This window comes from Pan troglodytes, chromosome 15 (genome assembly GCF_028858775.2).
Source record: "Pan troglodytes isolate AG18354 chromosome 15, NHGRI_mPanTro3-v2.0_pri, whole genome shotgun sequence".
Classification (NCBI taxonomy): domain Eukaryota; kingdom Metazoa; phylum Chordata; class Mammalia; order Primates; family Hominidae; genus Pan; species Pan troglodytes.
This window is the reverse complement of record NC_072413.2, coordinates 13,903,614-13,975,702: the sequence shown is the minus strand read 5'-3', so window position 1 is coordinate 13,975,702 and position 72,089 is coordinate 13,903,614.

The following is a 72,089-nucleotide window of genomic DNA, read 5'->3' as shown; positions in this document are numbered from 1 at the left end:
GAATGTGTATAAACATGTAAATATTTACACAGAATCTGTAAAAGCCAGTAAATATTTACACAGAATCTTTAAAAACCTGTAAATATTTACACAGAATCTGTATAAACATGTCAATATTTACACAGAATGTTTATGAACATGTAATTATTTACACAGAATGTGTATAAACATGTAAATATTTACACAGAATCTGTAAAAACCAGCAAATATTTACACAGAATCTTTAAAAACCTGTAAATATTTACACAGAATCTGTATAAACATGTCAATATTTACACACAATCTGTATAAACATGTCAATATTTACACAGAATCAGTATAAACCAGAAAATATTTACACAGAATCTGTATAAACATGTTAATATTTACAAAGAATCTTTATAAACATGTAAATATTTACACAGAATCTGTATAAATATGTAAATATTTACACAGAATCTGTATAAAGATGTAAATATTTACACAGAATCTGTATAAACATGGAAATATTCACACAGAATCTCTATAAACATGTAAATATTTACAAAGAATCTGTATTAACATGTAAATATTTACACAGAATCTGTATAAACATGTACATATTTACACAGAATCTATATGAACATGTAAATATTTACACAGAATCTGTATAAATACGTAAATATTTACAGAGAATCTGTATAAACATGTAAATATTTACACAGAATCTGTATAAACATGTAAATATTTACACAGAATCTGCATAAACATGTAAATATTTACACAGAATCTGTACGAGTATGTAAATGTTTACACCGAATCTTTATAAACATGTAATTATTTAGACAGCATCTGTATAAACATGTAAATATTTACACAGAATCTGTATAAACATGCAAATATTTACAGATAATCTGTATAAACATGTAAATATTTACACAGTATCTGTATAAACATGTAAATATTTACAAAGAATCTGTATAAACATTTCAATATTTACTCAGAATCTGTATAAACATGTAAATATTTACATAGAATCCGTATGAACATGTAAATATTTACACAGAATCAGTATAAACATGTCAATATTTACACAGAATCTGCATAAACATGAAATTATTTACACAGAATCTGTATAAACATGTAAATATTTACACAGAATCTGTATAAACATGTACATATTTACACAGAATCTATATGAACATGTAAATATTTACACAGAATGTGTATAAACATGTAAATGTTTACACAGAATCTGTATGAACATGTAAATATTTACAAAGGATCTGTACAAACATGTAAATATTTACACAGAATCTGTATAAACATGTAAATATTTACACAGAATGTGTATGAACATGTAATTATTTACACAGAATGTGTATAAACATGTAAATATTTACACAGAATCTGTAAAAACCAGCAAATATATACCCAGAATTTTTAAAAACCTGTAAATATTTACACAGAATCTGTATAAACATGTCAATATTTACACACAATCTGTATAAACATGTCAATATTTACACAGAATCAGTATAAACCAGAAAATATTTACACAGAATCTGTATAAACATGTTAATATTTACACAGAATTTTTATAAAAATGTAAATATTTACACAGAATCTGTATAAATATGTATATATTTACACAGAATCTGTATAAACATGTAAATATTTACACAGAATCTGTATAAACATGTAAATATTCACAGAGAATCTCTATAAACATGTAAATATTTACACAGAATCTGTATTAACATGTCAATATTTACACAGAATCTGTATAAACATGTAATAATTTACACAGAATCTGTATAAACATGTAAATATTTACACAGAATCTGTACGAGCATGTAAATGTTTACCAGAATCTGTATAAACATGTACATATTTACACAGAATCTGTATAAACATCAAAATAATTACACAGAATCTGCGTAAACATGTAAATATTTACACAGAATCTGTGTAAACATGTAAATATTTACACAGAATCTGTGTAAACATGTAAATATTTACACAGAATGTGTATGAACATGTAATTATTTACACAGAATGTGTATAAACATGTAAATATTTACACAGAAACTGTAAAAACCAGCAAATATTTACCCAGAATTTTTAAAAACCTGTAAATATTTACACAGAATCTATATAAACATGTAAATATTTACACAGAATCTGTAAAAACCAGTAAATATTTACACAGAATCGGTATATACCTGTAAATATTTACACAGAATCTGTATGAACATGTAAATATTTACACGTAATCTGTAGAAACATGTAAATATTTACACAGAAACTGTATAAACATGTAAATATTCACACAGAATCTCTATATACATGTAAATGTTTACACAGAATCTGTATTAATATGTCAATATTTACTCAGAATCTGTATAAACATGTAAATATTTACACAGAATCTGTATAAACATGTAAATATTTACAAAGAATCTGTATAAACATGTCAATATTTACTCAGAATCTGTATAAACATGTAAATATTTACACAGAATCCGTATGAACATGTAAATATTTACACAGAATCAGTATAAACATGTCAATATTTACACAGAATCTGCATAAACATGAAATTATTTACACAGAATCTGTATAAACATGTAAATATTTACACAGAATCTGTATAAACATGTACATATTTACACAGAATCTATATGAACATGTAAATATTTACACAGAGTGTGTATAAACATGTAAATGTTTACACAGAATCTGTATGAACATGTAAATATTTACACAGGATCTGTACAAACATGTAAATATTTACACAGAATCTGTATAAACGTAAATATTGACACAGAATGTGTATGAACATGTAATTATTTACACAGAATGTGTATAAACATGTCAATATTTACACAGAATCTATATAAACATGTAAATATTTACACAGAATCCGTATGAACATGTAAATATTTACACAGAATCAGTATAAACATGTCAATATTTACACAGAATCTGCATAAACATGAAATTATTTACACAGAATCTGTATAAACATGTAAATATTTACACAGAATCCGTATAAACATGTACATATTTACACAGAATCTATATGAACATTTAAATATTTACACAGAATGTGTATAAACATGTAAATGTTTACACAGAACCTGTATGAACATGTAAATATTTACACAGGATGTGTACAAACATGTAAATATTTACACAGAATCTGTATGAACATGAAAATATTTACACAGAATCTGTATAAACATGTAAATATTTACACAGAATGTGTATAAACATGTAAATATTTACACAGAATCAGTAAAAACCAGTAAATATTTACACAGAATCTTTAAAAACCTTTAAATATTTACACAGAATCTGTATAAACATGTCAATATTTACACAGAATCTGTATAAACATGTCAATATTTACACAGAATCAGTATAAACATGAAAATATTTACACAGAATCTGTATAAACATGTTAATATTTACACAGAATTTTTATAAAAATGTAAATATTTACACAGAATCTGTATAAATATGTATATATTTATACAGAATCTGTATAAACATGTAAATATTTACACAGAATCTGTATAAACATGTAAATATTCACAGAGAATCTCTATAAACATGTAAATATTTACACAGAATCTGAATTAACATGTCAATATTTACACAGAATCTGTATAAACATGTAATAATTTACACAGAATCTGTATAAATATGTAAATATTTCCACAGAATCTGTACGAGCATGTAAATGTTTACCAGAATCTGTATAAACATGTAAATATTTACACAGAATCTGTATAAACATCAAAATAATGACACAGAATCTGTGTAAACATCAAAATAATTACACAGAATCTGTGTAAACATGTAAATATTTACACAGAATCTGTGTAAACATGTAAATATTTACACAGAATCTGTATAAACATGTAAATATTCACACAGAATCCGTATGACCATGTAAATATTTACACAGAATCTGTACAAACATGTAAATATTTAAACAGAATCTGTATGAACATGTTAATATTTACACAGAATCTGTATAAACATGAAAATATTTACACATAATCTTTATAAACATGTAAATATTTACACAGAATCTTTATAAACATGTAAATGTTTACACAGAATCTTTATAAACATGTAAATATTTACATAGAATCTGTATAAACGTGTAAATATTTACACAGAATCTGTATAAACATGTAAATATTTACACAGAATCTGTATAAACATGTAAATATTTACAAAGAATCTGTACGAGCATGTAAATGTTTACAACGCATCTTTATAAACATGTAAATATTTACAGAGAATCTGTAAACATGTAAATATTTACAAAGAATCTGTATAAACATGTCATATTTACACAGAATCTGTATAAACATGTAAATATTTACACAGAATCTGTATGAACATGTAAATATTTACACAGGATCTGTACAAACATGTAAATATTTACACAGAATCTGTATAAACATGTAAATATTGACACAGAATGTGTATGAACATGTAATTATTTACACAGAATGTGTATAAACATGTCAATATTTACACAGAATCTGTGTAAACATGTAAATATTTACACAGAATCTGTGAAAACATGTAAATATTTACACAGAATCTGTATAAACATGTAAATATTCACACAGAATCCATATGAACATGTAAATATTTACACAGAATCTGTACAAACATGTAAATATTTACACAGAATCTGTATGAATATGTTAATATTTACACAGAATCTGTATAAACATGAAAATATTTACACATAATCTGTATAAACATGTAAATATTTACACAGAATCTTTATAAACATGTAAATATTTACACAGAATCTTTATAAACATGTAAATAGTTACACAGAATCTGTATAAACGTGTAAATATTTACACAGAATCTGTATAAACATGTAAATATTTACACAGAATCTGTATAAACATGTAAATATTTACAAAGAATCTGTACGAGCATGTAAATGTTTACAACGCATCTTTATAAACATGTAAATATTTACACAGAATCTGTATAAACATGTAAATATTTACAAAGAATCTGTATAAACATGTCATATTTACACAGAATCTGTATAAAAATTTAAATATTTACACAGAATCCGTATGAACATGTAAATATTTACATAGAATCTGTATAAACATGTCAATATTTATACAGAATCTGCATAAACATGAAAATATTTACACAGAATCTGTATAAACATGTAAATATTTAAACATAATCTGTATAAACATGTAAATATTTACACAGAATCTGTATAAACATGTAAATATTTACAGAGAATCTGTAAAAACCAGTGAATATTTACACAGAATCTGTATATACCTGTAAATATTTACACAGAATCTCTATGAACATGTAAATATTTACACAGAATCTGTATAAACATGTAAATATTTACACAGAAACTGTATAAACATGTAAATATTTACCAGAATCTGTATAAACATGTAAATATTTACACAGAATCTGTATAAACATCAAAATAATTACACAGAATCTGTGTAAACATGTATATACTTACACAGAATCTGTAAAAACCAGTAAATATTTACACAGAATCTTTAAAAACCTGTAAATATTTACACAGAATCTTTATAAACATGTCAATATTTACACAGAATCTGTATAAACATGTCAATATGTACACAGAATCTATAAACATGTTAATATTTACACAGAATCTTTATAAACATGTAAATATTTACACAGAATCTGTATAAATATGTAAATATTTACACAGAATCTGTATAAACATGTAAATATTTACACAGAATCTGTATAAACATCAAAATAATTACACAGAATCTGTGTAAACATGTATATACTTACACAGAATCTGTAAAAACCAGTAAATATTTACACAGAATCTTTAAAAACCTGTAAATATTTACACAGAATCTGTATAAACATGTCAATATTTACACAGAATCTGTATAAACATGTCAATATGTACACAGAATCTATAAACATGTTAATATTTACACAGAATCTTTATAAACATGTAAATATTTACACAGAATCTGTATAAATATGTAAATATTTACACAGAATCTGTATAAACATGTAAATATTTACACAGAATCTGTATAAACATGTAAATATTCACACAGAATCTCTATAAACATGTAAATGTTTACACAGAATCTGTATTAACATGTCAATATTTACAAAGAATCTGTATAAACATGTAAATATTTACACAGAACCTGTACGAGCATGTAAATATTAACACCAAATCTTTATAAACATGTAAATATTTAGGCAGAATCTGTATAAACATGTAAATATTTACACAGAATGTGTATAAACATGTAAATATTTACACAGAATCTGTATAAACATGTAATTATTTAGACAGAATCTGTATAAACATGTAAATATTTACACAGAGTCTGTATAAACATGTAAATATTTACACATAATCTGTATAAACATGTAAATATTTACACAGTATCTGTATAAACATGTAAATATTTACAAAGAATCTGTATAAACATGTCAATATTTACACAGAATCTGTATAAACATGTAAATATTTACACAGAATCCGTATGAACATGTAAACATTTACACAGAATCAGTATAAACATGTCAATATTTACACAGAATCTGCATAAACGTGAAATTATTTACACAGAATCTGTATAAACATGTAAATATTTACAAAGAATCTGTATAAACATGTCATATTTACACAGAATCTGTATAAACATTTAAATATTTACACAGAATCCGTATGAACATGTAAATATTTACATAGAATCTGTATAAACATGTCAATATTTATACAGAATCTGCATAAACATGAAAATATTTACACAGAATCTGTATAAACATGTAAATATTTAAACATTATCTGTATAAACATGTAAATATTTACACAGAATCTGTATAAACATGTAAATATTTACAGAGAATCTGTAAAAACCAGTGAATATTTACACAGAATCTGTAAATACCTGTAAATATTTACACAGAATCTGTATGAACATGTAAATATTTACACAGAAACTGTATAAACATGTAAATATTTACCAGAATCTGTATAAACATGTAAATATTTACACAGAATCTGTATAAACATCAAAATAATTACACAGAATCTGTGTAAACATGTATATACTTACACAGAATCTGTAAAAACCAGTAAATATTTACACAGAATCTTTAAAAACCTGTAAATATTTACACAGAATCTGTATAAACATGGCAATATTTACACAGAATCTGTATAAACATGTCAATATGTACACAGAATCTATAAACATGTTAATATTTACACAGAATCTTTATAAACATGTAAATATTTACACAGAATCTGTATAAATATGTAAATATTTACACAGAATCTGTATAAACATGTAAATATTTACACAGAATCTGTATAAACATGTAAATATTCACAGAGAATCTCTATAGACATGTAAATGTTTACACAGAATCTGTATTAACATGTCAATATTTACAAAGAATCTGTATAAACATGTAAATATTTACACAGAACCTGTACGAGCATGTAAATATTAACACCAATTCTTTATAAACATGTAAATATTTAGGCAGAATCTGTATAAACATGTAAATATTTACACAGAATGTGTATAAACATGTAAATATTTACACAGAATCTGTATAAACATGTAATTATTTAGACAGAATCTGTATAAACATGTAAATATTTACACAGAGTCTGTATAAACATGTAAATATTTACACATAATCTGTATAAACATGTAAATATTTACACAGTATCTGTATAAACATGTAAATATTTACAAAGAATCTGTATAAACATGTCAATATTTACACAGAATCTGTATAAACATGTAAATATTTACACAGAATCCGTATGAACATGTAAACATTTACACAGAATCAGTATAAACATGTCAATATTTACACAGAATCTGCATAAACATGAAATTATTTACACAGAATCTGTATAAACATGTAAATATTTACACAGAATCTGTATAAACATGTACATATTTACACAGAATCTATATGAACATGTAAATATTTACACAGAATGTGTATAAACATGTAAATGTTTACACAGAACCTGTATGAACATGTAAATATTTACACAGGATCTGTACAAACATGTAAATATTTACACAGAATCTGTATGAACATGAAAATATTTACACAGAATCTGTATAAACATGTAAATATTTACACAGAATCTGTATAAACATGTAAATATTTACACAGAATCAGTAAAAACCAGTAAATATTTACACAGAATCTTTAAAAACCTGTAAATATTTACGCAGAATCTGTATAAACATGTCAATATTTACACAGAATCTGTATAAACATGTCAATATTTACACAGAATCAGTATAAACATGAAAATATTTACACAGAATCTGTATAAACATGTTAATATTTACACAGAATTTTTATAAAAATGTAAATATTTACACAGAATCTGTATAAATATGTATATATTTACACAGAATCTGTATAAACATGTAAATATTTACACAGAATCTGTATAAACATGTAAATATTCACAGAGAATCTCTATAAACATGTAAATATTTACACAGAATCTGTATTAACATGTCAATATTTACACAGAATCTGTATAAACATGTAATAATTTACACAGAATCTGTATAAATATGTAAATATTTACACAGAATCTGTACGAGCATGTAAATGTTTACCAGAATCTGTATAAACATGTAAATATTTACACAGAATCTGTATAAACATCAAAAGAATTACACAGAATCTGTGTAAACATGTAAATATTTACACAGAATCTGTGAAAACATGTAAATATTTACACAGAATCTGTATAAACATGTAAATATTCACACAGAATCCATATGAACATGTAAATATTTACACAGAATCTGTATGAACATGAAAATATTTACACAGAATCTGTATAAACATGTAAATATTTACACAGAATCTGTATAAACATGTAAATATTTACACAGAATCAGTAAAAACCAGTAAATATTTACACAGAATCTTTAAAAACCTGTAAATATTTACACAGAATCTGTATAAACATGTCAATATTTACACAGAATCTGTATAAACATGTCAATATTTACACAGAATCTGTATAAACATGTCAATATGTACACAGAATCTATAAACATGTTAATATTTACACAGAATCTTTATAAACATGTAAATATTTACACAGAATCTGTATAAATATGTAAATATTTACACAGAATCTGTATAAACATGTAAATATTTACACAGAATCTGTATAAACATGTAAATATTCACACAGAATCTCTATAAACATGTAAATGTTTACACAGAATCTGTATTAACATGTCAATATTTACACAGAATCTGTATAAACATGTAATAATTTACACAGAATCTGTATAAACATGTAAATATTTACACAGAATCTGTACGAGCATGTACATGTTTACCAGAATCTGTATAAACATGTAAATATTTACACAGAATCTGTATAAACATCAAAATATTTACACAGAATCTGTATAATCATGTAAATATTTACACAGAATGTGTATGAACATGTAATTATTTACACAGAATGTGTATAAACATGTAAATATTTACACAGAATCTGTAAAAACCAGCAAATATTTACACAGAATCTTTAAAAACCTGTAAATATTTACACAGAATCTGTATAAACATGTCAATATTTACACACAACCTGTATAAACATGTCAATATTTACACAGAATCAGTATAAACCAGAAAATATTTACACAGAATCTGTATAAACATGTTAATATTTACAAAGAATCTTTATAAACATGTAAATATTTACACAGAATCGGTATAAATATGTAAATATTTACACAGAATCTGTATTAACATGTAAATATTTACACAGAATCTGTATAAACATGTAAATATTTACACAGAATCTGCATAAACATGTAAATATTTACACAGAATCTGTACGAGTATGTAAATGTTTACACCGAATCTTTATAAACATGTAAATATTTAGAAAGAATCTGTATAAACATGTAAATATTTACACAGAATCTGTATAAACATGTAAATATTTAGACAGAATGTGTATCAACATGTAAATATTTACACAGAATCCATATGAACATGTAAATATTTACACAGAATCTGTACAAACATGTAAATATTTACACAGAATCTGTATCAACATGTTAATATTTACACAGAATCTGTATAAACATGAAAATATTTACACATAATCTGTATAAACATGTAAATATTTACACAGAATCTTTATAAACATGTAAATATTTACACAGAATCTTTATAAACATGTAAATATTTACACAGAATCTGTATAAACGTGTAAATATTTACACAGAATCTGTATAAACATGTAAATATTTACACAGAATCTGTATAAACATGTAAATATTTACAAAGAATCTGTACGAGCATGTAAATGTTTACAACACATCTTTATAAACATGTAAATATTTACACAGAATCTGTATAAACATGTAAATATTTACAAAGAATCTGTATAAACATGTCATATTTACACAGAATCTGTATAAACATGTAAATATTTACACAGAATCCGTATGAACATGTAAATATTTACATAGAATCTGTATAAACATGTCAATATTTATACAGAATCTGCATAAACATGAAAATATTTACACAGAATCTGTATAAACGTGTAAATATTTACAGAGAATCTGTATAAACATGTAAATATTTACACAGAATCTGTATAAACATGTAAATATTTACAAAGAATCTGTACGAGCATGTAAATGTTTACAACGCATCTTTATAAACATGTAAATATTTACACAGAATCTGTATAAACATGTCAATATTTACACAGAATCTGTATAAACATGTCAATATTTACACAGAATCAGTATAAACATGAAAATATTTACACAGAATCTGTATAAACATGTTAATATTTACACAGAATTTTTATAAAAATGTAAATATTTACACAGAATCTGTATAAATATGTATATATTTACACAGAATCTGTATAAACATGTAAATATTTACACAGAATCTGTATAAACATGTAAATATTCACAGAGAATCTCTATAAACATGTAAATATTTACACAGAATCAGAATAAACATGTCAATATTTACACAGAATCTGTATAAACATGTAATAATTTACACAGAATCTGTATAAATATGTAAATATTTACACAGAATCTGTACGAGCATGTAAATGTTTACCAGAATCTGTATAAACATGTAAATATTTACACAGAATCTGTATAAACATCAAAATAATTACACAGAATCTGTGTAAACATGTAAATATTTACACAGAATCTGTGTAAACATGTAAATATTTACACAGAATCTGTATAAACTTGTAAATATTCACACAGAATCCATATGAACATGTAAATATTTACACATAATCTGTATAAACATGTAAATATTTACACAGTATCTGTATAAACATGTAAATATTTTCAAAGAATGTGTATAAACATGTCAATATTTACACAGAATCTGTATAAACATGTAAATATTTACACAGAATCCGTATGAACATGTAAACATTTACACAGAATCAGTATAAACATGTCAATATTTACACAGAATCTGCATAAACATGAAATGATTTACACAGAATCTGTATAAACATGTAAATATTTACAAAGAATCTTTATAAACATGTCATATTTACACAGAATCTGTATAAACATTTAAATATTTACACAGAATCCGTATGAACATGTAAATATTTACATAGAATCTGTATAAACATGTCAATATTTATACAGAATCTGCATAAACATGAAAATATTTACACAGAATCTGTATAAACATGTAAATATTTAAACATAATCTGTATAAACATGTAAATATTTACACAGAATCTGTATAAACATGTAAATATTTACAGAGAATCTGTAAAAACCAGTGAATATTTACACAGAATCTGTAAATACCTGTAAATATTTACACAGAATCTGTATGAACATGTAAATATTTACACAGAATCTGTATAAACATGTAAATATTTACACAGAAACTGTATAAACATGTAAATATTTACCAGAATCTGTATAAACATGTAAATATTTACACAGAATCTGTATAAACATCAAAATAATTACACAGAATCTGTGTAAACATGTATATACTTACACAGAATCTGTAAAAACCAGTAAATATTTACACAGAATCTTTAAAAACCTGTAAATATTTACACAGAATCTGTATAAACATGGCAATATTTACACAGAATCTGTATAAACATGTCAATATGTACACAGAATCTATAAACATGTTAATATTTACACAGAATCTTTATAAACATGTAAATATTTACACAGAATCTGTATAAATATGTAAATATTTACACAGAATCTGTATAAACATGTAAATATTTACACAGAATCTGTATAAACATGTAAATATTCACACAGAATCTCTATAGACATGTAAATGTTTACACAGAATCTGTATTAACATGTCAATATTTACAAAGAATCTGTATAAACATGTAAATATTTAGGCAGAATCTGTATAAACATGTAAATATTTACACAGAATGTGTATAAACATGTAAATATTTACACAGAATCTGTATAAACATGTAATTATTTAGACAGAATCTGTATAAACATGTAAATATTTACACAGAGTCTGTATAAACATGTAAATATTTACACATAATCTGTATAAACATGTAAATATTTACACAGTATCTGTATAAACATGTAAATATTTACAAAGAATCTGTATAAACATGTCAATATTTACACAGAATCTGTATAAACATGTAAATATTTACACAGAATCCGTATGAACATGTAAACATTTACACAGAATCAGTATAAACATGTCAATATTTACACAGAATCTGCATAAACATGAAATTATTTACACAGAATCTGTATAAACATGTAAATATTTACACAGAATCTGTATAAACATGTACATATTTACACAGAATCTATATGAACATGTAAATATTTACACAGAATGTGTATAAACATGTAAATGTTTACACAGAACCTGTATGAACATGTAAATATTTACACAGGATCTGTAAAAACATGTAAATATTTACACAGAATCTGTATGAACATGAAAATATTTACACAGAATCTGTATAAACATGTAAATATTTACACAGAATCTGTATAAACATGTAAATATTTACACAGAATCAGTAAAAACCAGTAAATATTTACACAGAATCTTTAAAAACCTGTAAATATTTACACAGAATCTGTATAAACATGTCAATATTTACACAGAATCTGTATAAACATGTCAATATTTACACAGAATCAGTATAAACATGAAAATATTTACACAGAATCTGTATAAACATGTTAATATTTACACAGAATTTTTATAAAAATGTAAATATTTACACAGAATCTGTATAAATATGTATATATTTACACAGAATCTGTATAAACATGTAAATATTTACACAGAATCTGTATAAACATGTAAATATTCACAGAGAATCTCTATAAACATGTAAATATTTACACAGAATCTGTATTAACATGTCAATATTTACACAGAATCTGTATAAACATGTAATAATTTACACAGAATCTGTATAAATATGTAAATATTTACACAGAATCTGTACGAGCATGTAAATGTTTACCAGAATCTGTATAAACATGTAAATATTTACACAGAATCTGTATAAACATCAAAAGAATTACACAGAATCTGTGTAAACATGTAAATATTTACACAGAATCTGTGAAAACATGTAAATATTTACACAGAATCTGTATAAACATGTAAATATTCACACAGAATCCATATGAACATGTAAATATTTACACAGAATCTGTACAAACATGTAAATATTTACACAGAATCTGTATGAACATGTTAATATTTACACAGAATCTGTATAAACATGAAAATATTTACACATAATCTGTATAAACATGTAAATATTTACACAGAATCTTTATAAACATGTAAATATTTACACAGAATCTTTATAAACATGTAAATATTTACACAGAATCTGTATAAACGTGTAAATATTTACACAGAATCTGTATAAACGTGTAAATATTTACACAGAATCTGTATAAACATGTTAATATTTACACAGAATCTTTATAAACATGTAAATATTTACACAGAATCTGTATAAATATGTAAATATTTACACAGAATCTGTATAAACATGTAAATATTTACACAGAATCTGTATAAACATCAAAATAATTACACAGAATCTGTGTAAACATGTATATACTTACACAGAATCTGTAAAAACCAGTAAATATTTACACAGAATCTTTAAAAACCTGTAAATATTTACACAGAATCTGTATAAACATGTCAATATTTACACAGAATCTGTATAAACAGGTCAATATGTACACAGAATCTATAAACATGTTAATATTTACACAGAATATTTATAAACATGTAAATATTTACACAGAATCTGTATAAATATGTAAATATTTACACCGAATCTGTATAAACATGTAAATATTTACACAGAATCTGTATAAACATGTAAATATTCACACAGAATCTCTATAAACATGTAAATGTTTACACAGAATCTGTATTAACATGTCAATATTTACAAAGAATCTGTATAAACATGTAAATATTTACACAGAACCTGTACGAGCATGTAAATATTAACACCAAATCTTTATAAACATGTAAATATTTAGGCAGAATCTGTATAAACATGTAAATATTTACACAGAATGTGTATAAACATGTAAATATTTACACAGAATCTGTATAAACATGTAATTATTTAGACAGAATCTGTATAAACATGTAAATATTTACACAGAGTCTGTATAAACATGTAAATATTTACACATAATCTGTATAAACATGTAAATATTTACACAGTATCTGTATAAACATGTAAATATTTACAAAGAATCTGTATAAACATGTCAATATTTACACAGAATCTGTATAAACATGTAAATATTTACACAGAATCCGTATGAACATGTAAACATTTACACAGAATCAGTATAAACATGTCAATATTTACACAGAATCTGCATAAACATGAAATTATTTACACAGAATCTGTATAAACATGTAAATATTTACAAAGAATCTGTATAAACATGTCATATTTACACAGAATCTGTATAAACATTTAAATATTTACACAGAATCCGTATGAACATGTAAATATTTACATAGAATCTGTATAAACATGTCAATATTTATACAGAATCTGCATAAACATGAAAATATTTACACAGAATCTGTATAAACATGTAAATATTTAAACATAATCTGTATAAACATGTAAATATTTACACAGAATCTGTATAAACATGTAAATATTTACAGAGAATCTGTAAAAACCAGTGAATATTTACACAGAATCTGTAAATACCTGTAAATATTTACACAGAATCTGTATGAACATGTAAATATTTACACAGAATCTGTATAAACATGTAAATATTTACACAGAAACTGTATAAACATGTAAATATTTACCAGAATCTGTATAAACATGTAAATATTTACACAGAATCTGTATAAACATCAAAATAATTACACAGAATCTGTGTAAACATGTATATACTTACACAGAATCTGTAAAAACCAGTAAATATTTACACAGAATCTTTAAAAACCTGTAAATATTTACACAGAATCTGTATAAACATGGCAATATTTACACAGAATCTGTATAAACATGTCAATATGTACACAGAATCTATAAACATGTTAATATTTACACAGAATCTTTATAAACATGTAAATATTTACACAGAATCTGTATAAATATGTAAATATTTACACAGAATCTGTATAAACATGTAAATATTTACACAGAATCTGTATAAACATGTAAATATTCACAGAGAATCTCTATAGACATGTAAATGTTTACACAGAATCTGTATTAACATGTCAATATTTACAAAGAATCTGTATAAACATGTAAATATTTACACAGAACCTGTACGAGCATGTAAATATTAACACCAATTCTTTATAAACATGTAAATATTTAGGCAGAATCTGTATAAACATGTAAATATTTACACAGAATGTGTATAAACATGTAAATATTTACACAGAATCTGTATAAACATGTAATTATTTAGACAGAATCTGTATAAACATGTAAATATTTACACAGAGTCTGTATAAACATGTAAATATTTACACATAATCTGTATAAACATGTAAATATTTACACAGTATCTGTATAAACATGTAAATATTTACAAAGAATCTGTATAAACATGTCAATATTTACACAGAATCTGTATAAACATGTAAATATTTACACAGAATCCGTATGAACATGTAAACATTTACACAGAATCAGTATAAACATGTCAATATTTACACAGAATCTGCATAAACATGAAATTATTTACACAGAATCTGTATAAACATGTAAATATTTACACAGAATCTGTATAAACATGTACATATTTACACAGAATCTATATGAACATGTAAATATTTACACAGAATGTGTATAAACATGTAAATGTTTACACAGAACCTGTATGAACATGTAAATATTTACACAGGATCTGTACAAACATGTAAATATTTACACAGAATCTGTATGAACATGAAAATATTTACACAGAATCTGTATAAACATGTAAATATTTACACAGAATCTGTATAAACATGTAAATATTTACACAGAATCAGTAAAAACCAGTAAATATTTACACAGAATCTTTAAAAACCTGTAAATATTTACACAGAATCTGTATAAACATGTCAATATTTACACAGAATCTGTATAAACATGTCAATATTTACACAGAATCAGTATAAACATGAAAATATTTACACAGAATCTGTATAAACATGTTAATATTTACACAGAATTTTTATAAAAATGTAAATATTTACACAGAATCTGTATAAATATGTATATATTTACACAGAATCTGTATAAACATGTAAATATTTACACAGAATCTGTATAAACATGTAAATATTCACAGAGAATCTCTATAAACATGTAAATATTTACACAGAATCTGTATTAACATGTCAATATTTACACAGAATCTGTATAAACATGTAATAATTTACACAGAATCTGTATAAATATGTAAATATTTACACAGAATCTGTACGAGCATGTAAATGTTTACCAGAATCTGTATAAACATGTAAATATTTACACAGAATCTGTATAAACATCAAAAGAATTACACAGAATCTGTGTAAACATGTAAATATTTACACAGAATCTGTGAAAACATGTAAATATTTACACAGAATCTGTATAAACATGTAAATATTCACACAGAATCCATATGAACATGTAAATATTTACACAGAATCTGTACAAACATGCAAATATTTACACAGAATCTGTATGAACATGTTAATATTTACACAGAATCTGTATAAACATGAAAATATTTACACATAATCTGTATAAACATGTAAATATTTACACAGAATGTGTATAAACATGTAAATATTTACACAGAATCAGTAAAAACCAGTAAATATTTACACAGAATCTTTAAAAACCTGTAAATATTTACACAGAATCTGTATAAACATGTAATTATTTAGAAAGAATCTGTATAAACATGTTAATATTTACACAGAATTTTTATAAAAATGTTAATATTTACACAGAATCTGTATAAATATGAATATATTTACACAGAATCTGTATAAACATGTAAATATTTACACAGAATTTGTATAAACATGTAAATATTCACAGAGAATCTCTATAAACTTGTAAATATTTACACAGAATCTGTATTAACATGTCAATATTTACACAGAATCTGTATAAACATGTAATAATTTACACAGAATCTGTATAAATATGTAAATATTTACACAGAATCTGTACGAGGATGTAAATGTTTACCAGAATCTATATAAACATGTAAATATTTACACAGAATCTGTATAAACATCAAAAGAATTACACAGAATCTGTGTAAACATGTAAATATTTACACAGAATCTGTGTAAACATGTAAATATTTACACAGAATCTGTGAAAACATGTAAATATTTACACAGAATCTGTATAAACGTGTAAATATTCACACAGAATACATATGAACATGTAAATATTTACACAGAATCTGTACAAACATGTAAATATTTACACAGAATCTGTATGAACATGTTAATATTTACAAAGAATCTGTATAAACATGAAAATATTTACACATAATCTGTATAAACATGTAAATATTTACACAGAATCTTTATAAACATGTAAATATTTACACAGAATCTTTATAAACATGTAAATATTTACGCAGAATCTTTATAAACATGTAAATATTTACACAGAATCTGTATAAACGTGTAAATATTTACACAGAATCTGTATAAACATGTAAATATTTACACAGAATCTGTATAAACATGTAAATATTTACAAAGAATCTGTACGAGCATGTAAATGTTTACAACGCATCTTTATAAATATGTAAATATTTAAACAGAATCTGTATAAACATGTAAATATTTACAAAGAATCTGTATAAACATGTCATATTTACACAGAATCTGTATAAACATTTAAATATTTACACAGAATCCGTATGAACATGTAAATATTTACATAGAATCTGTATAAACATGTCAATATTTCTACAGAATCTGCATAAACATGAAAATATTTACACAGAATCTGTATGAACATGTAAATATTTAAACATAATCTGTATAAACATGTAAATATTTACACAGAATCTGTATAAACATGTAAATATTTACAGAGAATCTGTAAAAACCAGTGAATATTTACACAGAATCTGTATATACCTGTAAATATTTACACAGAATCTGTATGAACATGTAAATATTTACACAGAATCTGTATAAACATGTCAATATTTACACAGAAACTGTATAAACATGTAAATATTTACCAGAATCTGTATAAACATGTAAATATTTACACAGAATCTGTATAAACATCAAAATAATTACACAGAATCTGTGTAAACATGTATATACTTACACAGAATCTGTAAAAACCAGTAAATATTTACACAGAATCTTTAAAAACCTGTAAATATTTACACAGAATCTGTATAAACATGGCAATATTTACACAGAGTCTGTATAAACATGTCAATATGTACACAGAATCTATAAACATGTTAATATTTACACAGAATCTTTATAAACATGTAAATATTTACACAGAATCTGTATAAATATGTAAATATTTACACAGAATCTGTATAAACATGTAAATATTTACACAGAATCTGTATAAACATGTAAATATTCATACAGAATCTCTATAAACATGTAAATGTTTACACAGAATCTGTATTAACATGTCAATATTTACAAAGAATCTGTATAAACATGTAAATATTTACACAGAACCTGTACGAGCATGTAAATATTAACACCAAATCTTTATAAACATGTAAATATTTAGGCAGAATCTGTCTAAACATGTAAATATTTACACAGAATGTGTATAAACATGTAAATATTTACACAGAATCTGTATAAACATGTAAATATTTACACATAATCTGTATAAACATGTAAATATTTACACAGTATCTGTATAAACATGTAAATATTTACAAAGAATCTGTATAAACATGTCAATATTTACACAGAATCTGTATAAACATGTAAATATTTACACAGAATCCGTATGAACATGTAAACATTTACACAGAATCAGTATAAACATGTCAATATTTACACAGAATCTGCATAAACATGAAATTATTTACACAGAATCTGTATAAACATGTAAATATTTACACAGAATCTGTATTAACATGTCAATATTTACACAGAATCTGTATAAACATGTAATAATTTACACAGAATCTGTATAAACATGTAAATATTTACACAGAATCTGTACGAGCATGTAAATGTTTACCAGAATCTGTATAAACATGTATATATTTACACTGAATCTCTATAAACATCAAAATAATTACACAGAATCTGTGTAAACATGTAAATATTTACACAGAATCTGTGTAAACATGTAAATATTTACACAGAATCTGTATAAACAGGTAAATATTTACACAGAATGTTTATGAACATGTAATTATTTACACAGAATGTGTATAAACATGTAAATATTTACACAGAATCTGTAAAAACCAGCAAATATTTACACAGAATCTTTAAAAACCTGTAAATATTTACACAGAATCTGTATAAACATGTCAATATTTACACACAATCTGTATAAACATGTCAATATTTACACAGAATCAGTATAAACCAGAAAATATTTACACAGAATCTGTATAAACATGTTAATATTTGCAAAGAATCTTTATAAACATGTAAATATTTACACAGAATCTGTATAAATATGTAAATATATACACAGAATCTGTATAAAGATGTAAATATTTACACAGAATCTGTATAAACATGGAAATATTCACACAGAATCTCTATAAACATGTAAATATTTACAAAGAATCTGTATTAACATGTAAATATTTACACAGAATCTGTATAAACATGTAAATATTTACACAGAATCTGCATAAACATGTAAATATTTACACAGAATCTGTACGAGTATGTAAATGTTTACACCGAATCTTTATAAACATGTAATTATTTAGAAAGAATCTGTATAAACATGTAAATATTTACACAGAATATGTATAAACATGTAAATATTTAGACAGAATCTGTATAAACATGTAAATATTTACACATAATCTGCATAAAAATGTTAATATTTACACAGAATGTGTATCAACATGTAAATATTTACACAGAATCCATATGAACATGTAAATATTTACACAGAATCTGTACAAACATGTAAATATTTACACAGAATCTGTATGAACATGTTAATATTTACACAGAATCTGTATAAACATGTAAATATTTACACAGAATGTGTATAAACATGTAAATATTTACACAGAATCTGTAAAAACCAGTAAATATTTACACAGAATCTTTATAAACATGTAAATATTTACACAGAATCTGTATAAACATCAAAATAATTACACAGAATCTGTGTAAACATGTATATACTTACACAGAATCTGTAAAAACCAGTAAATATTTACACAGAATCTTTAAAAACCTGTAAATATTTACACAGAATCTGTATAAACATGTCAATATTTACACAGAATCTGTATAAACATGTCAATATTTACACAGAATCTGTATAAACATGTCAATATTTACACAGAATCTATAAACATGTTAATATTTACACAGAATCTTTATAAACATGTAAATATTTACACAGAATCTGTATAAATATGTAAATATTTACACAGAATCTGTATAAATATGTAAATATTTACACAGAATCTGTATAAACATGTAAATATTTACACAGAATCTGTATAAACATGTAAATATTCACACAGAATCTCTATAAACATGTAAATGTTTACACAGAATCTCTATTAACATGTCAATATTTACAAACAATCTGTATAAACATGTAAATATTTACACAGAACCTGCACGAGCATGTAAATATTAACACCAAATCTTTATAAACATGTAAATATTTAGGCAGAATCTGTATAAACATGTAAATATTTACACAGAATCTGTATAAACATGTAAATATTTACACAGAATCTGTATAAACATGTAATTATTTAGACAGAATCTGTATAAACATGTAAATATTTACACAGAGTCTGTATAAACATGTAAATATTTACACATAATCTGTATAAACATGTAAATATTTACACAGTATATCTATAAACATGTAAATATTTACAAAGTATATGTATAAACATGTCAATATTTACACAGAATCTGTATAAACATGTAAATATTTACACAGAATCCTTATGAACATGGAAATATTTACACAGAATCAATATAAACATGTCAATATTTACAAAGAATCTGCATAAACATGAAATTATTTACACAGAATCTGTATGAACATGTACATATTTACACAGAATCTATATGAACATGTAAATAATTACACAGAATGTGTATAAACATGTAAATGTTTACACAGAATCTGCATGAACATGTAAATATTTACACAGGATCTGTACAAACATGTAAATATTTACACAGAATCTGTATGAACATGAAAATATTTACACAGAATCTGTATAAACATGTAAATATTTACACAGAATGTGTATAAACATGTAAATATTTACACAGAATCTGTAAAAGCCAGTAAATATTTACACAGAATCTTTAAAAACCTGTAAATATTTACACAGAATCTGTATAAACATGTCAATATTTACACAATCTGTATAAACATGTCAATATTTACACAGAATCAGTATAAACATGAAAATATTTACACAGAATCTGTATAAACATGTTAATATTTACACAGAATTTTTATAAAAATGTAAATATTTACACAGAATCTGTATAAATATGTATATATTTACACAAAATCTGTATAAACATGTAAATATTTACACAGAATCTGTATAAACATGTAAATATTCACAGAGAATATCTATAAACATGTAAATATTTACACAGAATCTGTATTAACATGTCAATATTTACACAGAATCTGTATAAACATGTAATAATTTACACAGAATCTGTATAAACATGTAAATATTTACACAGAATCTGTACGAGCATGTAAATGTTTACCAGAATCTGTATAAACATGCATATATTTACACTGAATCTCTATAAACATCAAAATAATTACACAGAATCTGTGTAAACATGTAAATATTTACACAGAATCTGTGTAAACATGTAAATATATACACAGAATCTGTGTAAACATGTAAATATTTACACAGAATCTGTATAAACAGGTAAATATTTACACAGAATGTTTATGAACATGTAATTATTTACACAGAATGTGTATAAACATGTAAATATTTACACAGAATCTGTAAAAACCAGCAAATATTTACACAGAATCTTTAAAAACCTGTAAATATTTACACAGAATCTGTATAAACATGTCAATATTTACACACAATCTGTATAAACATGTCAATATTTACACAGAATCAGTATAAACCAGAAAATATTTACACAGAATCTGTATAAACATGTTAATATTTACAAAGAATCTTTATAAACATGTAAATATTTACACAGAATCTGTATAAATATGTAAATATTTACACAGAATCTGTATAAAGATGTAAATATTTACACAGAATCTGTATAAACATGGAAATATTCACACAGAATCTCTATAAACATGTAAATATTTACAAAGAATCTGTATTAACATGTAAATATTTACACAGAATCTGTATAAACATGTACATATTTACACAGAATCTATATGAACATGTAAATATTTACACAGAATCTGTATAAATACGTAAATATTTAGAGAGAATCTGTATAAACATGTAAATATTTACACAGAATCTGTATAAACATGTAAATATTTACACAGAATCTGCATAAACATGTAAATATTTACACAGAATCTGTACAAGTATGTAAATGTTTACACCGAATCTTTATAAACATGTAATTATTTAGACAGCATCTGTATAAACATGTAAATATTTACACAGAATCTGTATAAACATGCAAATATTTACAGATAATCTGTATAAACATGTAAATATTTACACAGTATCTGTATAAACATGTAAATATTTACAAAGAATCTGTATAAACATTTCAATATTTACTCAGAATCTGTATAAACATGTAAATATTTACATAGAATCCGTATGAACATGTAAATATTTACACAGAATCAGTATAAACATGTCAATATTTACACAGAATCTGCATAAACATGAAATTATTTACACAGAATCTGTATAAACATGTAAATATTTACACAGAATCTGTATAAACATGTACATATTTACACAGAATCTATATGAACATGTAAATATTTACACAGAATGTGTATAAACATGTAAATGTTTACACAGAATCTGTATGAACATGTAAATATTTACAAAGGATCTGTACAAACATGTAAATATTTACACAGAATCTGTATAAACATGTAAATATTTACACAGAATGTGTATGAACATGTAATTATTTACACAGAATGTGTATAAACATGTAAATATTTACACAGAATCTGTAAAAACCAGCAAATATATACCCAGAATTTTTAAAAACCTGTAAATATTTACACAGAATCTGTATAAACATGTCAATATTTACACACAATCTGTATAAACATGTCAATATTTACACAGAATCAGTATAAACCAGAAAATATTTACACAGAATCTGTATAAACATGTTAATATTTACACAGAATTTTTATAAAAATGTAAATATTTACACAGAATCTGTATAAATATGTATATATTTACACAGAATCTGTATAAACATGTAAATATTTACACAGAATCTGTATAAACATGTAAATATTCACAGAGAATCTCTATAAACATGTAAATATTTACACAGAATCTGTATTAACATGTCAATATTTACACAGAATCTGTATAAACATGTAATAATTTACACAGAATCTGTATAAACATGTAAATATTTACACAGAATCTGTACGAGCATGTAAATCTTTACCAGAATCTGTATAAACATGTACATATTTACACAGAATCTGTATAAACATCAAAATAATTACACAGAATCTGCGTAAACATGTAAATATTTACACAGAATCTGTGTAAACATGTAAATATTTACACAGAATCTGTGTAAACATGTAAATATTTACACAGAATGTGTATGAACATGTAATTATTTACACAGAATGTGTATAAACATGTAAATATTTACACAGAAACTGTAAAAACCAGCAAATATTTACCCAGAATTTTTAAAAACCTGTAAATATTTACACAGAATCTATATAAACATGTAAATATTTACACAGAATCTGTAAAAACCAGTAAATATTTACACAGAATCGGTATATACCTGTAAATATTTACACAGAATCTGTATGAACATGTAAATATTTACACGGAATCTGTAGAAACATGTAAATATTTACACAGAAACTGTATAAACATGTAAATATTCACACAGAATCTCTATATACATGTAAATGTTTACACAGAATCTGTATTAATATGTCAATATTTACTCAGAATCTGTATAAACATGTAAATATTTACACAGAATCTGTATAAACATGTAAATATTTACAAAGAATCTGTATAAACATGTCAATATTTACTCAGAATCTGTATAAACATGTAAATATTTACACAGAATCCGTATGAACATGTAAATATTTACACAGAATCAGTATAAACATGTCAATATTTACACAGAATCTGCATAAACATGAAATTATTTACACAGAATCTGTATAAACATGTAAATATTTACACAGAATCTGTATAAACATGTACATATTTACACAGAATCTATATGAACATGTAAATATTTACACAGAGTGTGTATAAACATGTAAATGTTTACACAGAATCTGTATGAACATGTAAATATTTACACAGGATCTGTACAAACATGTAAATATTTACACAGAATCTGTATAAACGTAAATATTGACACAGAATGTGTATGAACATGTAATTATTTACACAGAATGTGTATAAACATGTCAATATTTACACAGAATCTATATAAACATGTAAATATTTACACAGAATCCGTATGAACATGTAAATATTTACACAGAATCAGTATAAACATGTCAATATTTACACAGAATCTGCATAAACATGAAATTATTTACACAGAATCTGTATAAACATGTAAATATTTACACAGAATCCGTATAAACATGTACATATTTACACAGAATCTATATGAACATTTAAATATTTACACAGAATGTGTATAAACATGTAAATGTTTACACAGAACCTGTATGAACATGTAAATATTTACACAGGATGTGTACAAACATGTAAATATTTACACAGAATCTGTATGAACATGAAAATATTTACACAGAATCTGTATAAACATGTAAATATTTACACAGAATGTGTATAAACATGTAAATATTTACACAGAATCAGTAAAAACCAGTAAATATTTACACAGAATCTTTAAAAACCTTTAAATATTTACACAGAATCTGTATAAACATGTCAATATTTACACAGAATCTGTATAAACATGTCAATATTTACACAGAATCAGTATAAACATGAAAATATTTACACAGAATCTGTATAAACATGTTAATATTTACACAGAATTTTTATAAAAATGTAAATATTTACACAGAATCTGTATAAATATGTATATATTTATACAGAATCTGTATAAACATGTAAATATTTACACAGAATCTGTATAAACATGTAAATATTCACAGAGAATCTCTATAAACATGTAAATATTTACACAGAATCTGAATTAACATGTCAATATTTACACAGAATCTGTATAAACATGTAATAATTTACACAGAATCTGTATAAATATGTAAATATTTCCACAGAATCTGTACGAGCATGTAAATGTTTACCAGAATCTGTATAAACATGTAAATATTTACACAGAATCTGTATAAACATCAAAATAATGACACAGAATCTGTGTAAACATCAAAATAATTACACAGAATCTGTGTAAACATGTAAATATTTACACAGAATCTGTGTAAACATGTAAATATTTACACAGAATCTGTATAAACATGTAAATATTCACACAGAATCCGTATGAACATGTAAATATTTACACAGAATCTGTACAAACATGTAAATATTTAAACAGAATCTGTATGAACATGTTAATATTTACACAGAATCTGTATAAACATGAAAATATTTACACATAATCTTTATAAACATGTAAATATTTACACAGAATCTTTATAAACATGTAAATGTTTACACAGAATCTTTATAAACATGTAAATATTTACATAGAATCTGTATAAACGTGTAAATATTTACACAGAATCTGTATAAACATGTAAATATTTACACAGAATCTGTATAAACATGTAAATATTTACAAAGAATCTGTACGAGCATGTAAATGTTTACAACGCATCTTTATAAACATGTAAATATTTACAGAGAATCTGTAAACATGTAAATATTTACAAAGAATCTGTATAAACATGTCATATTTACACAGAATCTGTATAAACATGTAAATATTTACACAGAATCTGTATGAACATGTAAATATTTACACAGGATCTGTACAAACATGTAAATATTTACACAGAATCTGTATAAACATGTAAATATTGACACAGAATGTGTATGAACATGTAATTATTTACACAGAATGTGTATAAACATGTCAATATTTACACAGAATCTGTGTAAACATGTAAATATTTACACAGAATCTGTGAAAACATGTAAATATTTACACAGAATCTGTATAAACATGTAAATATTCACACAGAATCCATATGAACATGTAAATATTTACACAGAATCTGTACAAACATGTAAATATTTACACAGAATCTGTATGAATATGTTAATATTTACACAGAATCTGTATAAACATGAAAATATTTACACATAATCTGTATAAACATGTAAATATTTACACAGAATCTTTATAAACATGTAAATATTTACACAGAATCTGTATAAACATGTAAATAGTTACACAGAATCTGTATAAACGTGTAAATATTTACACAGAATCTGTATAAACATGTAAATATTTACACAGAATCTGTATAAACATGTAAATATTTACAAAGAATCTGTACGAGCATGTAAATGTTTACAACGCATCTTTATAAACATGTAAATATTTACACAGAATCTGTATAAACATGTAAATATTTACAAAGAATCTGTATAAACATGTCATATTTACACAGAATCTGTATAAAAATTTAAATATTTACACAGAATCCGTATGAACATGTAAATATTTACATAGAATCTGTATAAACATGTCAATATTTATACAGAATCTGCATAAACATGAAAATATTTACACAGAATCTGTATAAACATGTAAATATTTAAACATAATCTGTATAAACATGTAAATATTTACACAGAATCTGTATAAACATGTAAATATTTACAGAGAATCTGTAAAAACCAGTGAATATTTACACAGAATCTGTATATACCTGTAAATATTTACACAGAATCTCTATGAACATGTAAATATTTACACAGAATCTGTATAAACATGTAAATATTTACACAGAAACTGTATAAACATGTAAATATTTACCAGAATCTGTATAAACATGTAAATATTTACACAGAATCTGTATAAACATCAAAATAATTACACAGAATCTGTGTAAACATGTATATACTTACACAGAATCTGTAAAAACCAGTAAATATTTACACAGAATCTTTAAAAACCTGTAAATATTTACACAGAATCTTTATAAACATGTCAATATTTACACAGAATCTGTATAAACATGTCAATATGTACACAGAATCTATAAACATGTTAATATTTACACAGAATCTTTATAAACATGTAAATATTTACACAGAATCTGTATAAATATGTAAATATTTACACAGAATCTGTATAAACATGTAAATATTTACACAGAATCTGTATAAACATCAAAATAATTACACAGAATCTGTGTAAACATGTATATACTTACACAGAATCTGTAAAAACCAGTAAATATTTACACAGAATCTTTAAAAACCTGTAAATATTTACACAGAATCTGTATAAACATGTCAATATTTACACAGAATCTGTATAAACATGTCAATATGTACACAGAATCTATAAACATGTTAATATTTACACAGAATCTTTATAAACATGTAAATATTTACACAGAATCTGTATAAATATGTAAATATTTACACAGAATCTGTATAAATATGTAAATATTTACACAGAATCTGTATAAACATGTAAATATTTACACAGAATCTGTATAAACATGTAAATATTCACACAGAATCTCTATAAACATGTAAATGTTTACACAGAATCTGTATTAACATGTCAATATTTACAAAGAATCTGTATAAACATGTAAATATTTACACAGAACCTGTACGAGCATGTAAATATTAACACCAAATCTTTATAAACATGTAAATATTTAGGCAGAATCTGTATAAACATGTAAATATTTACACAGAATGTGTATAAACATGTAAATATTTACACAGAATCTGTATAAACATGTAATTATTTAGACAGAATCTGTATAAACATGTAAATATTTACACAGAGTCTGTATAAACATGTAAATATTTACACATAATCTGTATAAACATGTAAATATTTACACAGTATCTGTATAAACATGTAAATATTTACAAAGAATCTGTATAAACATGTCAATATTTACACAGAATCTGTATAAACATGTAAATATTTACACAGAATCCGTATGAACATGTAAACATTTACACAGAATCAGTATAAACATGTCAATATTTACACAGAATCTGCATAAACATGAAATTATTTACACAGAATCTGTATAAACATGTAAATATTTACAAAGAATCTGTATAAACATGTCATATTTACACAGAATCTGTATAAACATTTAAATATTTACACAGAATCCGTATGAACATGTAAATATTTACATATAATCTGTATAAACATGTCAATATTTATACAGAATCTGCATAAACATGAAAATATTTACACAGAATCTGTATAAACATGTAAATATTTAAACATAATCTGTATAAACATGTAAATATTTACACAGAATCTGTATAAACATGTAAATATTTACAGAGAATCTGTAAAAACCAGTGAATATTTACACAGAATCTGTAAATACCTGTAAATATTTACACAGAATCTGTATGAACATGTAAATATTTACACAGAATCTGTATAAACATGTAAATATTTACACAGAAACTGTATAAACATGTAAATATTTACCAGAATCTGTATAAACATGTAAATATTTACACAGAATCTGTATAAACATCAAAATAATTACACAGAATCTGTGTAAACATGTATATACTTACACAGAATCTGTAAAAACCAGTAAATATTTACACAGAATCTTTAAAAACCTGTAAATATTTACACAGAATCTGTATAAACATGGCAATATTTACACAGAATCTGTATAAACATGTCAATATGTACACAGAATCTATAAACATGTTAATATTTACACAGAATCTTTATAAACATGTAAATATTTACACAGAATCTGTATAAATATGTAAATATTTACACAGAATCTGTATAAACATGTAAATATTTACACAGAATCTGTATAAACATGTAAATATTCACACAGAATCTCTATAGACATGTAAATGTTTACACAGAATCTGTATTAACATGTCAATATTTACAAAGAATCTGTATAAACATGTAAATATTTACACAGAACCTGTACGAGCATGTAAATATTAACACCAATTCTTTATAAACATGTAAATATTTAGGCAGAATCTGTATAAACATGTAAATATTTACACAGAATGTGTATAAACATGTAAATATTTACACAGAATCTGTATAAACATGTAATTATTTAGACAGAATCTGTATAAACATGTAAATATTTACACAGAGTCTGTATAAACATGTAAATATTTACACATAATCTGTATAAACATGTAAATATTTACACAGTATCTGTATAAACATGTAAATATTTACAAAGAATCTGTATAAACATGTCAATATTTACACAGAATCTGTATAAACATGTAAATATTTACACAGAATCCGTATGAACATGTAAACATTTACACAGAATCAGTATAAACATGTCAATATTTACACAGAATCTGCATAAACATGAAATTATTTACACAGAATCTGTATAAACATGTAAATATTTACACAGAATCTGTATAAACATGTACATATTTACACAGAATCTATATGAACATGTAAATATTTACACAGAATGTGTATAAACATGTAAATGTTTACACAGAACCTGTATGAACATGTAAATATTTACACAGGATCTGTACAAACATGTAAATATTTACACAGAATCTGTATGAACATGAAAATATTTACACAGAATCTGTATAAACATGTAAATATTTACACAGAATCTGTATAAACATGTAAATATTTACACAGAATCAGTAAAAACCAGTAAATATTTACACAGAATCTTTAAAAACCTGTAAATATTTACACAGAATCTGTATAAACATGTCAATATTTACACAGAATCTGTATAAACATGTCAATATTTACACAGAATCAGGATAAACATGAAAATATTTACACAGAATCTGTATAAACATGTTAATATTTACACAGAATTTTTATAAAAATGTAAATATTTACACAGAATCTGTATAAATATGTATATATTTACACAGAATCTGTATAAACATGTAAATATTTACACAGAATCTGTATAAACATGTAAATATTCACAGAGAATCTCTATAAACATGTAAATATTTACACAGAATCTGTATTAACATGTCAATATTTACACAGAATCTGTATAAACATGTAATAATTTACACAGAATCTGTATAAATATGTAAATATTTACACAGAATCTGTACGAGCATGTAAATGTTTACCAGAATCTGTATAAACATGTAAATATTTACACAGAATCTGTATAAACATCAAAAGAATTACACAGAATCTGTGTAAACATGTAAATATTTACACAGAATCTGTGAAAACATGTAAATATTTACACAGAATCTGTATAAACATGTAAATATTCACACAGAATCCATATGAACATGTAAATATTTACACAGAATCTGTACAAACATGTAAATATTTACACAGAATCTGTATGAACATGTTAATATTTACACAGAATCTGTATAAACATGAAAATATTTACACATAATCTGTATAAACATGTAAATATTTACACAGAATGTGTATAAACATGTAAATATTTACACAGAATCAGTTAAAACCAGTAAATATTTACACAGAATCTTTAAAAACCTGTAAATATTTACACAGAATCTGTATAAACATGTAATTATTTAGAAAGAATCTGTATAAACATGTTAATATTTACACAGAATTTTTATAAAAATGTAAATATTTACACAGGATCTGTATAAATATGAATATATTTACACAGAATCTGTATAAACATGTAAATATTTACACAGAATTTGTATAAACATGTAAATATTCACAGAGAATCTCTATAAACTTGTAAATATTTACACAGAATCTGTATTAACATGTCAATATTTACACAGAATCTGTATAAACATGTAATAATTTACACAGAATCTGTATAAATATGTAAATATTTACACAGAATCTGTACGAGGATGTTAATGTTTACCAGAATCTATATAAACATGTAAATATTTACACAGAATCTGTATAAACATCAAAAGAATTACACAGAATCTGTGTAAACATGTAAATATTTACACAGAATCTGTGTAAACATGTAAATATTTACACAGAATCTGTGAAAACATGTAAATATTTACACAGAATCTGTATAAACATGTAAATATTCACACAGAATACATATGAACATGTAAATAGTTACACAGAATCTGTACAAACATGTAAATATTTACACAGAATCTGTAGGAACATGTTAATATTTACAAAGAATCTGTATAAACATGAAAATATTTACACATAATCTGTATAAACATGTAAATATTTACACAGAATCTTTATAAACATGTAAATATTTACACAGAATCTTTATAAACATGTAAATATTTACACAGAATCTTTATAAACATGTAAATATTTACACAGAATCTGTATAAACGTGTAAATATTTACACAGAATCTGTATAAACATGTAAATATTTACACAGAATCTGTATAAACATGTAAATATTTACAAAGAATCTGTACGAGCATGTAAATGTTTACAACGCATCTTTATAAACATGTAAATATTTAAACAGAATCTGTATAAACATGTAAATATTTACAAAGAATCTGTATAAACATGTCATATTTACACAGAATCTGTATAAACATTTAAATATTTACACAGAATCCGTATGAACATGTAAATATTTACATAGAATCTGTATAAACATGTCAATATTTATACAGAATCTGCATAAACATGAAAATATTTACACAGAATCTGTATGAACATGTAAATATTTAAACATAATCTGTATAAACATGTAAATATTTACACAGAATCTGTATAAACATGTAAATATTTACAGAGAATCTGTAAAAACCAGTGAATATTTACACAGAATCTGTATATACCTGTAAATATTTACACAGAATCTGTATGAACATGTAAATATTTACACAGAATCTGTATAAACATGTCAATATTTACACAGAAACTGTATAAACATGTAAATATTTACCAGAATCTGTATAAACATGTAAATATTTACACAGAATCTGTATAAACATCAAAATAATTACACAGAATCTGTGTAAACATGTATATACTTACACAGAATCTGTAAAAACCAGTAAATATTTACACAGAATCTTTAAAAACCTGTAAATATTTACACAGAATCTGTATAAACATGGCAATATTTACACAGAATCTGTATAAACATGTCAATATGTACACAGAATCTATAAACATGTTAATATTTACACAGAATCTTTATAAACATGTAAATATTTACAGAGAATCTGTATAAATATGTAAATATTTACACAGAATCTGTATAAACATGTAAATATTTACACAGAATCTGTATAAACATGTAAATATTCACACAGAATCTCTATAAACATGTAAATGTTTACACAGAATCTGTATTAACATGTCAATATTTACAAAGAATCTGTATAAACATGTAAATATTTACACAGAACCTGTACGAGCATGTAAATATTAACACCAAATCTTTATAAACATGTAAATATTTAGGCAGAATCTGTCTAAACATGTAAATATTTACACAGAATGTGTATAAACATGTAAATATTTACACAGAATCTGTATAAACATGTAAATATTTACACATAATCTGTATAAACATGTAAATATTTACACAGTATCTGTATAAACATGTAAATATTTACAAAGAATCTGTATAAACATGTCAATATTTACACAGAATCTGTATAAACATGTAAATATTTACACAGAATCTGTACGAGCATGTAAATGTTTACCAGAATCTGTATAAACATGTATATATTTACACTGAATCTCTATAAACATCAAAATAATTACACAGAATCTGTGTAAACATGTAAATATTTACACAGAATCTGTGTAAACATGTAAATATTTACACAGAATCTGTGTAAACATGTAAATATTTACACAGAATCTGTATAAACAGGTAAATATTTACACAGAATGTTTATGAACATGTAATTATTTACACAGAATGTGTATAAACATGTAAATATTTACACAGAATCTGTAAAAACCAGCAAATATTTACACAGAATCTTTAAAAACCTGTAAATATTTACACAGAATCTGTATAAACATGTCAATATTTACACACAATCTGTATAAACATGTCAATATTTACACAGAATCAGTATAAACCAGAAAATATTTACACAGAATCTGTATAAACATGTTAATATTTGCAAAGAATCTTTATAAACATGTAAATATTTACACAGAATCTGTATAAATATGTAAATATATACACAGAATCTGTATAAAGATGTAAATATTTACAAAGAATCTGTATTAACATGTAAATATTTACACAGAATCTGTATAAACATGTAAATATTTACACAGAATCTGCATAAACATGTAAATATTTACACAGAATCTGTACGAGTATGTAAATGTTTACACCGAATCTTTATAAACATGTAATTATTTAGAAAGAATCTGTATAAACATGTAAATATTTACACAGAATCTGTATAAACATGTAAATATTTAGACAGAATCTGTATAAACATGTAAATATTTACACATAATCTGCATAAAAATGTTAATATTTACACAGAATGTGTATCAACATGTAAATATTTACACAGAATCCATATGAACATGTAAATATTTACACAGAATCTGTACAAACATGTAAATATTTACTCAGAATCTGTATGAACATGTTAATATTTACACAGAATCTGTATAAACATGTAAATATTTACACAGAATGTGTATAAACATGTAAATATTTACAAAGAATCTGTAAAAACCAGTAAATATTTACACAGAATCTTTATAAACATGTAAATATTTACACACAATCTGTATAAACATCAAAATAATTACACAGAATCTGTGTAAACATGTATATACTTACACAGAATCTGTAAAAACCAGTAAATATTTACACAGAATCTTTAAAAACCTGTAAATATTTACACAGAATCTGTATAAACATGTCAATATTTACACAGAATCTGTATAAACATGTCAATATTTACACAGAATCTGTATAAACATGTCAATATTTACACAGAATCTATAAACATGTTAATATTTACACAGAATCTTTATAAACATGTAAATATTTACACAGAATCTGTATAAATATGTAAATATTTACACAGAATCTGTATAAACATGTAAATATTTACACAGAATCTGTATAAACATGTAAATATTCACACAGAATCTCTATAAACATGTAAATGTTTACACAGAATCTCTATTAACATGTCAATATTTACACAGAATCTGTATAAATATGTCAATATTTACACAGAATCTGTACGAGCATGTAAATGTTAATACCAAATCTTTATAAACATGTAAATATTTAGGCTAAATCTGTATAAACATGTCAATATTTACACAGAATCTGTATAAACATGTCAATATTTACACAGAATCAGTATAAACATGAAAATATTTACACAGAATCTGTATAAACATGTTAATATTTACACAGAATTTTTATAAAAATGTAAATATTTACACAGAATCTGTATAAATATGTATATATTTACACAGAATCTGTATAAACATGTAAATATTTACACAGAATCTGTATAAACATGTAAATATTCACAGAGAATCTCTATAAACATGTAAATATTTACACAGAATCTGTATTAACATGTGAATATTTACACAGAATCTGTATAAACATGTAATAATTTACACAGAATCTGTATAAACATGTAAATATTTACACAGAATCTGTACGAGCATGTAAATGTTTACCAGAATCTGTATAAACATGTATATATTTACACTGAATCTCTATAAACATCAAAATAATTACACAGAATCTGTGTAAACATGTAAATATTTACACAGAATCTGTGTAAACATGTAAATATTTACACAGAATCTGTGTAAACATGTAAATATTTACACAGAATCTGTATAAACAGGTAAATATTTACACAGAATGTTTATGAACATGTAATTATTTACACAGAATGTGTATAAACATGTAAATATTTACACAGAATCTGTAAAAACCAGCAAATATTTACACAGAATCTTTAAAAACGTGTAAATATTTACACAGAATCTGTATAAACATGTCAATATTTACACACAATCTGTATAAACATGACAATATTTACACAGAATCAGTATAAACCAGAAAATATTTACACAGAATCTGTATAAACATGTTAATATTTGCAAAGAATCTTTATAAACATGTAAATATTTACACAGAATCTGTATAAATATGTAAATATATACACAGAATCTGTATAAAGATGTAAATATTTACACAGAATCTGTATAAACATGGAAATATTCACACAGAATCTCTATAAACATGTAAATATTTACAAAGAATCTGTATTAACATGTAAATATTTACACAGAATCTGTATAAACATGTAAATATTTACACAGAATCTGCATAAACATGTAAATATTTACACAGAATCTGTACGAGTATGTAAATGTTTACACCGAATCTTTATAAACATGTAATTATTTAGAAAGAATCTGTATAAACATGTAAATATTTACACAGAATATGTATAAACATGTAAATATTTAGACAGAATCTGTATAAACATGTAAATATTTACACATAATCTGCATAAAAATGTTAATATTTACACAGAATGTGTATCAACATGTAAATATTTACACAGAATCCATATGAACATGTAAATATTTACACAGAATCTGTACAAACATGTAAATATTTACACAGAATCTGTATGAACATGTTAATATTTACACAGAATCTGTATAAACATGTAAATATTTACACAGAATGTGTATAAACATGTAAATATTTACACAGAATCTGTAAAAACCAGTAAATATTTACACAGAATCTTTATAAACATGTAAATATTTACACAGAATCTGTATAAACATCAAAATAATTACACAGAATCTGTGTAAACATGTATATACTTACACAGAATCTGTAAAAACCAGTAAATATTTACACAGAATCTTTAAAAACCTGTAAATATTTACACAGAATCTGTATAAACATGTCAATATTTACACAGAATCTGTATAAACATGTCAATATTTACACAGAATCTGTATAAACATGTCAATATTTACACAGAATCTATAAACATGTTAATATTTACACAGAATCTTTATAAACATGTAAATATTTACACAGAATCTGTATAAATATGTAAATATTTACACAGAATCTGTATAAATATGTAAATATTTACACAGAATCTGTATAAACATGTAAATATTTACACAGAATCTGTATAAACATGTAAATATTCACACAGAATCTCTATAAACATGTAAATGTTTACACAGAATCTCTATTAACATGTCAATATTTACAAACAATCTGTATAAACATGTAAATATTTACACAGAACCTGCACGAGCATGTAAATATTAACACCAAATCTTTATAAACATGTAAATATTTAGGCAGAATCTGTATAAACATGTAAATATTTACACAGAATCTGTATAAACATGTAAATATTTACACAGAATCTGTATAAACATGTAATTATTTAGACAGAATCTGTATAAACATGTAAATATTTACACAGAGTCTGTATAAACATGTAAATATTTACACATAATCTGTATAAACATGTAAATATTTACACAGTATATCTATAAACATGTAAATATTTACAAAGTATATGTATAAACATGTCAATATTTACACAGAATCTGTATAAACATGTAAATATTTACACAGAATCCTTATGAACATGGAAATATTTACACAGAATCAATATAAACATGTCAATATTTACAAAGAATCTGCATAAACATGAAATTATTTACACAGAATCTGTATGAACATGTACATATTTACACAGAATCTATATGAACATGTAAATACTTACACAGAATGTGTATAAACATGTAAATGTTTACACAGAATCTGCATGAACATGTAAATATTTACACAGGATCTGTACAAACATGTAAATATTTACACAGAATCTGTATGAACATGAAAATATTTACACAGAATCTGTATAAACATGTAAATATTTACACAGAATGTGTATAAACATGTAAATATTTACACAGAATCTGTAAAAGCCAGTAAATATTTACACAGAATCTTTAAAAACCTGTAAATATTTACACAGAATCTGTATAAACATGTCAATATTTACACAATCTGTATAAACATGTCAATATTTACACAGAATCAGTATAAACATGAAAATATTTACACAGAATCTGTATAAACATGTTAATATTTACACAGAATTTTTATAAAAATGTAAATATTTACACAGAATCTGTATAAATATGTATATATTTACACAAAATCTGTATAAACATGTAAATATTTACACAGAATCTGTATAAACATGTAAATATTCACAGAGAATATCTATAAACATGTAAATATTTACACAGAATCTGTATTAACATGTCAATATTTACACAGAATCTGTATAAACATGTAATAATTTACACAGAATCTGTATAAACATGTAAATATTTACACAGAATCTGTACGAGCATGTAAATGTTTACCAGAATCTGTATAAACATGCATATATTTACACTGAATCTCTATAAACATCAAAATAATTACACAGAATCTGTGTAAACATGTAAATATTTACACAGAATCTGTGTAAACATGTAAATATATACACAGAATCTGTGTAAACATGTAAATATTTACACAGAATCTGTATAAACAGGTAAATATTTACACAGAATGTTTATGAACATGTAATTATTTACACAGAATGTGTATAAACATGTAAATATTTACACAGAATCTGTAAAAACCAGCAAATATTTACACAGAATCTTTAAAAACCTGTAAATATTTACACAGAATCTGTATAAACATGTCAATATTTACACACAATCTGTATAAACATGTCAATATTTACACAGAATCAGTATAAACCAGAAAATATTTACACAGAATCTGTATAAACATGTTAATATTTACAAAGAATCTTTATAAACATGTAAATATTTACACAGAATCTGTATAAATATGTAAATATTTACACAGAATCTGTATAAAGATGTAAATATTTACACAGAATCTGTATAAACATGGAAATATTCACACAGAATCTCTATAAACATGTAAATATTTACAAAGAATCTGTATTAACATGTAAATATTTACACAGAATCTGTATAAACATGTACATATTTACACAGAATCTATATGAACATGTAAATATTTACACAGAATCTGTATAAATACGTAAATATTTACAGAGAATCTGTATAAACATGTAAATATTTACACAGAATCTGTATAAACATGTAAATATTTACACAGAATCTGCATAAACATGTAAATATTTACACAGAATCTGTACGAGTATGTAAATGTTTACACCGAATCTTTATAAACATGTAATTATTTAGACAGCATCTGTATAAACATGTAAATATTTACACAGAATCTGTATAAACATGCAAATATTTACAGATAATCTGTATAAACATGTAAATATTTACACAGTATCTGTATAAACATGTAAATATTTACAAAGAATCTGTATAAACATTTCAATATTTACTCAGAATCTGTATAAACATGTAAATATTTACATAGAATCCGTATGAACATGTAAATATTTACACAGAATCAGTATAAACATGTCAATATTTACACAGAATCTGCATAAACATGAAATTATTTACACAGAATCTGTATAAACATGTAAATATTTACACAGAATCTGTATAAACATGTACATATTTACACAGAATCTATATGAACATGTAAATATTTACACAGAATGTGTATAAACATGTAAATGTTTACACAGAATCTGTATGAACATGTAAATATTTACAAAGGATCTGTACAAACATGTAAATATTTACACAGAATCTGTATAAACATGTAAATATTTACACAGAATGTGTATGAACATGTAATTATTTACACAGAATGTGTATAAACATGTAAATATTTACACAGAATCTGTAAAAACCAGCAAATATATACCCAGAATTTTTAAAAACCTGTAAATATTTACACAGAATCTGTATAAACATGTTAATATTTACACACAATCTGTATAAACATGTCAATATTTACACAGAATCAGTATAAACCAGAAAATATTTACACAGAATCTGTATAAACATGTTAATATTTACACAGAATTTTTATAAAAATGTAAATATTTACACAGAATCTGTATAAATATGTATATATTTACACAGAATCTGTATAAACATGTAAATATTTACACAGAATCTGTATAAACATGTAAATATTCACAGAGAATCTCTATAAACATGTAAATATTTACACAGAATCTGTATTAACATGTCAATATTTACACAGAATCTGTATAAACATGTAATAATTTACACAGAATCTGTATAAACATGTAAATATTTACACAGAATCTGTACGAGCATGTAAATGTTTACCAGAATCTGTATAAACATGTACATATTTACACAGAATCTGTATAAACATCAAAATAATTACACAGAATCTGCATAAACATGTAAATATTTACACAGAATCTGTGTAAACATGTAAATATTTACACAGAATCTGTGTAAACATGTAAATATTTACACAGAATGTGTATGAACATGTAATTATTTACACAGAATGTGTATAAACATGTAAATATTTACACAGAAACTGTAAAAACCAGCAAATATTTACCCAGAATTTTTAAAAACCTGTAAATATTTACACAGAATCTATATAAACATGTAAATATTTACACAGAATCTGTAAAAACCAGTAAATATTTACACAGAATCGGTATATACCTGTAAATATTTACACAGAATCTGTATGAACATGTAAATATTTACACGGAATCTGTAGAAACATGTAAATATTTACACAGAAACTGTATAAACATGTAAATATTCACACAGAATCTCTATATACATGTAAATGTTTACACAGAATCTGTATTAATATGTCAATATTTACTCAGAATCTGTATAAACATGTAAATATTTACACAGAATCTGTATAAACATGTAAATATTTACAAAGAATCTGTATAAACATGTCAATATTTACTCAGAATCTGTATAAACATGTAAATATTTACACAGAATCCGTATGAACATGTAAATATTTACACAGAATCAGTATAAACATGTCAATATTTACACAGAATCTGCATAAACATGAAATTATTTACACAGAATCTGTATAAACATGTAAATATTTACACAGAATCTGTATAAACATGTACATATTTACACAGAATCTATATGAACATGTAAATATTTACACAGAGTGTGTATAAACATGTAAATGTTTACACAGAATCTGTATGAACATGTAAATATTTACACAGGATCTGTACAAACATGTAAATATTTACACAGAATCTGTATAAACGTAAATATTGACACAGAATGTGTATGAACATGTAATTATTTACACAGAATGTGTATAAACATGTCAATATTTACACAGAATCTATATAAACATGTAAATATTTACACAGAATCCGTATGAACATGTAAATATTTACACAGAATCAGTATAAACATGTCAATATTTACACAGAATCTGCATAAACATGAAATTATTTACACAGAATCTGTATAAACATGTAAATATTTACACAGAATCCGTATAAACATGTACATATTTACACAGAATCTATATGAACATTTAAATATTTACACAGAATGTGTATAAACATGTAAATGTTTACACAGAACCTGTATGAACATGTAAATATTTACACAGGATGTGTACAAACATGTAAATATTTACACAGAATCTGTATGAACATGAAAATATTTACACAGAATCTGTATAAACATGTAAATATTTACACAGAATGTGTATAAACATGTAAATATTTACACAGAATCAGTAAAAACCAGTAAATATTTACACAGAATCTTTAAAAACCTTTAAATATTTACACAGAATCTGTATAAACATGTCAATATTTACACAGAATCTGTATAAACATGTCAATATTTACACAGAATCAGTATAAACATGAAAATATTTACACAGAATCTGTATAAACATGTTAATATTTACACAGAATTTTTATAAAAATGTAAATATTTACACAGAATCTGTATAAATATGTATATATTTATACAGAATCTGTATAAACATGTAAATATTTACACAGAATCTGTATAAACATGTAAATATTCACAGAGAATCTCTATAAACATGTAAATATTTACACAGAATCTGAATTAACATGTCAATATTTACACAGAATCTGTATAAACATGTAATAATTTACACAGAATCTGTATAAATATGTAAATATTTCCACAGAATCTGTACGAGCATGTAAATGTTTACCAGAATCTGTATAAACATGTAAATATTTACACAGAATCTGTATAAACATCAAAATAATGACACAGAATCTGTGTAAACATCAAAATAATTACACAGAATCTGTGTAAACATGTAAATATTTACACAGAATCTGTGTAAACATGTAAATATTTACACAGAATCTGTATAAACATGTAAATATTCACACAGAATCCGTATGAACATGTAAATATTTACACAGAATCTGTACAAACATGTAAATATTTAAACAGAATCTGTATGAACATGTTAATATTTACACAGAATCTGTATAAACATGAAAATATTTACACATAATCTTTATAAACATGTAAATATTTACACAGAATCTTTATAAACATGTAAATGTTTACACAGAATCTTTATAAACATGTAAATATTTACATAGAATCTGTATAAACGTGTAAATATTTACACAGAATCTGTATAAACATGTAAATATTTACACAGAATCTGTATAAACATGTAAATATTTACAAAGAATCTGTACGAGCATGTAAATGTTTACAACGCATCTTTATAAACATGTAAATATTTACAGAGAATCTGTAAACACGTAAATATTTACAAAGAATCTGTATAAACATGTCATATTTACACAGAATCTGTATAAACATGTAAATATTTACACAGAATCTGTATCAACATGTAAATATTTACACAGGATCTGTACAAACATGTAAATATTTACACAGAATCTGTATAAACATGTAAATATTGACACAGAATGTGTATGAACATGTAATTATTTACACAGAATGTGTATAAACATGTCAATATTTACACAGAATCTGTGTAAACATGTAAATATTTACACAGAATCTGTGAAAACATGTAAATATTTACACAGAATCTGTATAAACATGTAAATATTCACACAGAATCCATATGAACATGTAAATATTTACACAGAATCTGTACAAACATGTAAATATTTACACAGAATCTGTATGAATATGTTAATATTTACACAGAATCTGTATAAACATGAAAATATTTACACATAATCTGTATAAACATGTAAATATTTACACAGAATCTTTATAAACATGTAAATATTTACACAGAATCTTTATAAACATGTAAATATTTACACAGAATCTGTATAAACGTGTAAATATTTACACAGAATCTGTATAAACATGTAAATATTTACACAGAATCTGTATAAACATGTAAATATTTACAAAGAATCTGTACGAGCATGTAAATGTTTACAACGCATCTTTATAAACATGTAAATATTTACACAGAATCTGTATAAACATGTAAATATTTACAAAGAATCTGTATAAACATGTCATATTTACACAGAATCTGTATAAAAATTTAAATATTTACACAGAATCCGTATGAACATGTAAATATTTACATAGAATCTGTATAAACATGTCAATATTTATACAGAATCTGCATAAACATGAAAATATTTACACAGAATCTGTATAAACATGTAAATATTTAAACATAATCTGTATAAACATGTAAATATTTACACAGAATCTGTATAAACATGTAAATATTTACAGAGAATCTGTAAAAACCAGTGAATATTTACACAGAATCTGTATATACCTGTAAATATTTACACAGAATCTCTATGAACATGTAAATATTTACACAGAATCTGTATAAACATGTAAATATTTACACAGAAACTGTATAAACATGTAAATATTTACCAGAATCTGTATAAACATGTAAATATTTACACAGAATCTGTATAAACATCAAAATAATTACACAGAATCTGTGTAAACATGTATATACTTACACAGATTCTGTAAAAACCAGTAAATATTTACACAGAATCTTTAAAAACCTGTAAATATTTACACAGAATCTTTATAAACATGTCAATATTTACACAGAATCTGTATAAACATGTCAATATGTACACAGAATCTATAAACATGTTAATATTTACACAGAATCTTTATAAACATGTAAATATTTACACAGAATCTGTATAAATATGTAAATATTTACACAGAATCTGTATAAACATGTAAATATTTACACAGAATCTGTATAAACATGTAAATATTCACACAGAATCTCTATAGACATGTAAATGTTTACACAGAATCTGTATTAACATGTCAATATTTACAAAGAATCTGTATAAACATGTAAATATTTACACAGAACCTGTACGAGCATGTAAATATTAACACCAATTCTTTATAAACATGTAAATATTTAGGCAGAATCTGTATAAACATGTTAATATTTACACAGAATCTGTATAAACATGAAAATATTTACACATAATCTGTATAAACATGTAAATATTTACACAGAATCTTTATAAACATGTAAATATTTACACAGAATCTTTATAAACATGTAAATATTTACACAGAATCTGTATAAACGTGTAAATATTTACACAGAATCTGTATAAACGTGTAAATATTTACACAGAATCTGTATAAACATGTAAATATTTACAAAGAATCTGTACGAGCATGTAAATGTTTACAACGCATCTTTATAAACATGTAAATATTTACACAGAATCTGTATAAACATGTAAATATTTACAAAGAATCTGTATAAACATGACATATTTACACAGAATCTGTATAAAAATTTAAATATTTACACAGAATCCGTATGAACATGTAAATATTTACATAGAATCTGTATAAACATGTCAATATTTATACAGAATCTGCATAAACATGAAAATATTTACACAGAATCTGTATAAACATGTAAATATTTAAACATAATCTGTATAAACATGTAAATATTTACACAGAATCTGTATAAACATGTAAATATTTACAGAGAATCTGTAAAAACCAGTGAATATTTACACAGAATCTGTATATACCTGTAAATATTTACACAGAATCTGTATGAACATGTAAATATTTACACAGAATCTGTATAAACATGTAAATATTTACACAGAAACTGTATAAACATGTAAATATTTACCAGAATCTGTATAAACATGTAAATATTTACACAGAATCTGTATAAACATCAAAATAATTACACAGAATCTGTGTAAACATGTATATACTTACACAGAATCTGTAAAAACCAGTAAATATTTACACAGAATCTTTAAAAACCTGTAAATATTTACACAGAATCTTTATAAACATGTCAATATTTACACAGAATCTGTATAAACATGTCAATATGTACACAGAATCTATAAACATGTTAATATTTACACAGAATCTTTATAAACATGTAAATATTTACAGAGAATCTGTATAAATATGTAAATATTTACACAGAATCTGTATAAACATGTAAATATTTACACAGAATCTGTATAAACATGTAAATATTCACACAGAATCTCTATAGACATGTAAATGTTTACACAGAATCTGTATTAACATGTCAATATTTACAAAGAATCTGTATAAACATGTAAATATTTACACAGAACCTGTACGAGCATGTAAATATTAACACCAATTCTTTATAAACATGTATATATTTAGGCAGAATCTGTATAAACATGTAAATATTTACACAGAATGTGTATAAACATGTAAATATTTACACAGAATCTGTATAAACATGTAATTATTTAGACAGAATCTGTATAAACATGTAAATATTTACACAGAGTCTGTATAAACATGTAAATATTTACACATAATGTGTATAAACATGTAAATATTTACACAGTATCTGTATAAACATGTAAATATTTACAAAGAATCTGTATAAACATGTCAATATTTACACAGAATCTGTATAAACATGTAAATATTTACACAGAATCCGTATGAACATGTAGACATTTACACAGAATCAGTATAAACATGTCAATATTTACACAGAATCTGCATAAACATGAAATTATTTACACAGAATCTGTATAAACATGTAAATATTTACACAGAATCTGTATAAACATGTACATATTTACACAGAATCTATATGAACATGTAAATATTTACACAGAATGTGTATAAACATGTAAATGTTTACACAGAACCTGTATGAACATGTAAATATTTACACAGGATCTGTACAAACATGTAAATATTTACACATAATCTGTATGAACATGAAAATATTTACACAGAATCTGTATAAACATGTAAATATTTACACAGAATGTGTATAAACATGTAAATATTTACACAGAATCAGTAAAAACCAGTAAATATTTACACAGAATCTATAAAAACCTGTAAATATTTACACAGAATCTGTATAAACATGTCAATATTTACACAGAATCTGTATAAACATGTCAATATTTACACAGAATCAGTATAAACATGAAAATATTTACACAGAATCTGTATAAACATGTTAATATTTACACAGAATTTTTATAAAAATGTAAATATTTACACAGAATCTGTATAAATATGTATATATTTACACAGAATCTGTATAAACATGTAAATATTTACACAGAATCTGTATAAACATGTAAATATTCACAGAGAATCTCTATAAACATGTAAATATTTACACAGAATCTGTATTAACATGTCAATATTTACACAGAATCTGTATAAACATGTAATAATTTACACAGAATCTGTATAAATATGTAAATATTTACACAGAATCTGTACGAGCATGTAAATGTTTACCAGAATCTGTATAAACATGTAAATATTTACACAGAATCTGTATAAACATGAAAAGAATTACACAGAATCTGTGTAAACATGTAAATATTTACACAGAATCTGTGAAAACATGTAAATATTTACACAGAATCTGTATAAACATGTAAATATTCACACAGAATCCATATGCACATGTAAATATTTACACAGAATCTGTACAAACATGTAAATATTTACACAGAATCTGTATGAACATGTTAATATTTACACAGAATCTGTATAAACATGAAAATATTTACACATAATCTGTATAAACATGTAAATATTTACACAGAATCTTTATAAACATGTAAATATTTACACAGAATCTTTATAAACATGTAAATATTTACACAGAATCTGTATAAACGTGTAAATATTTACACAGAATCTGTATAAACATGTAAATATTTACACAGAATCTGTATAAACATGTAAATATTTACAAAGAATCTGTACGAGCATGTAAATGTTTACAACGCATCTTTATAAACATGTAAATATTTACACAGCATCTGTATAAACATGTAAATATTTACAAAGAATCTGTATAAACATGTCATATTTACACAGAATCTGTATAAACATTTAAATATTTACACAGAATCCATATGAACATGTAAATATTTACATAGAATCTGTATAAACATGTCAATATTTATACAGAATCTGCATAAACATGAAAATATTTACACAGAATCTGTATAAACATGTAAATATTTAAACATAATCTGTATAAACATGTAAATATTTACACAGAATCTGTATAAACATGTAAATATTTACAGAGAATCTGTAAAAACCAGTGAATATTTACACAGAATCTGTATATACCTGTAAATATTTACACAGAATCTGTATGAACATGTAAATATTTACACAGAATCTGTATAAACATGTAAATATTTACACAGAAACTGTATAAACATGTAAATATTTACCAGAATCTGTATAAACATGTAAATATTTACACAGAATCTGTATAAACATCAAAATAATTACACAGAATCTGTGTAAACATGTATATACTTACACAGAATCTGTAAAAACCAGTAAATATTTACACAGAATCTTTAAAAACCTGTAAATATTTACACAGAATCTGTATAAACATGTCAATATTTACACAGAATCTGTATAAACATGTCAATATGTACACAGAATCTATAAACATGTTAATATTTACACAGAATCTTTATAAACATGTAAATATTTACACAGAATCTGTATAAATATGTAAATATTTACACAGAATCTGTATAAATATGTAAATATTTACACAGAATCTGTATAAACATGTAAATATTTACACAGAATCTGTATAAACATGTAAATATTCACACAGAATCTCTATAAACATGTAAATGTTTACACAGAATCTGTATTAACATGTCAATATTTACAAAGAATCTGTATAAACATGTAAATATTTACACAGAACCTGTACGAGCATGTAAATATTAACACCAAATCTTTATAAACATGTAAATATCTAGGCAGAATCTGTATAAACATGTAAATATTTACACAGAATGTGTATAAACATGTAAATATTTACACAGAATCTGTATAAACATGTAATTATTTAGACAGAATCTGTATAAACATGTAAATATTTACACAGAGTCTGTATAAACATGTAAATATTTACACATAATCTGTATAAACATGTAAATATTTACACAGTATCTGTATAAACATGTAAATATTTACAAAGAATCTGTATAAACATGTCAATATTTACACAGAATCTGTATAAACATGTAAATATTTACACAGAAACCGTATGAACATGTAAACATTTACACAGAATCAGTATAAACATGTCAATATTTACACAGAATCTGCATAAACATGAAATTATTTACACAGAATCTATATAAACATGTAAATATTTACACAGAATCTGTATAAACATGTAAATGTTTACACAGAACCTGTATGAACATGTAAATATTTACACAGGATCTGTACAAACATGTAAATATTTACACAGAATCTGTATGAACATGAAAATATTTACACACAATCTGTATAAACATGTAAATATTTACACAGAATGTGTATAAACATGTAAATATTTACACAGAATCAGTAAAAACCAGTAAATATTTACAAAGAATCTTTAAAAACCTGTAAATATTTACAAAGAATCTGTATAAACATGTCAATATTTACACAGAATCTGTATAAACATGTCAATATTTACACAGAATCAGTATAAACATGAAAATATTTACACAGAATCTGTATAAACATGTTAATATTTACACAGAATTTTTATAAAAATGTAAATATTTACACAGAATCTGTATAAATATGTATATATTTACACAGAATCTGTATAAACATGTAAATATTTACACAGAATCTGTATAAACATGTAAATATTCACAGAGAATCTCTATAAACATGTAAATATTTACACAGAATCTGTATTAACATGTCAATATTTACACAGAATCTGTATAAACATGTAATAATTTACACAGAATCTGTATAAATATGTAAATATTTACACAGAATCTGTACGAGCATGTAAATGTTTACCAGAATCTGTATAAACATGTAAATATTTACACAGAATCTGTATAAACATCAAAAGAATTACACAGAATCTGTGTAAACATGTAAATATTTACACAGAATCTGTGAAAACATGTAAATATTTACACAGAATCTGTATAAACATGTAAATATTCACACAGAATCCATATGAACATGTAAATATTTACACAGAATCTGTACAAACATGTAAATATTTACACAGAATCTGTATGAACATGTTAATATTTACACAGAATCTGTATAAACATGAAAATATTTACACATAATCTGTATAAACATGTAAATATTTACACAGAATCTTTATAAACATGTAAATATTTACACAGAATCTTTATAAACATGTAAATATTTACACAGAATCTGTATAAACGTGTAAATATTTACACAGAATCTGTATAAACATGTAAATATTTACACAGAATCTGTATAAACATGTAAATATTTACAAAGAATCTGTACGAGCATGTAAATGTTTACAACGCATCTTTATAAACATGTAAATATTTACACAGAATCTGTATAAACATGTAAATATTTACAAAGAATCTGTATAAACTTGTCATATTTACACAGAATCTGTATAAACATTTAAATATTTACACAGAATCCGTATGAACATGTAAATATTTACATAGAATCTGTATAAACATGTCAATATTTATACAGAATCTGCATAAACATGAAAATATTTACACAGAATCTGTATAAACATGTAAATATTTAAACATAATCTGTATAAACATGTAAATATTTACACAGAATCTGTATAAACATGTAAATATTTACAGAGAATCTGTAAAAACCAGTGAATATTTACACAGAATCTGTAAATACCTGTAAATATTTACACAGAATCTGTATGAACATGTAAATATTTACACAGAAACTGTATAAACATGTAAATATTTACCAGAATCTGTATAAACATGTAAATATTTACACAGAATCTGTATAAACATCAAAATAATTACACAGAATCTGTGTAAACATGTATATATTTACACAGAATCTGTAAAAACCAGTAAATATTTACACAGAATCTTTAAAAACCTGTAAATATTTACACAGAATCTGTATAAACATGTCAATATTTACACAGAATCTGTATAAACATGTCAATATGTACACAGAATCTATAAACATGTTAATATTTACACAGAATCTTTATAAACATGTAAATATTTACACAGAATCTGTATAAATATGTAAATATTTACACAGAATCTGTATAAACATGTAAATATTTACACAGAATCTGTATAAACATGTAAATATTCACACAGAATCTCTATAAACATGTAAATGTTTACACAGAATCTGTATTAACATGTCAATATTTACACAGAATCTGTATAAACATGTAATAATTTACACAGAATCTGTATAAACATGTAAATATTTACACAGAATCTGTACGAGCATGTACATGTTTACCAGAATCTGTATAAACATGTAAATATTTACACAGAATCTGTATAAACATCAAAATATTTACACAGAATCTGTATAAACATGTAAATATTTACACAGAATGTGTATGAACATGTAATTATTTACACAGAATGTGTATAAACATGTAAATATTTACACAGAATCTGTAAAAACCAGCAAATATTTACACAGAATCTTTAAAAACCTGTAAATATTTACACAGAATCTGTATAAACATGTCAATATTTACACACAACCTGTATAAACATGTCAATATTTACACAGAATCAGTATAAACCAGAAAATATTTACACAGAATCTGTATAAACATGTTAATATTTACAAAGAATCTTTATAAACATGTAAATATTTACACAGAATCTGTATAAATATGTAAATATTTACACAGAATCTGTATTAACATGTAAATATTTACACAGAATCTGTATAAACATGTAAATATTTACACAGAATCTGCATAAACATGTAAATATTTACACAGAATCTGTACGAGTATGTAAATGTTTACACCGAATCTTTATAAACATGTAAATATTTAGAAAGAATCTGTATAAACATGTAAATATTTACACAGAATCTGTATAAACATGTAAATATTTAGACAGAATGTGTATCAACATGTAAATATTTACACAGAATCCATATGAACATGTAAATATTTACACAGAATCTGTACAAACATGTAAATATTTACACAGAATCTGTATCAACATGTTAATATTTACACAGAATCTGTATAAACATGAAAATATTTACACATAATCTGTATAAACATGTAAATATTTACACAGAATCTTTATAAACATGTAAATATTTACACAGAATCTTTATAAACATGTAAATATTTACACAGAATCTGTATAAACGTGTAAATATTTACACAGAATCTGTATAAACATGTAAATATTTACACAGAATCTGTATAAACATGTAAATATTTACAAAGAATCTGTACGAGCATGTAAATGTTTACAACACATCTTTATAAACATGTAAATATTTACACAGAATCTGTATAAACATGTAAATATTTACAAAGAATCTGTATAAACATGTCATATTTACACAGAATCTGTATAAACATGTAAATATTTACACAGAATCCGTATGAACATGTAAATATTTACATAGAATCTGTATAAACATGTCAATATTTATACAGAATCTGCATAAACATGAAAATATTTACACAGAATCTGTATAAACGTGTAAATATTTACAGAGAATCTGTATAAACATGTAAATATTTACACAGAATCTGTATAAACATGTAAATATTTACAAAGAATCTGTACGAGCATGTAAATGTTTACAACGCATCTTTATAAACATGTAAATATTTACACAGAATCTGTATAAACATGTCAATATTTACACAGAATCTGTATAAACATGTCAATATTTACACAGAATCAGTATAAACATGAAAATATTTACACAGAATCTGTATAAACATGTTAATATTTACACAGAATTTTTATAAAAATGTAAATATTTACACAGAATCTGTATAAATATGTATATATTTACACAGAATCTGTATAAACATGTAAATATTTACACAGAATCTGTATAAACATGTAAATATTCACAGAGAATCTCTATAAACATGTAAATATTTACACAGAATCAGAATAAACATGTCAATATTTACACAGAATCTGTATAAACATGTAATAATTTACACAGAATCTGTATAAATATGTAAATATTTACACAGAATCTGTACGAGCATGTAAATGTTTACCAGAATCTGTATAAACATGTAAATATTTACACAGAATCTGTATAAACATCAAAATAATTACACAGAATCTGTGTAAACATGTAAATATTTACACAGAATCTGTGTAAACATGTAAATATTTACACAGAATCTGTATAAACATGTAAATATTCACACAGAATCCATATGAACATGTAAATATTTACACATAATCTGTATAAACATGTAAATATTTACACAGTATCTGTATAAACATGTAAATATTTACAAAGAATCTGTATAAACATGTCAATATTTACACAGAATCTGTATAAACATGTAAATATTTACACAGAATCCGTATGAACATGTAAACATTTACACAGAATCAGTATAAACATGTCAATATTTACACAGAATCTGCATAAACATGAAATTATTTACACAGAATCTGTATAAACATGTAAATATTTACAAAGAATCTGTATAAACATGTCATATTTACACAGAATCTGTATAAACATTTAAACATTTACACAGAATCCGTATGAACATGTAAATATTTACATAGAATCTGTATAAACATGTCAATATTTATACAGAATCTGCATAAACATGAAAATATTTACACAGAATCTGTATAAACATGTAAATATTTAAACATAATCAGTATAAACATGTAAATATTTACACAGAATCTGTATAAACATGTAAATATTTTCAGAGAATCTGTAAAAACCAGTGAATATTTACACAGAATCTGTAAATACCTGTAAATATTTACACAGAATCTGTATGAACATGTAAATATTTACACAGAATCTGTATAAACATGTAAATATTTACACAGAAACTGTATAAACATGTAAATATTTACCAGAATCTGTATAAACATGTAAATATTTACACAGAATCTGTATAAACATCAAAATAATTACACAGAATCTGTGTAAACATGTATATACTTACACAGAATCTGTAAAAACCAGTAAATATTTACACAGAATCTTTAAAAACCTGTAAATATTTACACAGAATCTGTATAAACATGGCAATATTTACACAGAATCTGTATAAACATGTCAATATGTACACAGAATCTATAAACATGTTAATATTTACACAGAATCTTTATAAACATGTAAATATTTACACAGAATCTGTATAAATATGTAAATATTTACACAGAATCTGTATAAATATGTAAATATTTACACAGAATCTGTATAAACATGTAAATATTTACACAGAATCTGTATAAACATGTAAATATTCACACAGAATCTCTATAGACATGTAAATGTTTACACAGAATCTGTATAAACATGTCAATATTTACAAAGAATCTGTATAAACATGTAAATATTTACACAGAACCTGTACGAGCATGTAAATATTAACACCAATTCTTTATAAACATGTAAATATTTAGGCAGAATCTGTATAAACATGTAAATATTTACACAGAATGTGTATAAACATGTAAATATTTACACAGAATCTGTATAAACATGTAATTATTTAGACAGAATCTGTATAAACATGTAAATATTTACACAGAGTCTGTATAAACATGTAAATATTTACACATAATCTGTATAAACATGTAAATATTTACACAGTATCTGTATAAACATGTAAATATTTACAAAGAATCTGTATAAACATGTCAATATTTACACAGAATCTGTATAAACATGTAAATATTTACACAGAATCCGTATGAACATGTAAACATTTACACAGAATCAGTATAAACATGTCAATATTTACACAGAATCTGCATAAACATGAAATTATTTACACAGAATCTGTATAAACATGTAAATATTTACACAGAATCTGTATAAACATGTACATATTTACACAGAATCTATATGAACATGTAAATATTTACACAGAATGTGTATAAACATGTAAATGTTTACACAGAACCTGTATGAACATGTAAATATTTACACAGGATCTGTACAAACATGTAAATATTTACACAGAATCTGTATGAACATGAAAATATTTACACAGAATCTGTATAAACATGTAAATATTTACACAGAATCTGTATAAACATGTAAATATTTACACAGAATCAGTAAAAACCAGTAAATATTTACACAGAATCTTTAAAAACCTGTAAATATTTACACAGAATCTGTATAAACATGTCAATATTTACACAGAATCTGTATAAACATGTCAATATTTACACAGAATCAGTATAAACATGAAAATATTTACACAGAATCTGTATAAACATGTTAATATTTACACAGAATTTTTATAAAAATGTAAATATTTACACAGAATCTGTATAAATATGTATATATTTACACAGAATCTGTATAAACATGTAAATATTTACACAGAATCTGTATAAACATGTAAATATTCACAGAGAATCTCTATAAACATGTAAATATTTACGCAGAATCTGTATTAACATGTCAATATTTACACAGAATCTGTATAAACATGTAATAATTTACACAGAATCTGTATAAATATGTAAATATTTACACAGAATCTGTACGAGCATGTAAATGTTTACCAGAATCTGTATAAACATGTAAATATTTACACAGAATCTGTATAAACATCAAAAGAATTACACAGAATCTGTGTAAACATGTAAATATTTACACAGAATCTGTGAAAACATGTAAATATTTACACAGAATCTGTATAAACATGTAAATATTCACACAGAATCCATATGAACATGTAAATATTTACACAGAATCTGTACAAACATGTAAATATTTACACAGAATCTGTATGAACATGTTAATATTTACACAGAATCTGTATAAACATGAAAATATTTACACATAATCTGTATAAACATGTAAATATTTACACAGAATGTGTATAAACATGTAAATATTTACACAGAATCAGTAAAAACCAGTAAATATTTACACAGAATCTTTAAAAACCTGTAAATATTTACACAGAATCTGTATAAACATGTAATTATTTAGAAAGAATCTGTATAAACATGTTAATATTTACACAGAATTTTTATAAAAATGTAAATATTTACACAGAATCTGTATAAATATGAATATATTTACACAGAATCTGTATAAACATGTAAATATTTACACAGAATTTGTATAAACATGTAAATATTCACAGAGAATCTCTATAAACTTGTAAATATTTACACAGAATCTGTATTAACATGTCAATATTTACACAGAATCTGTATAAACATGTAATAATTTACACAGAATCTGTATAAATATGTAAATATTTACACAGAATCTGTACGAGGATGTAAATGTTTACCAGAATCTATATAAACATGTAAATATTTACACAGAATCTGTATAAACATCAAAAGAATTACACAGAATCTGTGTAAACATGTAAATATTTACACAGAATCTGTGTAAACATGTAAATATTTACACAGAATCTGTGAAAACATGTAAATATTTACACAGAATCTGTATAAACATGTAAATATTCACACAGAATACATATGAACATGTAAATATTTACACAGAATCTGTACAAACATGTAAATATTTACACAGAATCTGTAGGAACATGTTAATATTTACAAAGAATCTGTATAAACATGAAAATATTTACACATAATCTGTATAAACATGTAAATATATACACAGAATCTTTATAAACATGTAAATATTTACACAGAATCTTTATAAACATGTAAATATTTACACAGAATCTTTATAAACATGTAAATATTTACACAGAATCTGTATAAACGTGTAAATATTTACACAGAATCTGTATAAACATGTAAATATTTACACAGAATCTGTATAAACATGTAAATATTTACAAAGAATCTGTACGAGCATGTAAATGTTTACAACGCATCTTTATAAACATGTAAATATTTAAACAGAATCTGTATAAACATGTAAATATTTACAAAGAATCTGTATAAACATGTCATATTTACACAGAATCTGTATAAACATTTAAATATTTACACAGAATCCGTATGAACATGTAAATATTTACATAGAATCTGTATAAACATGTCAATATTTATACAGAATCTGCATAAACATGAAAATATTTACACAGAATCTGTATAAACATGTAAATATTTAAACATAATCTGTATAAACATGTAAATATTTACACAGAATCTGTATAAACATGTAAATATTTACAGAGAATCTGTAAAAACCAGTGAATATTTACACAGAATCTGTATATCCCTGTAAATATTTACACAGAATCTGTATGAACATGTAAATATTTACACAGAATCTGTATAAACATGTAAATATTTACACAGAAAGTTTATAAACATGTAAATATTTACCAGAATCTGTATAAAGATGTAAATATTTACACAGAATCTGTATAAACATCAAAATAATTACACAGAATCTGTGTAAACATGTATATACTTCCACAGAATCTGTAAAAACCAGTAAATATTTACACAGAATCTTTAAAAACCTGTAAATATTTACACAGAATCTGTATAAACATGTCAATATTTACACAGAATCTGTATAAACATGTCAATATGTACACAGAATCTATAAACATGTTAATATTTACACAGAATCTTTATAAACATGTAAATATTTACACAGAATCTGTATAAATATGTAAATATTTACACAGAATCTGTATAAATATGTAAATATTTACACAGAATCTGTATAAACATGTAAATATTTACACAGAATCTGTATAAACATGTAAATATTCACACAGAATCTCTATAAACATGTAAATGTTTACACAGAATCTGTATAAACATGTAAATATTTACACAGAACCTGTACGAGCATGTAAATATTAACACCAAATCTTTATAAACATGTAAATATTTAGGCAGAATCTGTATAAACATGTAAATATTTACACAGAATGTGTATAAACATGTAAATATTTACACAGAATCTGTATAAACATGTAATTATTTAGACAGAATCTGTATAAACATGTAAATATTTACACAGAGTCTGTATAAACATGTAAATATTTACACATAATCTGTATAAACATGTAAATATTTACACAGTATCTGTATAAACATGTAAATATTTACAAAGAATCTGTATAAACATGTCAATATTTACACAGAATCTGTATAAACATGTAAATATTTACACAGAATCCGTATGAACATGTAAACATTTACACAGAATCAGTATAAACATGTCAATATTTACACAGAATCTTCATAAACATGAAATTATTTACACAGAATCTATATAAAAATGTAAATATTTACACAGAATCTGTATAAAAATGTAAATATTTACACAGTATCTGTATAAACATGTACATATTTACACAGAGTCTATATGAACATGTAAATATTTACACAGAAGGTGTATAAACATGTAAATGTTTACACAGAATCTGTATGAACATGTAAATATTAACACAGGATCTGTACAAACATGTAAATATTTACACAGAATCTGTATAAACATGTAAATATTTACACAGAATGTGTATGAACATGTAATTATTTACACACTATGTGTATATACATGTAAATATTTACACAGGATCTGTAAAAACCAGCAAATATTTACCCAGAATTTTTAAAAACCTGTAAATATTTACACAGAATCTGTATAAACATGTCAATATTTACACAGAATCTGTATAAACATGTCAATATTTACACAGAATCAGGATAAACATGAAAATATTTACACAGAATCTGTATAAACATGTTAATATTTACACAGAATTTTTATAAAAATGTAAATATTTACACAGAATCTGTATAAATATGTATATATTTACACAGAATCTGTATAAACATGTAAATATTTACACAGAATCTGTACAAACATGTAAATATTCACAGAGAATCTCTATAAACATGTAAATATTTACACAGAATCTGTATTAACATGTCAATATTTACACAGAATCTGTATAAACATGTAATAATTTACACAGAATCTGTATAAATATGTAAATATTTACACAGAATCTGTACGAGCATGTAAATGTTTACCAGAATCTGTATAAACATGTAAATATTTACAAAGAATCTGTATAAACATCAAAAGAATTACACAGAATCTGTGTAAACATGTAAATATTTACACAGAATCTGTGAAAACATGTAAATATTTACACAGAATCTGTATAAACATGTAAATATTCACACAGAATCCATATGAACATGTAAATATTTACACAGAATCTGTACAAACATGTAAATATTTACACAGAATCTGTATGAACATGTTAATATTTACACAGAATCTGTATAAACATGAAAATATTTACACATAATCTGTATAAACATGTAAATATTTACACAGAATCTTTATAAACATGTAAATATTTACACAGAATCTTTATAAACATGTAAATATTTACACAGAATCTGTATAAACGTGTAAATATGTACACAGAATCTGTATAAACATGTAAATATTTACACAGAATCTGTATAAACATGTAAATATTTACAAAGAATCTGTACGAGCATGTAAATGTTTACAACGCATCTTTATAAACATGTAAATATTTACACAGAATCTGTATAAACATGTAAATATTTACAAAGAGTCTGTATAAACATGTCATATTTACACAGAATCTGTATAAGCATTTAAATATTTACACAGAATCCGTATGAACATGTAAATATTTACATAGAATCTGTATAAACATGTCAATATTTATACAGAATCTGCATAAACATGAAAATATTTACACAGAATCTGTATAAACATGTAAATATTTAAACATAATCTGTATAAACATGTAAATATTTACACAGAATCTGTATAAACATGTAAATATTTACAGAGAATCTGTAAAAACCAGTGAATATTTACACAGAATCTGTATATACCTGTAAATATTTACACAGAATCTGTATGAACATGTAAATATTTACACAGAATCTGTATAAACATGTAAATATTTACACAGAAACTGTATAAACATGTAAATATTTACCAGAATCTGTATAAACATGTAAATATTTACACAGAATCTGTATAAACATCAAAATAATTACACAGAATCTGTGTAAACATGTATATACTTACACAGAATCTGTAAAAACCAGTAAATATTTACACAGAATCTTTAAAAACCTGTAAATATTTACACAGAATCTGTATAAACATGTCAATATTTACACAGAATCTGTATAAACATGTCAATATGTACACAGAATCTATAAACATGTTAATATTTACACAGAATCTTTATAAACATGTAAATATTTACACAGAATCTGTATAAATATGTAAATATTTACACAGAATCTGTATAAACATGTAAATATTTACACAGAATCTGTATAAACATGTAAATATTCACACAGAATCTCTATAAACATGTAAATGTTTACACAGAATCTGTATTAACATGTCAATATTTACAAAGAATCTGTATAAACATGTAAATATTTACACAGAACCTGTACGAGCATGTAAATATTAACACCAAATCTTTATAAACATGTAAATATTTAGGCAGAATCTGTATAAACATGTAAATATTTACACAGAATGTGTATAAACATGTAAATATTTACACAGAATCTGTATAAACATGTAATTATTTAGACAGAATCTGTATAAACATGTAAATATTTACACAGAGTCTGTATAAACATGTAAATATTTACACATAATCTGTATAAACATGTAAATATTTACACAGAATCCGTATGAACATGTAAACATTTACAAAGAATCAGTATAAACATGTCAATATTTACACAGAATCTGCATAAACATGAAATTATTTACACAGAATCTGTATAAACATGTAAATATTTACACAGAATCTGTATAAACATGTACATATTTACACAGAATCTATATGAACATGTAAATATTTACACAGAATGTGTATAAACATGTAAATGTTTACACAGAACCTGTATGAACATGTAAATATTTACACAGGATCTGTACAAACATGTAAATATTTACACAGAATCTGTATGAACATGAAAATATTTACACAGAATCTGTATAAACATGTAAATATTTACACAGAATGTGTATAAACATGTAAATATTTACACAGAATCAGTAAAAACCAGTAAATATTTACACAGAATCTTTAAAAACCTGTAAATATTTACACAGAATCTGTATAAACATGTCAATATTTACACAGAATCTGTATAAACATGTCAATATTTACACAGAATCAGTATAAACATGAAAATATTTACACAGAATCTGTATAAACATGTTAATATTTACACAGAATTTTTATAAAAATGTAAATATTTACACAGAATCTGTATAAATATGTATATATTTACACAGAATCTGTATAAACATGTAAATATTTACACAGAATCTGTATAAACATGTAAATATTCACAGAGAATCTCTATAAACATGTAAATATTTACACAGAATCTGTATTAACATGTCAATATTTACACAGAATCTGTATAAACATGTAATAATTTACACAGAATCTGTATAAATATGTAAATATTTACACAGAATCTGTACGAGCATGTAAATGTTTACCAGAATCTGTATAAACATGTAAATATTTACACAGAATCTGTATAAACATCAAAAGAATTACACAGAATCTGTGTAAACATGTAAATATTTACACAGAATCTGTGAAAACATGTAAATATTTACACAGAATCTGTATAAACATGTAAATATTCACACAGAATCCATATGAACATGTAAATATTTACACAGAATCTGTACAAACATGTAAATATTTACACAGAATCTGTATGAACATGTTAATATTTACACAGAATCTGTATAAACATGAAAATATTTACACAGAATCTGTATAAACGTGTAAATATTTACACAGAATCTGTATAAACATGTAAATATTTACACAGAATCTGTATAAACATGTAAATATTTACAAAGAATCTGTACGAGCATGTAAATGTTTACAACGCATCTTTATAAACATGTAAATATTTACACAGAATCTGTATAAACATGTAAATATTTACAAAGAATCTGTATAAACATGTCATATTTACACAGAATCTGTATAAACATTTAAATATTTACACAGAATCCGTATGAACATGTAAATATTTACATAGAATCTGTATAAACATGTCAATATTTATACAGAATCAGCATAAACATGAAAATATTTACACAGAATCTGTATAAACATGTAAATATTTAAACATAATCAGTATAAACATGTAAATATTTACACAGAATCTGTATAAACATGTAAATATTTACAGAGAATCTGTAAAAACCAGTGAATATTTACACAGAATCTGTATATACCTGTATATATTTACACAGAATCTGTATGAACATGTAAATATTTACACAGAATCTGTATAAACATGTAAATATTTACACAGAAACTGTATAAACATGTAAATATTTACCAGAATCTGTATAAACATGTAAATATTTACACAGAATCTGTATAAACATCAAAATAATTACACAGAATCTGTGTAAACATGTATATACTTACACAGAATCTGTAAAAACCAGTAAATATTTACACAGAACCTTTAAAAACCTGTAAATATTTACACAGAATCTGTATAAACATGTCAATATTTACACAGATTCTGTATAAACATGTCAATATGTACACAGAATCTATAAACATGTTAATATTTACACAGAATCTTTATAAACATGTAAATATTTACACAGAATCTGTATAAATATGTAAATATTTACACAGAATCTGTATAAACATGTAAATATTTACACAGAATCTGTATAAACATGTAAATATTCACACAGAATCTCTATAGACATGTAAATGTTTACACAGAATCTGTATTAACATGTCAATATTTACAAAGAATCTGTATAAACATGTAAATATTTACACAGAACCTGTACGAGCATGTAAATATTAACACCAATTCTTTATAAACATGTAAATATTTAGGCAGAATCTGTATAAACATGTAAATATTTACACAGAATGTGTATAAACATGTAAATATTTACACAGAATCTGTATAAACATGTAATTATTTAGACAGAATCTGTATAAACATGTAAATATTTACACAGAGTCTGTATAAACATGTAAATATTTACACATAATCTGTATAAACATGTAAATATTTACACAGTATCTGTATAAACATGTAAATATTTACAAAGAATCTGTATAAACATGTCAATATTTACACAGAATCTCTATAAACATGTAAATATTTACACAGAATCCGTATGAACATGTAAATATTTACACAGAATCAGTATAAACATGTCAATATTTACACAGAATCTGCATAAACATGAAATTATTTACACAGAATCTATATAAACATGTAAATATTTACACAGAATCTGTATAAACATGTACATATTTACACAGAATCTATATGAACATGTAAATATTTACACAGAATGTGTATAAACATGTAAATGTTTACACAGAACCTGTATGAACATGTAAATATTTACACAGGATCTGTACAAACATGTAAATATTTACAGAGAATCTGTATGAACATGAAAATATTTACACAGAATCTGTATAAACATGTAAATATTTACACAGAATGTGTATAAACATGTAAATATTTACACAGAATCAGTAAAAACCAGTAAATATTTACACAGAATCTTTAAAAACCTGTAAATATTTACACAGAATCTGTATAAACATGTCAATATTTACACAGAATCTGTATAAACATGTTAATATTTACACAGAATTTTTATAAAAATGTAAATATTTACACAGAATCTGTATAAATATGTATATATTTACACAGAATCTGTATAAACATGTAAATATTTACAGAGAATTTGTATAAACATGTAAATATTCACAGAGAATCTCTATAAACATGTAAATATTTACACAGAATCTGTATTAACATGTCAATATTTACACAGAATCTGTATAAACATGTAATAATTTACACAGAATCTGTATAAATATGTAAATATTTACACAGAATCTGTACGAGGATGTAAATGTTTACCAGAATCTATATAAACATGTAAATATTTACACAGAATCTGTATAAACATCAAAAGAATTACACAGAATCTGTGTAAACATGTAAATATTTACACAGAATCTGTGAAAACATGTAAATATTTACACAGAATCTGTATAAACATGTAAATATTCACACAGAATACATATGAACATGTAAATATTTACAGAGAATCTGTACAAATATGTAAATATTTACACAGAATCTGTAGGAACATGTTAATATTTACAAAGAATCTGTATAAACATGAAAATATTTACACATAATCTGTATAAACATGTAAATATTTACACAGAATCTTTATAAACATGTAAATATTTACACAGAATCTTTATAAACATGTAAATATTTACACAGAATCTTTATAAACATGTAAATATTTACACAGAATCTGTATAAACGTGTAAATATTTACACAGAATCTGTATAAACATGTAAATATTTACACAGAATCTGTATAAACATGCAAATATTTACAAAGAATCTGTACGAGCATGTAAATGTTTACAACGCATCTTTATAAACATGTAAATATTTAAACAGAATCTGTATAAACATGTAAATATTTACAAAGAATCTGTATAAACATGTCATATTTACACAGAATCTGTATAAACATTTAAATATTTACACAGAATCCGTATGAACATGTAAATATTTACATAGAATCTGTATAAACATGTCAATATTTATACAGAATCTGCATAAACATGAAAATATTTACACAGAATCTGTATGAACATGTAAATATTTAAACATAATCTGTATAAACATGTAAATATTTACACAGAATCTGTATAAACATGTAAATATTTACAGAGAATCTGTAAAAACCAGTGAATATTTACACAGAATCTGTATATACCTGTAAATATTTACACAGAATCTGTATGAACATGTAAATATTTACACAGAATCTGTATAAACATGTCAATATTTACACAGAAACTGTATAAACATGTAAATATTTACCAGAATCTGTATAAACATGTAAATATTTACACAGAATCTGTATAAACATCAAAATAATTACACAGAATCTGTGTAAACATGTATATACTTACACAGAATCTGTAAAAACCAGTAAATATTTACACAGAATCTTTAAAAACCTGTAAATATTTACACAGAATCTGTATAAACATGTCAATATTTACACAGAATCTGTATAAACAGGTCAATATGTACACAGAATCTATAAACATGTTAATATTTACACAGAATCTTTATAAACATGTAAATATTTACACAGAATCTGTATAAATATGTAAATATTTACACAGAATCTGTATAAACATGTAAATATTTACACAGAATCTGTATAAACATGTAAATATTCACACAGAATCTCTATAAACATGTAAATGTTTACACAGAATCTGTATTAACATGTCAATATTTACAAAGAATCTGTATAAACATGTAAATATTTACACAGAACCTGTACGAGCATGTAAATATTAACACCAAATCTTTATAAACATGTAAATATTTAGGCAGAATCTGTCTAAACATGTAAATATTTACACAGAATGTGTATAAACATGTAAATATTTACACAGAATCTGTATAAACATGTAATTATTTAGACAGAATCTGTATAAACATGTAAATATTTACACAGAGTCTGTATAAACATGTAAATATTTACACATAATCTGTATAAACATGTAAATATTTACACAGTATCTGTATAAACATGTAAATATTTACAAAGAATCTGTATAAACATGTCAATATTTACACAGAATCTGTATAAACATGTAAATATTTACACAGAATCCGTATGAACATGTAAACATTTACACAGAATCAGTATAAACATGTCAATATTTACACAGAATCTGCATAAACATGAAATTATTTACACAGAATCTATATAAACATGTAAATATTTACACAGAATCTGTATAAACATGTACATATTTACACAGAATCTATATGAACATGTAAATATTTACACAGAATGTGTATAAACATGTAAATGCTTACACAGAACCTGTATGAACATGTAAATATTTACACAGGATCTGTACAAACATGTAAATATTTACACAGAATCTGTATGAACATGAAAATATTTACACAGAATCTGTATAAACATGTAAATATTTACACAGAATGTGTATAAACATGTAAATATTTACACAGAATCAGTAAAAACCAGTAAATATTTACACAGAATCTTTAAAAACCTGTAAATATTTACACAGAATCTGTATAAACATGTCAATATTTACACAGAATCTGTATAAACATGTCAATATTTACACAGAATCAGTATAAACATGAAAATATTTACACAGAATCTGTATAAACATGTTAATATTTACACAGAATTTTTATAAAAATGTAAATATTTACACAGAATCTGTATAAATATGTATATATTTACACAGAATCTGTATAAACATGTAAATATTTACACAGAATCTGTATAAACATGTAAATATTCACAGAGAATCTCTATAAACATGTAAATATTTACACAGAATCTGTATTAACATGTCAATATTTACACAGAATCTGTATAAACATGTAATAATTTACACAGAATCTGTATAAATATGTAAATATTTACACAGAATCTGTACGAGCATGTAAATATTTACCAGAATCTGTATAAACATGTAAATATTTACACAGAATCTGTATAAACATCAAAATAATTACACAGAATCTGTGTAAACATGTAAATATTTACACAGAATCTGTGTAAACATGTAAATATTTACACAGAATTTGTATAAACATGTAAATATTCACACAGAATCCATATGAACATGTAAATATTTACACAGAATCTGTACAAACATGTAAATATTTACACAGAATCTGTATAAACATGAAAATATTTACACATAATCTGTATAAACATGTAAATATTTACACAGAATCTTTATAAACATGTAAATATTTACACAGAATCTTTATAAACATGTAAATATTTACACAGAATCTGTATAAACGTGTAAATATTTACACAGAATCTGTATAAACATGTAAATATTTACACAGAATCTGTATAAACATGTAAATATTTACAAAGAATCTGTACGAGCCTGTAAATGTTTACAACGCATCTTTATAAACATGTAAATATTTACACAGAATCTGTATAAACATGTAAATATTTATAAGAATCTGTATAAACATGTCATATTTACACAGAATCTGTATAAACATGTAAATATTTACACAGAATCCATATGAACATGTTAATATTTACATAGAATCTGTATAAACATGTCAATATTTATACAGAATCTGCATGAACATGAAAATATTTACACAGAATCTGTATAAACATGTAAATATTTAAACATAATCTGTATAAACATGTAAATATTTACACAGAATCTGTATAAACATGTAAATATTTACAGAGAATCTGTAAAAACCAGTAAATATTTACACAGAATCTGTATATACCTGTAAATATTTACACAGAATCTGTATGAACATGTAAATATTTACACAGAATCTGTATAAACATGTAAATATTTACACAGAAACTGTATAAACATGTAAATATTTACCAGAATCTGTATAAACATGTAAATATTTACACAGAATCAGTATAAACATCAAAATAATTACACAGAATCTGTGTAAACATGTATATACTTACACCGAATCTGTAAAAACCAGTAAATATTTACACAGAATCTTTAAAAACCTGTAAATATTTACACAGAATCTGTATAAACATGTCAATATTTACACAGAATCTGTATAAACATGTCAATATTTACACAGAATCAGTATAAACATGAAAATATTTACACAGAATCTTTATAAACATGTAAATATTTACACAGAATCTGTACAAATATGTAAATATTTACACAGAATCTGTATAAACATGTAAATATTTACACAGAATCTGTATAAACATGTAAATATTCACACAGAATCTCTATAAACATGTAAATGTTTACACAGAATCTGTATTAACATGTCAATATTTACACAGAATCTGTATAAACATGTAATAATTTACACAGAATCTGTATAAACATGTAAATATTTACACAGAATCTGTACGAGCATGTACATGTTTACCAGAATCTGTATAAACATGTAAATATTTACACAGAATCTGTATAAACATCAAAATATTTACACAGAATCTGTATAAACATGTAAATATTTACACAGAATGTGTATGAACATGTAATTATTTACACAGAATGTGTATAAACATGTAAATATTTACACAGAATCTGTAAAAACCAGCAAATATTTACACAGAATCTTTAAAAACCTGTAAATATTTACACAGAATCTGTATAAACATGTCAATATTTACACACAACCTGTATAAACATGTCAATATTTACACAGAATCAGTATAAACCAGAAAATATTTACACAGAATCTGTATAAACATGTTAATATTTACAAAGAATCTTTATAAACATGTAAATATTTACACAGAATCAGTATAAATATGTAAATATTTACACAGAATCTGTATTAACATGTAAATATTTACACAGAATCTGTATAAACATGTAAATATTTACACAGAATCTGCATAAACATGTAAATATTTACACAGAATCTGTACGAGTATGTAAATGTTTACACCGAATCTTTATAAACATGTAAATATTTAGAAAGAATCTGTATAAACATGTAAATATTTACACAGAATCTGTATAAACATGTAAATATTTAGACAGAATCTGCATAAACATGTAAATATTTACACATAATCTGTATAAACATGTTAATATTTACACAGAATGTGTATCAACATGTAAATATTTACACAGAATCCATATGAACATGTAAATATTTACACAGAATCTGTACAAACATGTAAATATTTACACAGAATCTGTATGAACATGTTAATATTTACACAGAATCTGTATAAACATGAAAATATTTACACATAATCTGTATAAACATGTAAATATTTACACAGAATCTTTATAAACATGTAAATATTTAAACATAATCTGTATAAACATGTAAATATTTACACAGAATCTGTATAAACATGTAAATATTTACAGAGAATCTGTAAAAACCAGTAAATATTTACACAGAATCTGTATATACCTGTAAATATTTACACAGAATCTGTATGAACATGTAAATATTTACACAGAATCTGTATAAACATGTAAATATTTACACAGAAACTGTATAAACATGTAAATATTTACCAGAATCTGTATAAACATGTAAATATTTACACAGAATCAGTATAAACATCAAAATAATTACACAGAATCTGTGTAAACATGTATATACTTACACCGAATCTGTAAAAACCAGTAAATATTTACACAGAATCTTTAAAAACCTGTAAATATTTACACAGAATCTGTATAAACATGTCAATATTTACACAGAATCTGTATAAACATGTCAATATTTACACAGAATCAGTATAAACATGAAAATATTTACACAGAATCTTTATAAACATGTAAATATTTACACAGAATCTGTACAAATATGTAAATATTTACACAGAATCTGTATAAACATGTAAATATTTACACAGAATCTGTATAAACATGTATATATTCACACAGAATCTCTATAAACATGTAAATGTTTACACAGAATCTGTATTAACATGTCAATATTTACACAGAATCTGTATAAACATGTAATAATTTACACAGAATCTGTATAAACATGTAAATATTTACACAGAATCTGTACGAGCATGTACATGCTTACCAGAATCTGTATAAACATGTAAATATTTACACAGAATCTGTATAAACATCAAAATATTTACACAGAATCTGTATAAACATGTAAATATTTACACAGAATGTGTATGAACATGTAATTATTTACACAGAATGTGTATAAACATGTAAATATTTACACAGAATCTGTAAAAACCAGCAAATATTTACACAGAATCTTTAAAAACCTGTAAATATTTACACAGAATCTGTATAAACATGTCAATATTTACACACAACTTGTATAAACATGTCAATATTTACACAGAATCAGTATAAACCAGAAAATATTTACACAGAATCTGTATAAACATGTTAATATTTACAAAGAATCTTTATAAACATGTAAATATTTACACAGAATCAGTATAAATATGTAAATATTTACACAGAATCTGTATTAACATGTAAATATTTACACAGAATCTGTATAAACATGTAAATATTTACACAGAATCTGCATAAACATGTAAATATTTACACAGAATCTGTACGAGTATGTAAATGTTTACACCGAATCTTTATAAACATGTAAATATTTAGAAAGAATCTGTATAAACATGTAAATATTTACACAGAATCTGTATAAACATGTAAATATTTAGACAGAATCTGCATAAACATGTAAATATTTACACATAATCTGTATAAACATGTTAATATTTACACAGAATGTGTATCAACATGTAAATATTTACACAGAATCCATATGAACATGTAAATATTTACACAGAATCTGTACAAACATGTAAATATTTACACAGAATCTGTATGAACATGTTAATATTTTCACAGAATCTGTATAAACATGAAAATATTTACACATAATCTGTATAAACATGTAAATATTTACACAGAATCTTTATAAACATGTAAATATTTACACAGAATCTTTATAAACATGTAAATATTTACACAGAATCTGTATAAACGTGTAAATATTTACACAGAATCTGTATAAACATGTAAATATTTACACAGAATCTGTATAAACATGTAAATATTTACAAAGAATCTGTACGAGCATGTAAATGTTTACAACACATCTTTATAAACATGTAAATATTTACACAGAATCTGTATAAACATGTAAATATTTACAAAGAATCTGTATAAACATGTCATATTTACACAGAATCTGTATAAACATGTCAATATTTACACAGAATCCGTATGAACATGTAAATATTTACATAGAATCTGTATAAACATGTCAATATTTATACAGAATCTGCATAAACATGAAAATATTTACACAGAATTTGTATAAACATGTAAATATTTAAACATAATCTGTATAAACATGTAAATATTTACACAGAATCTGCATAAACATGTAAATATTCACAGAGAATCTGTAAAAACCAGTAAATATTTACACGGAATCTGTATATACCTGTAAATATTTACACAGAATCTGTATGAACATGTAAATATTTACACAGAATCTGTATAAACATGTAAATATTTACACAGAAACTGTATAAACATGTAAATATTTACCAGAATCTGTATAAACATGTAAATATTTACACAGAATCTGTATAAACCTCAAAATAATTACACAAAATCTGTGTAAACATGTATATACTTACACAGAATCTGTAAAAACCAGTAAATATTTAAACAGAATCTTTAAAAACCTCTAATTTTTACACAGAATCTGTATAAACATGTCAATATGTACACAGAATCTATAAACATGTTAATATTTACACAGAATCTTTATAAACATGTAAATAATTACACAGAATCTGTATAAATATGTAAATATTTACACAGAATCTGTATAAACATGTAAATATTTACACAGAATCTGTATAAACATGTATATATTCACACAGAATCTCTATAAACATGTAAATGTTTACACAGAATCTGTATTAACATGTCTATATTTACAAAGAATCTGTATAAACATGTAAATATTTACACAGAACCTGTACGAGCATGTAAATATTAACACCAAATCTTTATAAACATGTAAATATTTAGGCAGAATCTGTATAAACATGTAATATTTACACAGAATGTGTATAAACATGTAAATATTTACACAGAATCTGTATAAACATGTAATTATTTAGACAGAATCTGTATAAACATGTAAATATTTACACAGAGTCTGTATAAACATGTAAATATTTACACATAATCTGTATAAACCTGTAAATATTTACACAGTATCTGTATAAACATGTAAATATTTACAAAGAATCAGTATAAACATGTCAATATTTACACAGAATCTGTATAAACATGTAAATATTTACACAGAATCCGTATGAACATGTAAATATTTACACAGAATCAGTATAAACATGTCAATATTTTCACAGAATCTGCATAAACATGAAATTATTTACACAGAATCTGTATAAACATGTAAATATTTACACAGAATCTGTATAAACATGTACATATTTACACAGAATCAATATGAACATGTAAATATTTACACAGAATGTGTATAAACATGTAAATGTTTACACAGAACCTGTATGAACATGTAAATATTTACACAGGATCTGTACAAACATGTAAATATTTACACAGAATCTGTATGAACATGAAAATATTTACACAGAATCTGTATAAACATGTAAATATTTACACAGAATGTGTATAAACATGTAAATATTTACACAGAATCAGTAAAAACCAGTAAATATTTACACAGAA